Source organism: Mus caroli, unplaced genomic scaffold (assembly GCF_978045245.1).
Source record: "Mus caroli unplaced genomic scaffold, Mus_caroli_1 scaffold_3, whole genome shotgun sequence".
NCBI lineage: Eukaryota > Metazoa > Chordata > Mammalia > Rodentia > Muridae > Mus > Mus caroli.
This window is the reverse complement of record NW_028227258.1, coordinates 5365315-5437403: the sequence shown is the minus strand read 5'-3', so window position 1 is coordinate 5437403 and position 72089 is coordinate 5365315. Positions and strand designations below refer to the sequence as shown.

The window sequence follows — 72089 nt, the reverse complement described above, 5'->3', positions numbered from 1 at the left end:
GTGTGTGGGGAATGACACCTTCACATGCTTGTACATACACACATATAAACACACAGGCACACATATATGCACATATGCACACACAGACACATACACACACATGCACACACACAGACACACAGACACACATGCACACATGCACATACAGACACATATATGTATACACAGAAACACACAGACATACAGAGACACACATGCACACATGCACATACACACACACATATACACACACACACAAACACACACATAGACACACAGACACACATGCACAGACTCACACATGCACACATGTAAATACAGACACAGACATACATGCACATGTGCACACACAGATACACACAAACACACACATAGATACACAAGCACACACATGCACACATGAACATACAGACATAGATACACATACAGACACATACATGTGCATGTACACACATGCGCGAACATGCGCGCGTGCGCACACACACACACACACGCAAGTACATCGATGGCAATGTCAGAATGATAGGAGGCTGGAAGTATTTGAAAAGCCCATCTTCACTCTATCGTTTTACCCGTTTCATTATCAAAGGCAGCTGGCGATATTGCTGGTTTGTTTCCTGACTGTCTTCTGCTCTGTCGTCTGTGTGTCTACTCTGCTGTTTGCATTTTGTGCTGTCCTTATTCCTGAAGCTTCGGCTAAGCCCCGAGTGGTCCAGCGTTATGTCTCTGACTTTGCTCTTCTTGGTGAGAGTTGTGGTATCACGTTGGCTCCTCTGCAGCTCCAGAGGAAACCTATGGAAACTCTGGAATGAGCTTGCCAACACTCATGTAATAACCTACTTAGATTGTTATTAGACATCTTGACAGTATTGAGTCTTACTGCCTATGAATAACATCATTTGTTTAGTTCTTTAATATTTCTCATTACATGCCCTTGAATGTAAATATGTATGAGTTTCATCTTAGGTGATACTAATGGCCACATGCTTTACATTTTAGATTCCAGTTATTCACCATTTTTAAGGTGATTACATTTTGTATATTAATCTTATACATAGTGCTGTTATCTTATTCTAATCACTTATTAGTTCCAAGGGCTGGTGCTCTCTCTCTTTCTCTCTCTCTTTCTCTCTCTCTCTCTCTCTCTCTCTCTCTCTCTCTCTCTCTCTCTCATGTTTGCATTGAAAATTATTTTCATTGTTTTGTTTTTTTTGGGGGAATTCAATTCAGTGTATTTTGATCACATTTACCACAACTCTTGCCCCTAAGTCTTTCCATATCCACCCCACCTCTCTCTCTCCATAATTTTCTGCATTCTTTTTTGTTTGACTAACCTATCCAAGCTATATTCCTGGTTGTGAGACCATCCACTGGAGAGAGCATGGTCCACCTGCCAGGAGCTACATTAAAAACAAGCAAGCAAGCAAACAAACAAACAAACAACAACATCCCCCCACAAAGCCTCAGACTCTCCATCCCTGAGAAGCTGTAAACTATCAATAGCTCTTCACTTAGGAGTGGGGTTCACAAATGCACCCCCTCCAACACTAGCATGTTTAAATATAGACAGCTCCTTTCTTTTCCCATTTGAACATCTTATTTATTTTTTATTTTTAGACTTATTGGTTGATCTAGAACTTACAGAATCATGGAAAAACCAGAAGTGAAGGAGGACATCTCTATCTTCTTCCTGCTCTTGGTAGGAAGAAGCCAACTTTCTCTACACTCCACCCAACGGTTCCACAGTCTTCCAAAAGAGCGGCGGCGGCAGAGCATGTACTCAAACACAGACCGAGAGTTTGACATTGGAATCCTACCGCCTGCTTCACTGAGTGCTTTTCTCATGCATGGGTAAGTCTCATCTAACTGGTCTCTGAGTCTATTAATATGACTATGTGACAACCTTAGTCTATTAATATGGTCATGTGACAGTCTGCCTGCTCGCGTTGGCAAGATTCCAATATTGAACCACTCTAATTTGATTATGGTATGAATTTTTTTCTTATAGATTTTTTGAACTCAAATTTCTACTATTCTCTGTTTTATCTTATTTTTCTCTGGTGCTGAAGATCAAACTGAACACCCAGCTTATGTTTAAGTGCACACTTTAGCACAAGCCACAACTTGAGTTACTTTTTGAGGGTTTTTTCTCCATCCTTATAGTAAACATTGGTCTGTACTTTTCTCTGCATTGCTTCATTATTAGAGTGATGCTGCCCTGGGAGGAGTACTCTCTTTTATGTGTTATTATACTCATTTTATTTTATTTATTTGTTCTTTGTCTTGAAACAGGTCTCTTATAGTCCTGCCTGGATCAGGACTGAATGTGGAAGGGTGAGAGGAAGGCTAGAAGTTCAAGGTCGCTCTTGTTTAATGAGAGAAGACTTTGCTTGCTTCTTGTCACTGCTGTCATTTGTTATGAAGTGTGTAGACAAGAATGTAGAGGTGACATTAATCAGAACTCTGAAGGTGCGAGCAAGGAAGAAGACAGTAAAGGATTCAAGATGAGGGAATCAAATGGAACCTAGGTATAGTCGTCGGTCAGGAGCCACCTCTGTGCACTCTACCAAGCGTCCTTATCTGTACCACGAAGATGGAACAACTCCCACCTCACCATGGCAGGGGCATAATTGCTGCACAGGTAACCTGTCTTCAGAGATGTGTTAGCCACTTGTGCAGGTTTAGAGGAGCAGAGAACAGAAAATGAGGAATCTGAAATGCCTCCACAGAGCCTAACAAGAAAATCCTCGAATCTAAAATCCTCCTGTCTGCAATGAAAGAGAGGAGTCAGCCAATCTCAATCAATAGCCAAGACCAACAAAATGACAGTTCAATTAATATTGCAAATGTCAACCTTTTAACATCTCACATCAGTCTTCTGGGGGTTTTGGATAGTTCAGCTGGCAGGGAATGTAGCCTTTTAAAGTGTACATTTTCACTACTACTTGAAAATTGACAATTATTTAGTAAGTCTCTATGATGCTCATTTGCATAAATCTCCACTGACAAAAGCTTAAAAGCCCAAAAAAGACAGAGGCAATGATAAACAATGATTTTACTTGTAAAAATGACATTAGGAAAATGGTCAGAGCAGCAAGACGTACAAGCAAAAATGGATCAGAAATGGATTTAATTAAACTAAGAGAAGATCTAAAACGTCTTTTATTACCAGGTAATATTTTCAAGTGTCTTGGAATAAATTAGAAGTGAACTTTCACCTGTCTCTACACAGCTGAGGGCCTATAGGTCTCAGGCTTTAGGGAGAGGCCATGGCCTCTTCACATTATACCCCATTAAGGGTGTGCTCGCAATTTGTTTTTATAGCTTAATGTTCATCATGCCATGAAGTTTATCAGTATACAGGGTTGGGTGGGAGTCCCTCAAAGACAGAATTTATGGATGTCATTTACTGCTCCAAGTTCTGGCCAAATAAATGAGAAAATAAATGAAAAATCAATTGGGCTTCACACTGCCCCAAGAAAGAGAGAGCCAGTGTGTGCTATGCTGTTTCTGGAGACTTGAGTTGGAGGGTTTGCACTGGCTAAGAAATGTGGCTGAGATGGTGTGTGTTGTGCTATGCATGGAGACACATGGTCTAGATGTGCACCCTTCTGATACCTGGCAACAGGGGGTAAGTAGGGACACTTACAAACGCTAGCTAGTGCAGATACTCTGAATAGGTATCTACCAGGTCCAGACAAAACAGAAAGAAGCAAGTGTCTGTGAGATTTACACACACCCACACACACCTCACAGTGTTAAAGTCTGGGGGCTATCATGAATACTTTTTTTTTAATAATTTAGTAAGGTTTACAGATATATAGATAGTCTCTATCTGGGAAGATAGTATAGTTGTTTTGTTTATAATCCAGTAAGATTTACAGATAGTCTCTATTTGAAAAGATAGTATAGATGCTTTGTTTATAATCTAGTAAAATTTATAGTCTCTATTTGGGAAGATTGTCGTGGTCTGAGAGGAACTTATTTGGCAATGTCATTTGAACTAAATAGTGTTTTCAAGGACAGTGTCCTCTTTTGGAAGTCTGATCTTAAAAGCATTGAATCTATGAAAATGTTTGCACAGATTTTGCTTTCCCCCCTGTAGTGGCTATTCCTGGTTGTCAACTTGACTTATTTGGAATGAACTACAATCCAGAATTGGAAGACTCACCAGTGACCCTTATCTGGAGGCTTGGAGATCCTTATCTGGATCTTGGTATGGAGATCTTGAGCCATAGTGGCTATGGATTCCAGAAGATTAAATCTCCGAGTTTAAGGAGATTTAATCTGGGCTACACCTTTTATCTGGGATTAAAGGTGTGGTGGAACACACCTTTAATCTGGGCTACACCTTCTGCTGGAGACAATATAAGGACATTGGAAGAAGGGAGTCTAGCTCTTGCTCCTGCGCCTGCTTGCTGTGTGAGACTGAGTAACTGCTAGATCCTTGGACTTCCATTCACAGCTGCGACTGAACCATTGTTGGGAATTGGGCTGCCGACTGTAAGTCATCAATAAATTCTTTTACTATATAGAGACTACACATAAGATCTGTGACTCTAGAGAACCCTGACTAATACAGAAGTTGGTACCAGGAGTGGTTCTGGAGTAACAGAAGTACAAGGATGAATCTTTTAAAATACTGGAATTGGCTTGTTGAGCCACCAGCACTTTCAACTACTGAAACCTCTCCAGATTCTCTCCCCCCTGGGAGCTCAGAGAATTTTGAAGACCCATGGTTGAAACTATATTTCAAACTTAAAGAAGCTAATGCCCTTGATTTTCTTAATGAATTAGGTGATTCAGTGCACAAAGCTTTCTACAAGATGGGGAAAAAATCAGAAAATGATTTTACTGGCTGGCTGCTCTTAGTATCTGGGGAAAAAATGATGAATGAAAGGAAGGAGTTGTGTGATAAAATCGAAAGGCTCCAGACACAAGTAAACGATCTAAAAGTTGCTAAGTGTGTCCTTGAAGAGAATCTTCTCTCTTGCAGCAATAGAGCTCAAGTTGCAGAAAATCAAACTGAAACCCTCATTGTAAGGTTGGCTGAACTACAGCGAAAATTTAAGTCTCAGCCTCAGAATGTGTCGACAGTTAAAGTAAGGGCACTAATTGGCAAAGAATGGGATCCTATAACTTGGGATGGGGATGTGTGGGAAGATCATGTTGAAGCTGAGAATTTTGAATCTTCAGATTCTCAAGGGTTTGCCCCACCTGAGGAAGTAGTACCCTCAGCCCCACCCCTTGAAATAATGCCTTCCCCACATGAGGAAATTAATTTTGCAGAGTCTGATAAACCAGCAATGACTTTCACTACTGATGTTTCTCAAGGCCCACCAATAGTTTCTTCTAGACCTGTAACCAGACTCAAAGCAAAACAGGCTCCTAGAGGGGAGGTAGAAAGTGTAGTCCATGAGGAAATTCGCTACACTACTAAGGAGCTTAATGAGTTTGCTAATTCATTTAAACAGAAACCTAGTGAATATGTGTGGGAATGGATTTTAAGGGTGTGGGATAAGGGTGGAAGGAACATAAAGCTAGAGCAGGCTGAGTTTATTGACATGGGCCCTCTGAGTAGAGATTCTAGGTTTAATACGGAAGCTCGCATGGTTAAAAAAGGTGTCAAAAGTTTGTTTGAATGGTTGGCTAAGGTGTTTATCAAAAGATGGCCTACTGGAAATGACTTGGAGATGCCTGATATTCCATGGCTTAGTGTTGATGAAGGGATTTTAAGACTTAGGGAAATTGCAATGCTAGAGTGGATGTATTGTGTAAAGCCTAATTGTCCACAATGGGAAGGTCCAGAAAATATGCCCTTCACCAGCTCTATAAGACGCAAACTGGTGAGAGGGGCACCAGCACATTTGAAGGGTTTTGTTCTTTCCCTTTTCCTTGTGCCAGATCTTAGCATTGGAGATGCTTCTGCTCAATTAGATGAATTAAATTCACTGGGTTTAGTTGGATTCCGAGGTAACAAGGGCCAAGTGGCAGCATTGAATCGCCGGAGACAAGGTGATTCTAGTTATTATAATGGACAGCGTAGACAAAAGAATGTTTATAATAACATACCCCATAATGGTCAGCACAGGAGAGGTGAAACTTATAATGGCATGACTCGCTTGGACCTTTGGTACTGGCTAATCAATCATGGTGTTTCCAGGAATGAAATACATAGGAAGCCTACTGCATATTTGTTTGATCTGTATAAGCAGAAAAATTCTCAAACAAATGAAAGAAAGGCTACATTAGATCGTGGTAAACAGCAATCTCGGCCAGTGAATCAATTTCCAGACTTGAGCCAGTTTGCAGATCCGGAACCCCTTGAATGAAGGGGTGGCCAGGTTCCCCTGAGGAAGGATCCTGATAAGACACCCAAAGGTTTTGCTGTTACCCTTTCTCCAGTTCTTCCCCAGAGGGACCTATGGCCTTTTACAAGGGTAACTGTACACTGGGGAAAAGGAAATAATCAGACTTTTCGGGGTCTGCTGGATACTGGTTCTGAGTTGACACTGATCCCAGGAGATCCCAAGAAACATTGTGGCCCTCCAGTTAAAGTAGGGGCCTATGGAGGGCAGGTGATTAATGGAGTTTTGACTGATGTCCGACTCACAGTAGGTCCAGTAGGTCCCCGGACACATCCTGTGGTGATTTCCCCAGTTCCAGAATGTATAATTGGGATAGATATACTCAGAAACTGGCAGAATTCTCATATTGGTTCCCTGAACTGTAGAGTTAGGGCTATTATGGTTGGAAAGGCCAAATGGAAGCCTTTAGAGTTGCCTCTGCCAAAGAAAATAGTGAATCAAAAACAGTATCGCATTCCTGGAGACATTGCAGAAATTACTGCCACTATCAAGGACTTGAAAGATGCAGGGGTGGTGGTTCCCACCACATCGCCATTTAACTCCTATCTGGCCAGTGCAGAAAACAGATGGATCGTGGAGAATGACAGTTGATTATCGAAAACTAAATCAGGTAGTAACTCCAATTGCAGCTGCTGTACCAGATGTAGTTTCGTTACTTGAGCAAATTAACACATCTCCTGGCACCTGGTATGCGGCTATTGATCTGGCAAATGCCTTCTTCTCAGTACCTGTCCATAAGGACCACCAGAAGCAATTTGCTTTCAGTTGGCAAGGCGAACAGTATACCTTCACAGTTTTGCCTCAAGGATATATTAACTCTCCTGCCCTGTGTCATAATTTAGTTAGAAGGGATCTTGATCGTTTGGATATTCCACAAAATATCACATTGGTGCACTATATTGATGACATTATGCTGATTGGACCAAGTGAGCGGGAAGTAGCAACCACTTTGAACTCATTGGTAACACATATGCGTATCAGAGGATGGGAAATAAATCCAACCAAAATTCAAGGACCATCTACCTCAGTGAAATTCTTAGGAGTCCAGTGGTGTGGGGCATGCAGAGATATTCCTTCTAAGGTGAAAGATAAGTTATTGCACCTGGCCCCTCCTACAACCAAGAAAGAAGCACAACGTTTAGTGGGTCTATTTGGATTCTGGAGACAACACATCCCTCACTTGGGTGTGTTACTTAGGCCTATTTACCAAGTGACTCGGAAAGCTGCTAGCTTTGTGTGGGGCCTGGAACAGGAGAAGGCCCTTCAACAGGTCCAGGCTGCTGTGCAGGCTGCTCTACCACTTGGACCATATGACCCAGCAGACCCGATGGTACTTGAGGTGTCTGTGGCTGATAGAGATGCTGTTTGGAGCCTCTGGCAGGCCCCTGTAGGTGAATCACAGAAAAGACCTTTGGGATTTTGGAGCAAAGCTCTACCATCATCTGCAGACAACTATTCTCCCTTTGAAAAACAGCTCTTGGCCTGCTATTGGGCCTTAGTGGAAACAACGTTTGACAATAGGACACCAAGTTACTATGCGACCTGAATTACCCATTATGAGCTGGGTACTATCAGACCCTGCAAGTCATAAAGTGGGACGCGCACAGCAGCAGTCTATTATCAAATGGAAGTGGTATATACGTGATCGGGCCAGAGCAGGTCCTGAAGGCACAAGCAAGTTACATGAAGAAGTTGCTCAAATGCCTATGGTTTCTACTCCTGTTACAATGCCTTCTGCTGCCAAGCATGCGCCTATAGCCTCATGGGGTGTTCCCTATGATCGACTGACCGAAGAGGAAAAGACTAGGGCCTGGTTTACTGATGGCTCTGCACGTTATGCAGGCACTACCCAGAAGTGGACAGCTGCAGCATTACAACCCCTTTCTGGGACAACTCTGAAGGACACAGGTGAAGGGAAATCTTCACAGTGGGCAGAACTTCGGGCAGTACACATGGTATTACAGATTGTTTGCAAGAAGAAGTGGCCAGATGTACGATTATTCACTGACTCATGGGCTGTAGCCAATGGATTGGCTGGATGGTCAGGGACTTGGAAAGATCACAATTGGAAAATTGGTGAAAAAGACATCTGGGGAAGAAGTATGTGGATAGATCTCTCCAAATGGGCAAAGGATGTGAAGATATTTGTGTCCCATGTAAATGCTCACCAAAAGGTGACTTCAGCCGAGGAGGAGTTCAATAATCAAGTGGATAAGATGACCCGTTCTGTGGACAGTCAGCCTCTCTCCCCAGCCATCCCTGTCATTGCTCAATGGGCACATGAACAAAGTGGCCATGATGGTCGAGATGGAGGTTATGCTTGGGCTCAGCAACACGGGCTTCCACTCACCAAGGCTGACCTGGCTACAGCTGCTGCTGCTGATTGCCAGATCTGCCAACAGCAGAAACCAACACTGAGCCCCAGATATGGCACCATTCCTCGAGGTGACCAGCCAGCAACCTGGTGGCAGGTTGACTACATTGGACCACTTCCTTCGTGGAAAGGACAGCGTTTTGTTCTTACTGGAGTAGATACTTATTCTGGTTATGGATTTGCCTTTCCTGCACGTAATGCCTCTGCTAAAACCACCATTCACGGACTGACAGAATGCCTTATCTATCGTCATGGTATTCCACACAGTATTGCTTCTGACCAAGGAACTCATTTCACAGCCAGAGAAGTACGACAGTGGGCCCACGATCATGGAATTCACTGGTCTTACCACATTCCCCATCATCCTGAAGCAGCTGGCCTGATAGAAAGATGGAATGGCCTTTTGAAGACACAGTTACAGCGCCAATTAGGTGGTAACAGCTTGGAAGGCTGGGGTAGAGTTCTTCAGAAGGCAGTATATGCTTTGAATCAGCGCTCAATATATGGTACAGTTTCACCCAAAGCCAGGATTCATGGGTCCAGGAATCAAGGGGTGGAAAAGGGAATAGTTCCACTTACTATCACTCCTAATGACCCTCTAGGAAAATTTTTGCTTCCTGTCCCCATAACTCTAGGTTCTGCTGGCTTAGAAGTTTTAGCTCCAGAGAGGGGAGTGCTCCTACCAGGAGCTACAACAAACATTCCATTGAATTGGAAGCTCAGACTTCCCCCTGGTCATTTTGGGCTTCTAATGCCCTTAAACCAACAGGCTAAAAAAGGAATAACCGTGTTAGGAGGAGTGATAGATCCAGATTACCATGGGGAAATTGGATTACCTCTTCACAATGGAGGTAAGCAAGATTATGTCTGGAGTGTAGGAGATCCCTTAGGGCGTCTCCTAGTACTACCATGTCCTGTGATTAAAGTCAATGGGAAACTACAACAGCCTAATCCAAGCAGGATGACAAAGGACGCAGACCCATCAGGAATGAAGGTATGGGTCAATCCTCCAGGAAAAGAGCCAAGACCTGCTGAGGTGCTGGCCGAAGGTGAAGGAAATACAGAATGGGTAGTAGAGGAAGGTAGTTATAAATACCAATTAAGGCCACGTAACCAGTTGCAGAAACGAGGATTATAAAGTAATATGAATGCCCCATTGTAAATTTACAAATGCGTTTGCGATTGTACGAGGGATATTTATATCATGTTAGGCGTATTCACAACCTTGTTATTGTTTCATGTGAACATGAGATATTATTTGTGTCAAGTTGACAAGGGGTGGATTGTAGTGGCTATTCCTGGCTGTCAACTTGACTTATTTGGAATGAACTACAATCCAGAATTGGAAGGCTCACCAGTGACCCTTATCTGGAGGCTTGGAGATCCTTATCTGGATCTTGGTATGGAGATCTTGAGCCATAGTGGCTATGGATTCCAGAAGATTAAATCTCCGAGTTTAAGGAGATTTAATCTGGGCTACACCTTTTATCTGGGATTAAAGGTGTGGTGGAACACACCTTTAATCTGGGCTACACCTTCTGCTGGAGACAATATAAGGACATTGGAAGAAGGGAGTCTAGCTCTTGCTCCTGCGCCTGCTTGCTGTGTGAGACTGAGTAACTGCTAGATCCTTGGACTTCCATTCACAGCTGCGACTGAACCATTGTTGGGAATTGGGCTGCCGACTGTAAGTCATCAATAAATTCTTTTACTATATAGAGACTACCCATAAGTTCTGTGACTCTAGAGAACCCTGACTAATACACCCCCTTTACCTCCTCACATCTGTCCAGGTGTCTGGAGGCTGCACCCTTAACCTGCACTGACCCCTTTTGAATATGAGCTGCAGATATATAGAGAATTTTTTTAAAGTATATTTTTACACAGCCCCCAGTCTGCTTAATGTGGTGCTTAATTAATACCATTGCAATTCCTCTCTATATTTCTGGTGTAAATAAACCTTTAAGCTATGACCAAACTTTTAATTGCACACTGGGAAAGCTAGGAAACTGTAGTCTCTCTCTCTCTCTCTCTCTCTCTCTCTCTCTCTCTCTCTCTCTCTCTCTCTCTCTCTCTCTCTCTCTCCACACACCACACACACACACACACGTTACTCATTTAAACTCTGGCATTGCCTACTTCACCTGCATGTCCGTAAGTCTGTATAAAATCACAGTGAGTCTGTGCAGTACTTGCTCTCTGTTCTGCCAAAGTTCTGAATTAAATTCTCTCCAGGAATGTCACTGTTTGAGTTTATTGTTTCAGGCTAATGAGTGTGCCTTTAACTCAAGGCACATACACGGGCTGAAACCAGATTATGTGGCCTTAAACCACATAGCAGTTTTCCTGGTTAAATCTGTGGCTGTTTGAGTATAGTGTGTATAAAATAACCAAAACTCTGTGGGGAATTATAAGTTTCTACAACGATTTGCCCCTCATAGCAGTTCAGATCTGCTCAGGAGTACAGAGCTCAGAAAGCAGTTGGCTTAATTCATTGTACTCATTATAAATAAAAGTTAACACTAAACCCAACAGCTCATAAGTTTCCCTTACAGACTGGACTTATATAAAGCAGTAACCACAATGTAGGATTCATTAGGTCTGGGTGAACCATAATATAACTAGAATTCAACTTGGATCAGTGCTAGTTAATTCTGGAAGCTATTAAAACATAGGGTTATAGACTTACTGATAAATATGTCAGTTAGAAACTTATTCTATGGGAACAACTCTTTATTTCTGTCTTTGCATGTTTGTTGGCTTTCAGGGAGGTATTATTGATCTTTCTTTTAACAGAATCAGGATTAAGGAGAGATTTTTCTTCTTATGCTGAAGTGATCATGTTCATGGTATACTTAATATATAGCAAACGTGTATTTGAACCAACTTTCAATAATGCATTGTATATTACAAGGTAATTTATTTTAAAAGCATTTGGCATGACATAATGGAAACTCACTCAGAAAGTCTGTTCCCTAGTAACCAGATGGCTTTCCTGAAAATTAGTTCAAAAGCAAAGCAAGCCCATACAGCACCAACCGTATTCCTGTGCTGTTAATATCTATCACGTTTTCCATAGTAAAGATTACTGGTAAACAAGTTGTTATAATCCAGTAACTATGGAATAAAAATATATTGTCTGTCAGGGCAGATAGCTCAGTGGGCAAAGTGCTTGCTGTGTAAGAGTGAGTACTAAATGCTCTGGGCTGGGTGGGTGTGGCAGCTGCCTCCAGTCCCTGGGCTGCAGAGGCTGAGACAGAGGATCTGCAGGGCAAGCCGGCCGGCTAGCTGGCAAGCTTCAGGTTCAGTGAGACCCTGCCTCAAGACACAAGGTGAAGAGCAATTGAGGAAGACATGAGGAAGACAGATTGTAGTTCCACAAGCACATACATATGCCCACATGTGCACCCCACACATGTATGCACACTGTACATGCACACTAAACTGTGAAACCACAGCATATCATTCCCGACAAATGAGACTTGTGTATCCATGTGTGTTTGATCTTCTTGTTCATTTAAGACTTACTGTCTTCAAGAGAGAATAGGAACTTAGTTCTCTAAGACAAATATAAGTGAGTGAGCTTGGTAACTCACGGCTCTTAGAAAACCAGGGGCGAAGAGGTGTTTTACTCTGAGTACATTAAAGGATCAACTGGATGTCTCTCACGTGACAGTTCTGTGATTGCCTTAAAATTCTGCCTTATGAATTCCACAGCCTTGGCTGTTCCCCTAGTATGGCAGCTTTTCATGCTGTAATTTATGATAATTTGTGTGGACTAGGATTATAGATGAGCTACTGAAATTATTTCTTCAAATATAAATTTACAGCAATAAAGTCCCAAGATGGTGTATGACCAAGTTTAATGACTCATGCTTAAGAAAACAATATTTAATTATAGTTTCCAAAAGTGATTTATATTCCAACCATTCATAAACATGAACAGCCTTCTGACTCTCATCTGGGGTTTACAGAGGAAGATGTCTTGCCAACATGTCTGTTGGTTTCTTTGAGGCGTTGGTATTCATCAGGTTGTGTGTTTAGAATGACTTCCTGTTCTGGAGGCTGATTAGGGCCATACCAAACCAAAAACCATGGCTACTACCTAACCCTTCAGACTATTTTTGCTAATAAATTGCAAGGTAAATGTTCACTATAGTAGATATGTTTTTATTTTTCTTTTTAAAGATTATATTAAAGGCAGGTTTTTCGGGAAGGTGCTCTAAAGCAAATGACTTCCCTGGCCCCAAGGACCAAGGCCAGGGAAGTTGCCAAGGAGACAGGAAAGAGGGGAAAAAAGAAAATAGAGACACACACATGCAGAGATAGGCACTACGGTAGATATTTATAATTCAAGGTGTGTCCTGAGTACAATGCCAAGTTTTATGGGGTAAGAGACACCCATGGGTTTTGTAGCACAAGAGAAAGACTATTGTAACCCTGGTATTAACCCCTACATTGGTTACCTTCGTCACCTGCTCTTTTCTCCATAAAAATCCATGCTATGAGGCTATGGACATATCTCAGGAGAACGGTGTGTCTAAGGCCCTAGGCTTCATCCCCAGCACTGTAGGAAAGAAAAAGAAAATTGTCCCACGAGTTCAGATACCGCCTCTAGGTTCCAGATCTTTCAAAGACCTTTCTTCTGACATGTCCACCGTTCCATGTTTCCTCCCTTTATCACTTGCAAAGCTCTTCTGAATGACTCTATGAGTCAGTGCTGGCAAAGCATAAGCAACAGAGAACTGAAGTTCAGAGAGCTTGGATGTCCTGCCAGGGCCGTAGAGCAGGTGGTATAGCCCTAAGACTAGTGCTCCCTGACCGGTCCACACTACCACATGCTGCAACAGTCTCACAGCTCATTATACACACAGGGCAGCTCAGCAACAGGTAACTCTCCCTCAGCCAGTCATAGACAGGGCAGCTCAGCAGGTTCTGGGACACACCTTTAAAGATGCGAGTCAGGACTTCGATGGACTTCCGTCCAAGTGAAGGGAAGCATCTCAGGATGCTGACAGCCAGGAGAGAAGTGTGGAGAGGTGGCAAGGGAAGTGAGGGTGGCAAGGAGTCGGGACAAAGAAAGGGTTGGTGCTGTCCACTCAGCATCTTTCTTTAAGAACAGAGCATCTTCCTCTTGTCAAAGCTCCCAAGCCTCAGAGCAAGAGGCTCCGTGGAGCTCTGTATTTATTTGCTTTACTTTAAACAGTCCCCACCTGTGCGTTATTTCATGTCGACCCTCGTTCTCACCCCACCTGCTGTTAACCCATTCCTCGTGGTTTGTTTCACGTCTGCCCTCATGTCCCTCTTCTCTCTTGGGAGAGAAATTGAAAAGAGGAATTTAGACTTTGCTTTTTATGGATAATTTTTATGGGATCATTTTAGGTGCAAAAAATGCCATATGGCACTGCATACGTTCTCTGAATGGACAAGATGATGTAGACAAGAAACGGCCAACTAGAAAATCCCCCCCCCCCCCCGTTTCAGTTTCTATTAGTCATTACCAAGTTCACACTCAGGGTACCTGACATACTCCCTGGGGTGGGGTGGAGGGAGGCTCCTTTTTTTCCTTTCTTTGAATTTTTCTTTTATATATGATGTATGTGGGGGAAGGATGAGTGTGTTTACATGTTCATATATGTGGGTGTATGCGTGTGTGCTGGTAAGCATGCACATGTATTTGGAGAGGTCATACCTTTCTCTGTTTTATACTTTGTTTATTGAAACAGGGTGGGCCTACCTCCCTAGCCAGCATGCAGCAGGGGATTTCTTATCTCTGGGTCCCAAGTACTGGTGTCATAGGCATCCACTGTGCCCACTTGCCCACGTGTCCACCTGTTCATCATGCCCACCATGCCCACCATGCGTGCCCACATGCCCAAGGGTCCACCTGCCCCTGGATTCCAACTGCCTACTGTGCCCACCTGACTGCTGTGCCCACCATAGCTACCTGCCCAGGGATTCACCTGTCCACCATGCCCACCTGCTCACCTGTCCATCATGCTCACCATGCCCACTGGCACACCATGCCCACTGTGCCCACCTGCCCATTACATGGTTTTGGAGACCCGAGCTCTGCTATGAGGCAAGTGCTTTCCCTACCGAGTCATCCTCCAGCTTCAGCCCCACCTCTCAGCAACTCTACAACCTTGGCAGTTCACTAAGACTCTCCATGGCCCACTTTTCACATCCTTTAAGCAGAAACAATGGGAGTTGCCTGGGCTTTGTCATTCAAAGAGTTACATAATTAAAACATGTATAAAGGCTTTAGAAAGATATGTTTCAGGGCAAATGTCTAATGAATCTTAGTGGTTTATAGAAATTCGTAATCAGAGCATTCTATAAGTGTGTATAGATTCAGCCAGCGACACCCCAAAGATTCAGAGGTGTTTCCTGACAGTTTGCCTTTTATTGCAGGAACATCATCTCACAGTGGTCATTGCTAGCAATTTCATGAGACAAATGATCTGAGTTAGTCACGTTACTCCATGTTTCCCAGTGTGTTACCAGCCATTGCTGTCCTACCAACGGAGGATAAGGATCTCCTTCCCTCGTAGCCCCACCAGCATCTTATTTTCTGCGATTTGGTTTTCTGAAAATAGCCATTCTAGCCATTCTGACCAGGGTGAGGTGCAATCTAAAAGTAGCTTTAATTCTGTTCCCCTGAATGCTAATGATGTTGAACAATTTGAGAAGTGTTATTCATTAATTGTTCTTGTTTTGAGAACTCTGTATTCAGAGCCAAAGCTCATTTTATTGTTTTCTTCTTGATAATTATTTTTTCAGTTCTTTGTCTATTTTTAGACACCAATCCTTAGTTGGAGTAATAGCTGTGACAGATTTCCATCCCATTCTATAGGCTACCTCATCAATCCGTTGGTAGTTTCCAATGTGGAATAAGAATGTAAGAGAAGGGACTGCTAAGCTTGAAAATATTTAAAAAGGGGGGGGTTGTCACTGGAGGAGATGGGAGGCTTGGGGAAAGCTTAACAGACACCAAGAATGAGTGAAAACCTACATAGGAGCCTGCTATTTATAAATTAAAATATTTTAAAATTAAATTTAAAAGTGTAAGGAGTGCTTTGTAATGGGGGTGTTTATGCCCCTGGATTAGCATGGCTCAGCCCGGGACAGGAAGGCTTCCTCAGCAGAGTGTAAAGCCTAATGTTGTGACTCAGATTCGTTGAAACGTTGAGAGCCGGTGACTGATGAGTGCCAATCGGTGTCCCAACCACACTTCTCAGAAAAAATCAAAGAAAGGAGAGCAGAAAGCATTTGGGAGCTGAAGGATGGAGAGGAGTATCATGAAACCCTGCCACGCAGATCTGACCTTGACGCTGCAGACTGGGCTTTCCCATCGTGGGTAGATGAGGTGATCATAAAGGTACGCCTTCTTGCAGAGCCACTGACTGTTGGCGGTTGCTGGAGAAAGTGTTCTGGATAACTCCACCTAAGGGTCAATCATCAAAAGGAAGGCATCCTCAACTGAGAAGATGCCTCCATAAGACCTAGGTGTAGGCATGCCTGCAGATCCTTCTCTTAGGCAGTGATTGATGAGGGAGGACCCATCCCATTATGTTTGGCTCCATCCCTGGGCTGGTGGTCCTAGGCTCTATATGAAAGCAGGCTGAGCAAGCTTCGGGGAGCAAGTCAGTAAGCAGCCCTCCTCCATGGCCTCTGCATCAGCTCCTCCCTGCTTGAGTTCCTGTCCTGACTTCCTCCAATGATGAACAGTGATGTGGAAGCATAAGCCAAATGAACCCTTTCCTCCCTGTGCTACTTATGGTCATGGTGTTTGTGGCAGCAATAGTAATCCTATATAAGACAGAGGGTTTTCATTTTCTTAGTGATGCTACCACTGAGGGAGTAACTTAGAAATCACCCAGAGCTAAGGGAAGGTGCGGGCCAGAGGTCAACATAATCAGCACTCATTGCACAAGTGTAAGAAGCAATCAGAAAATTAAAAATAGAATGTTGTCAAGATAAATTTTATTTATTATTATTAGAAATAACAAAAATAAAAAATAAAAGCAAAAGGACAAAATTCTGAATTTCCTGATCTTTTTATTCTTTTGGTTTTTATTTTATTGTTTTGATTTTTTTCCCCCATTTCTCATTGGAGTTTAAATCCGTTAGTACTTGGTGCAGATATTATCAATCAACAGAAACATAAGCTAACACTATGTTAAAAATCAAGATATTTGTAATGTATACATGTAATGCATGGGGAAAGAATTTTAGTAGCTTGTAATTTTTGCTGTCATCTCTTAATTTATAATTAACTACTTAATCGTATACAGTCATAACTACTGTATGTTTGTAATACATTTTCATATCTACCAAGTCTTGGCTGTTCTTGGCATTGTAAATTTCTATACACTTTTGGAGGTGATATTCAAGTTTCCAATGCATATGTGCTCCTATGCATGCACACACACAGATTATTGTTTTTGGATGGAGCACATTGAGTCTATAGTTCAAGTGAGGGAAAACTAAGATTTTAAAAATACTATTTATAAGCTATGAATATAGTATATTTTTCATTATTTATATTCATGCTGTACCTTTATGTAAAAATTATAAGTGGTCCGTAGATGCTTTGACCTCTTGCTAATATTTCTGTGCTGCTTTAAGTGACCTTCGTTGCTGACTCATGGGAATGTGGTTATTTATAGTTTTTTTTTTTTTTTTTTTTTTGCTCCTTCACTTTGAAACATTCTAATTGTAATACTTGACTTTATTATCTAAGTGTGTGACCAAGCGTAGCAGTGACAGCCTGGCCCCCCTTTACAACCCTCCAATATGCACTTTGCTGTGTTCTCTGGCCCAGCTCATCTCTCTGCTCCTCCCATTGCTGGTAGGTTACCACTGCCCCAAAACATGTTTTTAAATCATTTATTCAATATTTATAGTTAGTAATGAATCACTTAGAAGTGTATGTCCTAATTTACATAGTTCTCTCTGGATTGCTGTCTATATGCAGGTGAGGGCAGGTGAAATATAAGGCAAGAGTCTGTGATTGGGCAATGAAAAAGGAAGGCAGGGCTGAGTTTCAGAGAGAGAGAGAGAGAGAGAATGAGGACAGGGAGCAGATGTGAACAGGGACAGAGAAAGATGGAGGAAGAGGTTGAACCAGACCCACGTGGCTTGAAATAGCCACAGGTAGCTATGGCTATCACAGAAGAATGTAGAAGAATAAAAGGGCAAATTGTCCAATCTAGGTGGGTAGCTTGTATCAATATCAGTTGGCTCAGAATTCATTGTGTGGGCGTTTTGAGAATTGAGAATTTACTGTTATAAATCTGACTGACAATTTACAAGCCTCTGGGGTTTTGATTTTACTGGGTTAAGGGGATTTGGTGACAGCTAGCCACAGGGGGACGATGACTGGTAATTCTACAGCAAGGGAACCACAGGAATTTGGGCCAGGAATTTGTGTGGACTGCTGCATGGGGTTAACCATGGGGGCACAGAGACCACCATGGCAGGAGAATAGCCAGCCATAGCATGGATTGATTTTTAGTTATTATGTGCAACAGTTCTCCCCGCTACTTATCAATTTTAAATGGATTTTGGTTCAGACACAGTGTCCTAACTTCTTTTCCTTTCATTGTTATGTCTGACAAAAGCTACTTAGAGGAGAAAGGGTTTACTTGGCTTAAGGTTCTAGAACATTCTAGGTGACAGTTCATCATGGTGGAGAAGTTGCAGAAGCAGGTGCTTGAGGGAACTGACCACATACGTCAGCAGCAAAGCAGCAGAGAGCACAGAGGCAAACACAGATGTGAACATTCACATGGCTCTCTCTGGTTTTACACAGTTCTGGATCCTTTTCCCAGGGAAGCCAGCAACCCACAGTGTGTGGGACTTTCACACCAATTAGTGGGAAATATCCACAATAACCCTTTGCACACCTTCGCAGAGACCCTTCTCCCAGCTGATTCTCATCAATATGAACTATCGTGCACAGTGTACTCAATTGCATTCTTTTGAATTCCCTTGTGATATCATATATTCCAATGACGTCCTTGGGATGTCTGCAATGGGCAAATTTAACTTCAGTTGCTATGACTGTGGATGATACACTATCTGTCCTGTTGCTCTTTCTTGATATGACTCAGCTCATTTTGTTTTGCCTTTTTAATTTTTAGATAATCTCATTGAAATGCTGTATCTTTATTGATTTGTTATGTGCCATATTTTCAAAGGATTTATTTTTATTTGAATTTTGTTTTTATGTGTATGTCTGACTGTGGGTATGTGAACAGAAGTACAGGTCCCTACACAGGCCCAAAGAGGGCATCAGTTCCACGGGAGCTGGAGCTACAGGCCGTTGTGAGCTGCCAAATGTGAGTGCTGGAAACAGAACCCAGGCCCTCTGCAAGAGTTATGCACTCTTAGCCACTGGGACATTTCTTTGGCCCTAGTGTGCTTCTATTTTAATGACAGAATTATTTAAAGATGTCCCTAATCCTACAAATTTGTATACTTAGTTCTATGCCGTTTGCAGTTTTATCTGGAGGCCACTAACACAGGGAGATTCATGCTGTGAACCTATCAAGACTCAGTTTTGATGAAGCTCTGAGGTATGTTTGTCTGTCTGTCTGTCTGTGGGTCTGTCTGTCTGATGGTGTAGCCGGGAAAACTTTTAAGATCTCTCCATTGGTGCCCTTTTCTTCCTGCTTCACAGCTTAGTGCTATTCCAAGAGCAGGTTGATAGGAACACTGTATCGAACCCCGCCTGACATTGCTACTTTTTACCCAAGGGTATAGTTCATCTAATGAATCATTGTTTCGGGTTTGCATACTCTTGCTTCTTGTTTCTTTACTCATTGGTTACAACTTTGCAGTAATGTTTAGAGAAATCAGTTCATATTCTCTCTGACTGGTTTGGAAAGTATAAACGATCTTCCAGTCTTCCAGGTCTCTCTTTTTTGTCTGTAGTTGGAAACTGTAGCATGAATCTTTTCCCATTGATGCTTAAATTGGTTCTTTTGTCTTCCACCCAGGTAATTCATGGACCTCACTTATCTTGAAACTCGGTGTTAGTAAATTTCCCCTTTTCAATATACACATTGCATTTTAATTACTCACATTTATGACTTTATTTGAATTTTTTTCTGTTTCACCTATCTGGGACTAATTCCACCAGAAGACTGCCCTTCTAACACTAGGAGAGGGGGAGGGAGGATGGGAGCCTCTGGCAGGGAATGCAGAGGCAAATTGTACAATCCTGAAGTCTCTCTAGTACCAGTAATTCAGAGGTTACAACAGGTCTTTGTTCTTTTAATTTTTTCTTCTTCTTTTGGCTTGATGTACACACTATTCTTTGAGCACCTGTACTTTTCTCTGTTACATTTGATTTTTCTCCCTGGATAATTTATTCTAACTCATTTTTTAAAATAAAAACACCACAAGAACAAGAATCATGTCTGTGTCACATGTTGCCATGTTTTTATCCCTGAGAAGAACCCTAATAACTGATCAGTGTTTTAATTGGTGATCACTGCATGAATGACTCAGAACACCAGCAATACTTCCACCTAAAAGTTAACACACCAACAAGATAAAATCAAGTCAAAGACCATCCAAAGAAACAAGTTGTAGGCATGAAATTTTTGCAACCTACTTTTAATAAGGGTTCAACCTCTCCTTTAGCCCAGCACTCAGCAGAGGTCGTGGAAGAGAAAAGTTGTTAGGATGTGGGGGACGTAGACCTCGTCAGCAATAGCTCTTTGGGAGCAAGTTTGATCTTTCTCGGCAGTTCAGTCCCATAGCAAATGCCAACTATGACTCAGCAGCTGCAGACCAGTCCTCTAGGCAGGCAGACACCAGGCATGAACCAGCAGCTGTAGTTCAATCCCGAAGAAACTGCCAGGCTCACCAACCAGCCCGAGGAAGCAGCAAAGTGCAGCAGGAGCCTCACGAGCAGTTCTTGGGCGAGTTTTTCTCAATGGCAGTGTTATCACAAGTTGAGCTCAACAACACTATGTAAGGTGAACCAATACATGCATGCCATTACTGAAGAAGAGTGTGGCAGAGCAAACCAAACCAAGGCGCAGTGCTCGTCTCCCTCTCTCTGTGGGGTCATCCTTATACTCCTTCATCCCAGGTCTTTCCATGTGTTTGCTTTATCAAAACATCCTTTCACCTGTGTCTGCTTCAGGACAACATTCTTTCACGGGTTTGCTTTAGCAAGACATCTTTTCACCTGTGTGCCCCAGCCAAACATTATTTGACATGACTAACATTCAAAAAAACAAACAAACAAACAAACAAACAAAAAAACTAGAACTCTCCACTTAGAGTTCTAATAGGCATTAAAGAAAGAAGTCAGGAAAAGATTGTAGGTTATATCCCAAACAATTTTATGTCTTCACAGAATACATTATCTTTAATTCCCTCATGTCCGAGGCAGAGATTGTGCATTTTCTCTGTATAATCAGCTACAAGATAACACATAACGAACAATGTTTGGTTTCTTGGCCAGCAGTCAAGTATCAGAAAGCACCCCAAGATAGCCAAGCAGTCTTTTGAGCTTCTGCTAGACAGCGTTCCAAGAAACCATCAAAAGAACATGCAGTCTTCTTTTTGATTTGTTTATTTTAAAACTTGGATAACTTTATAAAAAATATAAATGTAATGACATCAAGATATCCTAGAACTTGCAATGATCAAAGGAATTTTGACACAACAGTAGTGTGTTCATGGTTTACCAAGATTAGGAGCCTCTGGCTGCTATGGGCTTTTTCTCCTTTATTCTCAGAATATTAGAATTGTGGGAAAAGAGTTTGTGAAAAATCTGAGATTATATTTGACTTCTAAAGGGCAGTTTGAAGTGAAGGGTGATGTTGGAATAAAGTATGTGGAGTTTTGTTCTGTTCTGCCTTAATTGATCTGAATTTTAAGGACAGAAAATTAGATTTCAATACATACCAGATCTGAAAGATCAATGCATAAGAGAATTTAAAAGCAAAACAAAAACAAAAAAAAAAAAAATCATGGGACTAAATTTTTTTTGCCTGTTATAGAACCAAAGCCAAATTCAGATTCCCAACCAGAGTGAGTCTTGGGGCTAGGGCTGCTGTAAAGTGTGGCTCAGTGGTCTCAGCTGCCTTCCCTCCTTCCGTCACTACTGTGCATTCTCTCTTTGAACTTTGAACGAAAGTCAGATTCAGCATTCTCTGTGGCCCTAAGATTGCTAGGGTCTTATGGTTTGGCATATGACCAATTGGCTGCAAAAGAGGGCTCTGTTATTTAGTAGCAGTAATGACACAAAGCACAATGCTAATCGTCAATGACATCACCTAGAATCAATGACATCACCTAGAATCAAAGACATCACCTAGAATCAATGACATCATCTAGAATCACCTAGGAAGAGGTTCAGCGTGGGATTTGTTAGATCAGGTTGGCTGTAGGCAAGTCTCTGGGGGAGATTTTCTTTTAAAAAATTGTTTTAATGTAAGTGTGGTTTGCCTACATGTATGTCAGTGTGCCACCCGTGTGCCTGGTGCCCATGGAGGGCAGAAGAGGTCATGTGATCCCCTGGAGACGGAGTTACAAAAGCTTGTACTAGTTCTCATTTGAAGTTGTGAACTGTATAATGAGAAGCACTAGCATGGCCATATCCACTTCTCTCTGCTCTTCACTGCGGGGGTGACTCGTTGCTTCATGTTCCCGCTGTCTTGGCTTCGCAGTCGCAGTGGACTATAGCTTGGAATTATGAGCTAAGATAAGCATGTTCTCCCTGTGTCACTTTTTGTGAGGATGTTTTATTATAGCCACACATGAGACCAGTGCATGAGGCCCTTTAAACCTCCAGAGTTGCCTCTTTCCGTGGAGCAGAAACACCCATGTCCAGTGTTTATGAAGTAGTGTACCTGGTAGTTTGTGCAAAGAGAACTCTGCCTGGGTGCCTTGATCTTGCCTGCAGAACAGAAGCTCTAATATTAATTGCCAGTGACTCTCTAACCTTCTAATCCTTGACAGTTGGGGGTTAGAATAACTTTGAATTTTCAAGCAGAGCATGGTCTTACTGTTCCGAATCCAGGGAAACTATACTGGTTTTAAAAATTAATTGACCAAGTTTTAATGATCAAGTTTTAAGTAGCCTTTATAGAGAAGCTGGCAGATTCCTGCCTGTGTTTATAGTGAGCTGGCTTTGCTATTATGTCAGTGTGATGACAACGATGACGATGACCATTCCATCTAAACTATGGCAGAGTGTACAGCAGTGGATCATTTGATGGAATCTTGACAAGGGGCCTGGGCACACATGGTGTGTGCACGACTTTCACCTGCATCTGGTGAGCAGAAGCTTTCAGAGGGCTCAGTAGTGAAGACAATTTATTCATTTTGATGAGGACCTCATTTATAACAAGCACAAGGCAAGATAAATGCAGCCCACTCTTTCATTTCTTAAATGCTTTTACTTTTCCTTATTTCACAAAATATTTTAGGAAGTAAGATAAATGAATTGATTGTGAACGACCCTATTACTTAGAAAGTGGTTAAAATTAGTGAAATTAGCTCTAAGTGTCATCTTAGTTGAATTCTTCAATAGCAACCATATGAGAACATGTTTTATTATGGTGGTCATGTTCACCCCATAGAAATTGATACACAGTTTAAGAAGCTAAGGCAAACTCATCTGGCTGCAGATTACATATGTGCACACACATATACATAATGTTTTACTTGACTCTCCCAATACCATGAGCTTTATATGTACTCAGTATAAAGACTTTGACAAGGAACTAGTAAAAAAATTTATACCAAGTAATTTGTTAGGGCTATTCCATCAGGACACCCCTGCAGTGAGGTTGCCCTTAATCAGTCCTTAGCTGTAACCTTGAATCCCTTTGTTGTCCTGGTCCTCTGGAGCAGGTTATCTTTTGATGATTCTATACCTCCTGCTTTATGCATCCAGAATGGTCTGAAGCTATATGTGTAAAGGGGACCACATCTGCCCTTACTCATGTGAGCGAGGCATCCTTTCTCACTTAGGCTTTGGACAGATTTGTCATCTCCACACCCCAGTTCAGTTGGAGAACAGTAAAACAGGAAGAGACTTTGATTAAGGCCAGATATTTCTTACTTTTAAATAACTTGAAAGAAATTGAACTTGGACAGGGGAGAAAATGTCATCTATTGGTGCTTTCAAAGAGATCATGCCAGACAGCTGGGGTGTGCATCGGTTCATCTTAATCTCCACTTGCCTTTATGGTTGTTTGTTTGATTCTCTTATCACCATTAGGAAGTGTTGTGCTAATGGTGATAAAAGTTTGTCTTTTTACTTGAAGAATATTTAATTTAGATTAACATTGCCTTGATAGAATTTCATTCCACATCTCAATAAAATCAGGGCATTCCTGAGAATTTATTTATCCCTTCCCATTTCCACTATGTTTGTATTATGATCTATGCACCAGGCAGTTTTATGAGAAGAGAATTTACATGAGACCATCACAGACCCAGTCCACATCCTCGTGAATTGTATAGTTTAGGGAGTGAGACAAACAGTAATAGCTGACACGTATTTAGGAACGAAGATAAACACATTAACAAAAACAAAAACAACAAAAGGAAGATTTTATTTCTGTGATGGAAATCATCAGGACACCCAGTAGAATCAGGCAACAGGCAATAGTCCTCTGGAAATTATAAATGAGCTGAAAAGATGCCAGAAGAATAAGGGGAAAGTGGATGGAGTGGTAAGGTCCTGTTTCCTAAGACAACACCCAGGTATCTCATTGGACATGGTACCTTCTTCCATGATGACTAGTGATCGTGGCACTGGAAAGTACTCCGCACACTACCAGAGGATAAAGGTAAGCACCAATCTAGCTACAAACCCTGTGACCTACAGTGGTGACCTGCCTGCAAGACACACGACTGCAATAGAGACACAAAGCTTGTGGGAGCAACCAACCACTATCTGACTGGATGTAAAGCCCACACCATGGGCTGGAACCTGTGCCTGACACTGATCAGCTGGTCAAGAATCTGGGACTGGATGCAAGATGAACCCAGGAGGAAACCAAATACTATTGTTCTACTAAGGAAATGTAGCAACACAATGACTTCTAGTGACATACTCAGGCAACATCAGAGAGGCTATCACCTGCAATAGTCAGAAACAAAGACAAAGCCCATGACTGGTCAATACAGAGAGTGACAGAGACCTTGGAATACCCATTCCTCAATGAGATGTCTCCATCAAACCTCTTCCTTCAGGAAAATTTACAGAAGAGGAAAGAGGGTAAAAGCCAGAGGGGCTAGAAAGGCAGCAGGAAACCAGTGTCTTTCAGAAACAGCAGGACTGATACACATATGAACTTACGGAGATGGCAGTAGTGCACACGGCATAGGTCCAGGCCAGATGGGTTCCCAGGACTGAGAAGAAGTGGACACAGACTCCTATCCCTGACCAAGAAGCTATCTCCAATTGTCAGCTACCCATAAGGGGAAGATTAGTTTTTCTCCAATGGAGTCTCTTTGGTATATAAACCACACTTAAGGACAGGCCTGTGTCTAGCAGCATATGGCCAACACAAAACAAACTCAGTGCTAATCTTGCAGATTATTATTTTTTGTCTAATAATGCTTTATCTGGACATTTTGTTTTTTACCTTATTGTTCTTGAGCATCTGTGTTACAGTTTTTGATTTTGTGGATTTATGGGTTCTCCTCTTCTCTTCTCTTCTCTTCTCTTCTCTTCTCTTCTCTTCTCTTCTCTTCTCTTCTCTTCTCTTCTCTCTCTTCTCTTCTCTTCTCTTCTTTCTCTCTCTCTCTTTCTCTCTCTCTCTCTCTCCCCTTTGTGTGTGTGTTTGTGTGTGTGCACATGTGTGTACGTGTGTATGTGCATGTGTGTGTGTGCATGTGTGTTTGTGTATGTGTGTTAGTATGTGTGCATGTATGTGTGTGTGTGTTTCTCATGCTTTTTCTCTGTTTTGTTCTATTCTGTTCTAATTTTTTTTATTTGCTTGTTTATATTCTAAAAAGAGAAAGACTGCACTGAACTGAATGGGTGGGAAGGAGTGGAGACTAGAGAGAAACCCATGATCAGAATATATTGTATGAAAAAGATATATCTTCCAAAAAAATTTTAAAAGTAGATCAGGGGTCAATAGTGGACAGTATGATTTGAAGGCAGACATATGGTAAAGCTGGGCTAGATCATATGAAGGCTTGGTATTGATCTTGATTGATTTTAAGAACACTGAAAGTCTTGGAGGGTTTTTTACAGTATTTCTTAAAGAAGAAAGATATCTGAAGCCTTGCCTGCAGGTTATGTGGAAGATAGACTAAAGGAGAGAGAGAGAGAGAGAGAGAGAGAGAGAGAGAGAGAGAGAGAGAGAGAGAGAGAGAGAGAGCTGATGGGAGACATTGTCAGATCCCTTCAAGGGCTGCTGAAAGATGAGGATGATTCAGCCTAATGGTGTGCATCAGAGAACTGAACTTGCATATATTGTGGAGGCTGTATGAGCTGATCATGGGGCAGAGTGGATGAGATACATGATGCAAATTGGATGAGTGTCAGTGGTTTCTGTTTGCTATCAAGCAACCATACGGAGGGGAGTTCCACATGCAGAGTGGATTCAAGTACAGAAGCTCAACAGAGCAGACTGGGCGCTAAAATGCAGCTTTCGGAGTTAGGGGTGAGCACGTGCCCATAATCCTAGAGTTAGGAGGTGGAGACGGAAGAATCTGGAGTTCAAGGCCACCCTCATTCTGTAGAAGAAGGCCAGCCTGAGCTTCATAATGCTCTGTCTCAGACTCCCTCCACACAGAGAGCAAACTTGCATCAAGGGCTTGCTCCAGAGAGGTTGAGAAAAACTGACATTTACAGGTCTCAAAGGCACAGCCCTGTGGATATCAATGACAAAGCCCTTAATGAAGGTTCACTCTGTCTGGACTCAGAATGCCAGTCCTCAGAAGGCAAAGGAACCACAGACTTAGATGGCATGTTCCATCCACAGATGCTTGGGTGGACACGGGAACTCTCTGTGGCCAGCAGAGTTTGGTTTTGGTCTTGTTCCTTCTATTCAAGTGGAGGTACAGCATTTGGAGCCTTAGCTGCAAATCAGGGAGGCAGCTCTGCTGCCTTCACTGGCACCTCTGTGAGGCTGCAAGGCTCACAACATCCAGCACAAAATTGAGGCAGCAGATGTTGGGAGCTCCTTTCTCTTTCTTTCCCCTTAATGCTAGCCTGCAATTCTTATGGTTACCTGGGAATTAATCATATACATCTTCATAATATCTCTACTCAAATTTGAGAAACATAATTGGATAGAATCCCAGCTTCAATACATTTTTATGCATGTAGGTGTGTGTGTGTGTGTGTTTGTATGTGTGTACTGTGTGCATATGTTGCTCATGGATTCCAGAGGTTAGCACTGTATAATTCCTCAGGAACCCTCCCCTTGGTTTTTCTATTTATGGTGTGTGTGTGTGTGTGTGTGTGTGTGTGTGTGTGTACATGTTAGCAAGGGCATACATGCCATAACATGCAGGTGGACACCTCAGGTGTCAATCCTTAACTTGCACCTTGTTTAAGATCCAGTCTCTTTGTTGTTTGCTTCTGGGTACACCAGCTTCACCCAGCAGCTTCCAGGGACTCTCCTCATCTCCCATCTCACTGTAGGAACACCAGAATTTCGGACACATAGTACTGTGCCTGGCTGAATGTGGGTTTGGGGAGGTCCACCTTGAAACTTCAAACTTGTGCAGTAAGTGCTTCACCCTTTGCCCTCTCTCCAGCCACCGGGTTTTACATATTTATTCTCATCATGTGATGACCCTAGTTCTCTGCCTCTGGACCTCATCAAAGTAATGCTTAGCTTATATACTTGTAAGCGTCGAATGAAAGAGTGAATACCAAAGTCCTATGTGATATAGCAGGCTCTCAGAAAGCTCTCTCTTCTTTCATGTCTTTAGCAAAAATCAGTTGAAACCTGCAGTTTTCCATCCTAAAGAAAATTGGATGTTAGGTAAGTATCTTTTGACAGAATTACCTTGATAATTGGTTGCCAGGTGTTTACGCCTATATTGACTAGTGACCAAATTCTTAGGTGGAGTCAGGGTTTTCAGTATAGCAGACTTCCAGCTGTTCAAAGGACTCTGTAGCTCATCCTTAAGCTGGACCAGCATCCACGAATCCTTTATGATGCACACTGTTTAATGAAAGTCCAGTTTGTATTTTAATGACAATAGTGATCTCTAAAACAGATAAACATAAAATAAGAAAGACTCTGGAGGCCCGTTGAGAGAAAACAACCTTCCGCCCTCGTGTCCACGAGCGCGCAGCAGCCAGCCTGATTTTGAGCCATTACAATCAGCGAGGTACTCAAGCCCTTTCTCCATCTGCCCTCCGCAGCAGCATCAATTTTCTACCTCTTATTCCCGAGGTGATCTTGAGAGAATTGCAGAGAAGAAGACAAAAGCTGTGTCCCATTATCAGACGGCTGCAAGGATAGGTTATCTCGATGGAAGTTGTCGCGTCTGTTTCAGGCTCTGGTGGAGTTCACAGGTGGCTGTCACTCCGTCTGGCGAGGCCAAAAAGCCTCCTGAAATCTTGGCCAAATTGCTTTCTTCACTTATCGTTAAAAGCCCAGGAGCTGGGAGTCTTCAACTATGCACGCTCGGGATTTCCGGCACGTGAAACTCGGGCCTGGACAGAAAAATCCTTCATCGGGTCTGTCCATCTAGTCTCTCCCTGGCACCGTTTTCTCCTCCAGCTCTGACAGCCCTCAGATCAATCCTCCTAAGACATGTTTTGTATGAAGTCATACTTGATTTTAAATTCTTTACTTTCCCATAATCTTAGTACAGCCTGTAGTAGTAAAATCTGACCCTAAGGTACCTGTCTAGCTTTTCCTTGGTTATTTTCTTGATCCATGTAGGACCAGCAGCATGTGTAGACCCTGCTGGGCTTTGAGAGTCTCAGTGGTTCCTTTCTGTCTCTGGTCATACAAGAGTTTTTTAACTCTTACCTGGTAATATTTTGCTTACATTATTCTTAATGATATTTGACCTGCGTTCCTGTACTCCTCTAAGTGGTTTTGTTTTATTTCGTAAATCGAAAGACAATAACCCTTATCTTTCTGTTCCTGCAACATGCCTCTCCTATGGCAGGGTATATAGAGGCAGTTATCAGGATTTTAGAAATAAAAGCAGAAATTTAGTAGAGGAGAGCAATCAAACACATATAAACTTATCTCTAAAAATAATCTTGGAATCTAGTCATTACCTCCTTTATTATTCAAAACAACCTAGGAATTTAGTAACAGGAAAACCTTGAGTGGGGAAAACTGAGGGCATTAAAGTACTTGCCCAAATACAAGTCTTTGCTTCACAGCCCTGACCTCCAAAGGTGGAACTGCCCGATCTCATAACACAACTCTTGAGTAAGGGGCAGAGACTCACTGTCCACTGTTACGTGTTCAGAGGTTTCTGTAGGCGCTTGAGCTCTTAGAGGGGGAGCCACTAAGTCCTGCTCTTAGAAAACTAAAGGCTGAGGTCTCTAGTTTTGCTGGGGAATGAAGTTCAGCAGATAGATGCTTGTGAAACTCACAGAAAAGTCTGAATTTCTGTCCCCAGCACTGGAAAGGCAAAAACAATGAAAACAAACAAATTAAAACATTTCTAGCCTCCTGCAAAGGGAAGGATATGGAGTGAATTCTGAGGAACAGTGATTAGAGCCTAACTGGATCTCATATTCACAAAATGTTGAAAGAGTAAAGAAAGGTGCAGGTTGGACTACACTGTAATTCTGCATCTTTGGGCCCATCTATGCATTCACACACATGGAGGTGCCTCAACTACAAAGTGTGTGGTGTGGCAAAGCCAGGGAACCCAAGTTCTAGTCAGGACTGACAGGATGCTGGCTGCCCTACCCAGTGCTTAATCTGAAAGCTGCTAGCCACGCAGAGACTGGGGGAGAGACTTGGGTACCATATGCAGTTTAGTGATCTGAGAAAATGAGCATTGGCTGAAAAGCTCAGCTGGCTGTGTGCATTGTTGACTCGGAGTATTTATACACTATTGGTACTTTTATGCTTATGTAAAATATGATGTTCCCTGAGCACAGAGTTTTAGTGGGATGGGAACACAGTCATGGTATAGGACCCCTTTAGCATCAGCACAGGGCACAGGGGAAGGGCGGTCCCACCTCTCATCTCATGTTATCACGGGTCCGGACTGAGACATTCAGACTGTCCCTGAGCTCCTTTGCCTCATGACGATGCAAATTCCCCCCACACCCCTCATGAAGCAGCACTAGAATTTCCCGTGCACTTGCCTGCTTTTTTCCCTTTAGGTTAGGAGTTGACAAACTCCAGCAAAGAACTATACTGTAAATGTTTTAGGTTTGGCAAGTCATAGTGTCCACCCCAGCGACTCAGCTCTGTTATAGTAGCATGAAAGCAGTCAAAGACTTCATCTGTCCAATCAATGTATCACATTCTAATAAAACTTTATTTATGAAACGTAGCCAGTGGGTTCAATTTGGCTTATGAGAGGAGAGTTAAGCATCCTTTTATTGTATCCTGACTACTTTGCACAATAATGTAGACATTTGTTTAAGGAATCAGAAGGACATTATTTTAGCTCTGTCTTGCCAGAAAAATGGAGTTATTCGAGTAATAACACAACGCTATGTGATTCAAAAGTTACTTCCTGTCCATTCCTCCAAAGCACCTTACAGTCCTTTTAAGTTTTTATTTGCTCCCATTTTAGTCTACCATTCCTTTCAAAGGCTCTACTCAGCTTCTCTATGCATCCTGAGTATCAAGTAGCGAGGTGCTTGCTGCAGACATGCGGAGCTGTGGTTTCCTGTGTGCTCTACTGCTGAGAACAGGAGTAAACACTGTTCCCTCTGTGCCTGCAGCAGAGACAGAGTTGCACTGAGAGCAAGCTCATGCCTTGTTGATCAGTAAATCTGCTATTTATTGACCACTCCTGTCTTTCCACAGTGCACTGACAATGGGAAATACTGGCTTATTTGAAGAGATATCATTTATTTAGATTCATTTAATGGGGTTTCATGGGGCTTCTCAGACATAGTTATCTACCTCAAATTATGAAGGGGAAAGAGGAGGTTCACAAGGATTTGGCTTGTTCCTTTGCTAGGTAATGAATATAACATGGCAGGGGTGAACAGCTCTGTCTCTGGCAGCCACGTCTTTTAGCAGACATCATCAAGATGTGCAGGCAGACTAGTTCAGATACTTGAACTAATCCCTGGGAATTCTCATTACTCCTGGGAATATTTGAAAGGAAAAGAATATAACAGGAGAGATGTCTGACTTTTAAAGTGACCTCATGAAACCATAATTACTTCCACTCTTCCGAGGTTTAACTGTACCTTATGTAGCAATAGGCGATTTTTAGTTGGAATTGAGTAGTGCCAAACCCCAAAGATAGCACATACCATTAACTGGCCACTTGGGCCAGACAGAGGGAATAAGTTTGTCTTCCTCGTGCATAGGTCTGACACAGAACTCATAGAGCATTGAGACGGAGTCCCTTTTTAGGGCCAAACAGGCTTTTGACTGTCTGTGAATTGTAGTAAGAGTCTGTTGCATATTGAAGGTAAATGCAGAGCAAAGAAAGGGAGGAAATAAAAAAAAAATTAAAAAAAAAAGAAAGAGAGGAAATGGTTAATGAGAAGCGGGAGGAAATAGAAAAGTGAAAACAAAGTCTGGGACACAGCAATTATGCAGTAAAATAAACATGCGATGAGAATTATGAAGGAAGTTCATTTTGGTTTCTTTAACATTCTTCTAGACTAGATAGAGTTAGTTATTCCCCTTTTGCATACAAAGAAATTGGCCTGCAAAGGATTAAGTGATCTAATCCCACATAGAAGCAGAGAAGCCTGGCCATGGATCTAGGCTGTTCTCATTCTAAGAGCAGATTTCAAATGTAGGAAGAATGAATCAGATTAGAGAGGATATTACTTTGGGCAGAATTTCTTCATAGTAATTAGTATAGTCATGACATTATTAAAGATACAGATCAACTTGTAAAAAGCACACATTCTTACCCTGGTCAGTCAAAGGTATACAAATAAGCATCATGGTGGTGGGTGCTGCAGTCTGTCTGTGTGCTGAAACGTAGCCCAGGGATTTCTTTTAGGATCCTCTACAAGCCACATGGATACATTCTTCTGGGTGGTGTTTAAAAGTTGTATCTCTTTCTACCAGGTTCAAGTCCCCCCACGCCCCCCAGCCCCACATCCTGTTGGTTTCCCTTTTCCACAGATGGTAAATTTCCAGGCTGACAAAGTCTCACATCCCACCTGCTTCCCTCGGTGTGACCCAGTTCTGAATCCCATGTCGTGTTTATTTAGATATGTCTTGGAAACACTGCCAGTTTGTGTTCCTGTTTTCTTCGCTTGCAAATTCTCACTCAGGATACCCATACAAAACTGCTCTTCACAGCTATGTAAACAATTACCTAACCACAGAGAACATTTCAGATGCAAATCCCAGATTCAGGTATCTGTAGTGGGTGGTGCACTAGGGCTCACATCCTGGACTCTCTGCCCTCTCCCACATGGAGATGGTGCTCTTTGTTTGCACAATACCTTTGTACTCACGTTTTCTGCCCTGTTCAGCACATGGAGTCTGTTCCTCGGGCTCCTATCAATCGCAGAATAAGGAATTCTTTCATCTTATGGTCGATATTTCACATTTGTCTTCTGATATCTTTAGTCTGTTCCTCAGTTCCATCAGAAGCCCTGATCTCAGGGAAGGCTGGCCTTGGGTGTTACTGTCATTACCACCTTTGTCTGCACTGCTTTCTGCAAGGTTTTCAGTTCATTCCTGGTTCACAGTCAGAGGAAGCATCAGTCTAGAAGACCTTGAAAGTTATGTAAAACTTGCAAACTCAGAAGAAAATATTTTTTTTCCCCAAAAGACAAAGCAGTGAACAAGGGAGATTGATGTGGGTGAATTCCAAGAATAATAAATAATAAGTGTGCTCACGGAGACCAGAGCCTCCCCTCACCCGCTCTCTGGCCTCTGTCAGCATCTCCACATTGCTGCTATTCCCTGCAGAACTCGAGGATGGTGGGCATTGGTTCCTAAAGGACACGTGTATTAAAGCGGGAAGCCTGGATTCACGACATGACCAAGCTGCATGGATAAATCTCTCAGTCGTCAAGCTTATCTTTCCAGCTGTACAATGGGACCAATGAGTCCTGGTGACCTGTGTGGTCTGAGAGAGGTGGGAAGGAGAAAAAGCAGAAGTGATGAGAAAAATATTATGTTTATTTATGTGGGAGGAAGGGGCAAGGTCCACCTATCACAGTGGCAGGTAGGGAACAACTTTGCAAATCAGCTCTATCCTCCCCTGGAGATCCAGAACTAAGCTCAGCTTGCAAGGCTCCTCTCCTCACTGCGTTAACTTGCCGGCCCATTGTTTGTAAAATTCCATATCTTTATGAATAACATTTTATGGTCAATGGCATTTGAATATTCAGTTGTGTTGGGTACTTTAGTAACATTCTCATATCCCCACAAATTTTTTTCAGAGAAGATGTTTTCCCTGTAAGTTGCCAGTCCTTGCAGTAATTTCTATATTTTCCTGTCCCTTTGAGCCAGTTATCACAGATTCCAAATATTTCAAAAACTCGAAACTCAGAAACTGAGAGTCCATGAAGCTCCAGAGATGATTTTTTTGTTCTTTTTTTTTTTTTTTTTTTTTTGAGGCAGGGTTTCTCTGTATAGCCCTGGCTGTCCTGGAACTCATTTTGTAGGCCAGGCTGGCCTTGAACTCAGAAACCCGCCTGCCTCTGCCTCCTGAGTGGTGGGATTAAAGGCGTGTGCCACCACGCCCGGCTCTCCAGAGATTTCTTAACAAAGGATGAGCTGGGTTTCTTGCTTTGGGGTCCTGGGGAAACAACCCAATTCTTTATGGTGGATCTCTTTCACAAAGGACAGGTTAAGCATGGGGTACCCTTTGTCATAAGCAACCTCAAGGGAGCTGTGGAGAATGTGCTGGGAGGAGAGTGTGCCAGCTGATCCCTGCGCCTGCTGGCTGCTCTGGATCGGATCACATGGCGGGGAGTGTTCTCACCACTTACATTTTCCTTGGAGACATCTGAAAGGGCAAACTGTCAGAGATGACCAGTCTTTTCTGTTCTTACTTATTATTTTACAAAAGTACTTTGTGCTGGGGGGGCATGGGGAGGTTCCTCTGTCTAGGAGGGCCTCCAATAATGTATTAAGATATCTGTGAGCCCCAAGGGAAACTTCTGACTTACTAGTGTCATGGAGTCCTGGAAAGAAGACGAACTTGGGTCAGAGACAAGACTTTTGACCTAGTGCTACCTTCTACCTGTGTGATGTTGGAGTTAAGGTTTCACTTCTCTGGTCCTCTGTATCCTTGTCTGTGTGGTGTGGAAGAAGGAACACTCCTGGCACCTGTAGTCATCTCATTATTTCCTAGTGACCATCAATAGGTACCTTTTGAGACAGGTTTCTCTGTGTAGCCCTGGCTTTCCTGGAACTGTGCAGACCAGGTTGGCCTGGAACTCAGAGACTTACCTGCCTCTGCCCTCTAAGTGCTGGGATTAAAGGCATGTTCCACCACCACCTGTGAAATGTTTATAGGACACAGAAAGGACTAATTGATTGTGTGGCTGTGAATGATGTCAGGGAAAATTGGAGTTGGCAAACATCACAGACATAAAATAAGTGGAAAATTAAATCCATCGAAAGATCAGCAAGTATAGATGACAACAAAGGTTCAGAGCATTTCCTCCTCCAACTGGAGGTTCATCTCAATGCAGTTAACCTTTTCCTTGTTACATGGCCTGAACGTAGACCAGAGAGAGATAGCCTGGTGTGATGAAGATGGCTATCTCTAGCCTTGATTTTCCTCTCACCTCACCCTGTCAAGTGAGAAACACCCACTATCTGCTTTTGGTTTTGTTTATTGACCTCGTTATTCTTTTACTTCTAGGGATACAGCCCTTTAAAAAGGCTTGACTATTAGGGTTGAGAAATGCCCATAGAGACATCCAACTGGATGAGGCTCAACTGGAGGAAAGGAATGCTCTGTTGATTGATGGTGGCGAGGAGTGAGCCAGCACACCCGTGACTGGAGAGAATCATTAATGCTGCACATAGGCAGTGACTCAGGGTGAGTCGGCACTGATCCAGGGTTTATGGATCTTTTTGATGCTGGTCGATTCCTAGTCTTCACTTCTCTTCTCCCCTTGAGCTCTAGCCCTGCCATGGCTCATCATTTCTGATCGGATCCCACATTTTCCTTCCCTTAATCTACTTGCTTCAGTGACAATCCGCTACCCCAAGGGTCACACAGTCATCTTCAACTTGTGGGAAGTGGGCTCCTGAACCCCAGGACAACTGAGAATATATTAAAAATAAAATACTTAAAATATTATGACTTTTTGTGATGTGTGTATGTGTGTGTGTGGGGGGGTGTGTGTGGTGATAAAAGTGTGTAATTCTTAAGTGTCAACTTCTTACATGACAATATCATGTGACAGTATCAAAAGACTAGACACATGGTAGAGTAGGTTGAGGACAGGGAAGATGAGGGGAAGTGTGGGGTCATTGGGCTCTCTGTTCTACACCGAGGTCTTGCTACAAAATCTTTTCTTCCCATCCTTTCAAACTTCTGTTTTCATTTTCAAGAGCCCATTTGATGGTTAAACCTTTGTCAGAAATTTGGACAGAAAAAGCACATAGACAAATATCTTACATTAAAGTTGTTAGAGCACTGCCCATTGGTCACCATCTGTTTTCGCAAACGAAGATCTATTAGGAGTCCCCCACACTCACTCAGTGTTGTTCGTGGCTGCTTCTGTGCCTCAGTGGCAGACTAGGGTGACAGAGGCAGATGGTGGGTTCTGGTTGAGCAATACAATAGTAATAATACTAACAGCGTGTGCTATAACCCCGAAGGAACATGTTTGGTAAAAAGTTTGAGATATTATGTTGCAACTACTTGATGTTCAGTCTAATCAACTTATTTGTGTGTGTGCATGTGTGTGTGTGTGCGTGTCAGAGATAAGATTTGTCTTTCCAACTTAAATAATGATAGAATGTTTGATGTGATGCATGAAACAATGGTTTTCAATTTAGTGAATAACAAGTGCTAGAGCTCAGTCCCTCAGGCATGAGTGGATGAGCCTTCGGATTGCCTCACTGGTGTCTTGACCAAACTTCCATGCCACAGGGTCCCGAGGCAAATGCTAGAAGGCATCCCCCCATCCCTGATACATGAAATAAATACTGACAGAATTAGAAGAAATATAAATGCTTCAATAATAATAGCTGGATCTCACAACTTACTTTCAACAAAGGGCAAAACACCTAGACAGGAGATCAGCAGGAGACAGTAGACTTGGAAAAGAATAAACTGGGAGGCATCTATCAAACACCCACCTACAGTAGCAGAGATCAGTGTTCAGTAAGGGATGTGTGAATCCCTCTAATTAGATGGTAAAGCTGGCCTTGCTCAGTGCAGAAGTGTAGAATTCATGGAGAACATTAGCAGAACAGGAAAGAATCAAGTAGAAGAGAAACAGTTAACCCAGGAGTGTAGAAATCAAATCGTTCTAGTGAATAACCACTCAAAAGAAGAAATCAGAGGGAGTTGAAACTATTTAGACATGCATGAAAGTAATGATACAAAACACCCAAACTCAGGGAACAGGTCTAGAGCGGGGCTCCCAGGAGGATGTGAACCCGTAAAGGCACATGCTGAAGAGCATGGGCTCCATCAGTCAGCTAACTCTACCTTAAGACAGTGGGTACCAAGGAGAGGGGTAGATACAAAGCAGATGCAATGAAGGGGATTCAGGTTGAAGCAAGAAGATGGAATAGAGCAAAATCAACAGAAAAATGTCCTTTTTGATGAACGAAACCATACTTCTTAGGGAGACGAGAGAAGAAGAGAACAATGACTGATTAACATTTGCGATGAGTGGGAAGACTGGATTTATAGAAATAAGTCCTAAAGAGTATTATGAACATTTCTTCACCAACAAACTATGTGACATCAACAACATGGACCAATGCCTATACCCAAAACTCTGTTCTACGCTGTAAAAAAATAGAACTGTGTCTATTTACAGCAAGCTCAACAATAAAAAGAGCACAATCAGACTCCCAGGAGGCCTCTGTTGTTTTCTGAAATTTCACACCAGGAACTGGGGACAAATATCACTGGTCTCCCTGTGGCACCACAGGGGCTGTATGTGTTACCTGACAATCTGTTATCTGTCACATGGATGCACATGTAGCAACTCTGTGAGGAGTGGCCTGAGAACACCTGCTTACACATGTATTTACACACCTGTTTACATACCAGCTTACACAGCTGCACACACACACACACACACTGATGTGGTCTACAATTATAGAGCTGGTTGCTCTAAATAACATCCGTGTACTGCTGATCTTTCCAACTGTTTTTAGGGCATTACTCTTCATAACCCTGCCTCATAACTATTTCCTCATTACATATTATTTCTGAAAGGCTTCAAGAGAGGCAAACATGGAGACCAGAATGTATTCGTTGGCTTCTGCTGCTGTCCCTCAGATGTATGTAAAGGCTTTCCCGCTTGCTGGATCTTCTGTGGTGGTGGTGGTGGAAGAGTTTATGCAGCATGCCAGGAAAGTTCATGCAGACTTGTTGGTGATGATCCAGCAGTGCCAGGGAAGGCCTCTCCACCTTCCAGCACAGCTCTTCCTGTCTTGTAATCGATGTCTTTCTTCAAACCTTCATCCCGACCTCATTGATGTCACTAAGAGCCTGGGGAAGTGGTTTAGTTTGTGCAGTGTTTGCCTTGCAAGTATAAGGAACAGAGTTCAATGCCCCAAATCTACAGGAACAGCCAGGCACAGAGGAACAGATGGTAAGATGGGAGACTAAGACAGGGGCGTCCCTGGAGCTTACCGAACAGCTCATGGCCTACTTGGTGAAGTTTCCATGTAGACACATGGATACCTTCCCACACATGGCATAAACACATGCCTAAGAACTTTAAACCTAAGTGACTAGATGTGTCCTCTGTTGTCTCTTCTTGGCATCCAATAGTAGTTACATTGTATCATCTCATCAGTGGCTTGGTTGCATTGTATCATCTCATCAGAGGCTTGGTTACATTGTACCATATCATCAGAGGCTTGGTTACATTGTATCATCTCATCAGAGGCTTGGTTACATTGTATCATCTCATCAGAGGCTTGCCAGATAGTGTTAGTGCCTGAGTGACATTCCATTCCAGCTTTTTGCTTTTTACTAACAACACTGGCACTGTAGATTTGCTTATGAATAATTGTGCACAAATTTGACCTATCTGCAGAATAAGTTCTCTAGTGTGAACTTTCTGGTTCAAGGACATGTTCAAACTTTCATTAGAGATTGGCAGCTGCCTTCAGACTGGTTTCAGTTGGAGTAACTGAGTTCCCTCTTCTTGTGTGTTACTCAGGTCTTCCCCTTTAAGAGTTGCTGTTTTGTTAAGCTATTCTTTCTGTTTGAATTTCTCTTTCTTTTGCTGCTATGGCAGGAAATGTTAAGAGTTGGTGAATCTATGCCTGGCAAGATGACGCTGTAGGTAAAGGTGCTTGTGCTAAAGAGCAATGCTCTGAATTTTATTCCAGGGACTCACATTGTTGAAGGAGAGAATGGACTCTACTTCTCCAAGTTACCTCTGATCCTCACATGTGAACCATGCCATACATATATTCACACACATACATGCACACATACATGCACACATACACATAGATAGATAGATAGATAGATAGATAGATAGAGATAAAAGAGATGAAATTTAATAGAGGATACAAGATACAATCTGTTCGATTAAAGCAGCAGGAACTCATATTCTCAAAGGCATGTATGTTTGGGGGCTAGGGAGATGGCTTGGTGGATCATGCACATACAGCTCAGGTTGGATGGGTATGGCAGCCCATGCTTGGGAGGAGCACGTGGGGTAAGGTGTCTCTGGAATAAACTAGCGAGCTAGACTACTTGTATAGGCAAGCTTTAGGTTCAATTGAGAGACCCTGCCTCAAATATTTTAGGTGGAGAAAGGTAGAACAAGAGTCTTGATGTCAACCTCAGGCCATCACATGAAGACACAAACCCAGAAATATTCCCCACAAAGCGCGCGCGTGCGCACACACACACACACACACACACACACACACAAGCAGAACAGAAACAGTATGTATCACGTTAGTGCTTCAGTACTAAAAACACCTCACGTAGCAATTCATTTCAGTCATGAAATAAAGCTGATGATTTAGGTGCCTGAGTTCCAAGACCACAAGCATGAGCCACCATGCCTAGTTTTACTTTTTAAAAATTAATACATAATAAGAATTCCACGTAATATTTTTGACACAAGAGAAATACGCACACCTATCTTGGGTAAAAACAGTATTTTGGGGTTTCCTCCAGCCACATCTAATTTCAAGTAGCAAATTCCTTTCAGTTGTTTAACATATTTTTCCCAATCTACTGTGTGCAAAGCCTACAGGCCATGTAGGATATAGCCATTTGAGACATTGATCTCTACCCTTAGGCCCTCCTAAATCAGAGAGGAGTATAAGTAGATATACAAATCGTTACAATGTAATGCAGCTGTGTTAGTCCCACATGTGATTCCAATATAATGTTTGCTCTAGATAATCCAGTAGAAGTGGCTGCCCATAAATGCATGGGAAATGGGTTACAAGTAGATCATCTAGAAGGAAGCACTTAGGCTTCTCAGAATATACAGTCCTAACTGTGATGGGCTAGATTACATAGTTTCCTTTACAGTGGGACAAACATGATACATGTTCAATTGAAACTGTTGTTCAAGTTTTAACACTTGAAATTATTTTAGGCTTGTGATTTATGAGTCAATATCCTTTCAGGACACTGGGCTGCAGCAGTGAGGTGTAGACCCAGGTCATCCAACCACATGATCAAGCCAGACAACATCTCCTTCTCCACAGGCCATCATCCTAAAATAGGACACTTGGGAGATTAAGTAGGCATTTTTAATGTCTTTTTTTTCCTTAATTGAGTTCATGAGACTGCAACCCAAGTCAGAGGAGCAGCCCTTCTGAGGATGCATCTCATTCTCTTTCCTGTCCAAACTGTCACACGTACACCTGTGACTCTCTGTGCCATATATACACATACACACACTCACACACACAACATATACTCACAACACATTCACACACATACACAGTCACACACACATGCTCACACACACATACAAAAACTTACACTCAGACACAGACTATATATGTGTGAACATATAGTCTCACACACATGTTCACATACACCCTCACACGCAGAACACTCTCACATATACATATGCACTCACACTCTTTTTTTTAATACTTTTTATTAGGTATTTTCCTCATTTACATTTCCAATGCTATCCCAAATGTCCCCCATACCCTCCCACCCACTCCCTTACCCACCCACTCCCACTTTTGGGCGCTGGCGTTCCTCTGTACTGGGGTATATAAAGTTTGCATGTCCAATGGGCCTCTCTTTCCAGTGATGGCTGACTAGGCCATCTTTTGATACATATGCAGCTAGAGTCAAGAGCTCCAGGGTACTGGTTAGTTCATAATGTTGTTCCACCTATAGGGTTGCAGATCCCTTTAGCTCCTTGGGTACTTTCTCTAGCTCCTCCATTGGGGGCCGTGTGATCCATCCAATAGCTGACTGTGAACATCCACTTCTGTGTTTGCTAGGCGCCGGCATTGTCTCACAAGAGACAGCTATATCTGGGTCCTTTCAGCAAAATCTTGCTAGTATATGCAATGGTGTCAGCGTTTGGAGGCTGATTATGGGATGGATCCCTGGATATGGCAGGCTCTAGATGGTCCATCCTTTCATCACAGCTCCAAACTGTCTCTGTAACTCCTTCCATGGGTGTTTTGTCCCAAATTCTAAGAAGGGGCAAAGTGTCCACCCTTTGGTCTTTGTTCTTCTTGGCACTCACACTGTTACACATGCATACACACATACACACTCACATAATTCACATAAAACTCATACACACATACACTCACACACTTACACACTGACATACACGCTTACACACTCATACAACACTCTCACATACATACATACATACATACATACATACACACACTCATACACTCACACAAACTCACACACACACATGCTCACACACACACACACACTCCCATACATACACACACACAACATACACTCTGAGCCCTCTTACTGTAACCTACAGATATAATGTAGTTACATTATACATACAGATACTGAATGTGGAGTTCTGGCCAAAGACACAGAATATGGTTTTTCAAATACAAATATGTGGATCCCTGCATATGGCAATCACTAGATGGTCCATCCTTTCGTCACAGCTCCAAATTTTGTTTCTGTAACTCCTTCCATGGGTGTTTTGTTCCCATTTCTAAGAAGGGGCAAAGTGTCCACACTTTGGTCTTCGTTCTTCTTGAATTTCATGAGTTTAGCAAATTGTATCTTATCTCTTGGGTATCCTAAGTTTCTGGGCTAATATCCACTTATCAGTGAGTACATATTTTGCGAGTTCCTTTGTGATTGGGTTACCTCACTCAGGATGAGGCCCTCCAGGTCTATCCATTTGCCTAGGAATTTCATAAATTCATTTTTTAATAGCTGAGTAGTACTCCATTGTGTAAATGTACCACATTTTCTGTATCCATTCCTCTGTTGAGGGGCATCTGGGTTCTTTCCAGCTTCTGGCTATTATAAATAAGGCTGCTATGAACACAGTGAAGCATGTGTCCTTCTTACCGGATGGGACATCTTCTGGATATATGCCCAGGAGAGGTATTGCGGGATCCTCCGGTAGTACTATGTCCAATTTTCTGAGGAACTGCCAGACTGATTTCCAGAGTGGTTGTACAAGCTTGCAATCCCACCAACAATGGAGGAGTATTCCTCTTTCTCCACATCCTTGCCAGCATCTGCTGTCACCTGATTTTTTGATCTTAGCCATTCTGACTGGAGTGAAGTGGAATCTCAGGGTTGTTTTGATTTGCATTTCCCTGATGATTAAGGATGTTGAACATTTTTTCAGATGCTTCTCTGCCATTCGGTATTCCTCAGGTGAGAATTCTTTGTTCAGCTCTGAGCCCAATCAGCTTCCAAACGCTGACACCATTGCATACACTAGCCAGATTTTGCTGAAAGGACCCAGATATAGCTGTCTCTTGTGAGACTATGCCGGGGCCTAGCAAACACAGAAGTAGATGATCACAGTCAGCTATTGGATGGATCACACGGCCCCCAATGGAGGAGCTAAAGAAATTACCCAAGGAGCTAAAGGGAACTACAACCCTATAGGTGGAACAACAATATGAACTAACCAGTACCCCGGAGCTCTTGTCTCTAGCTGCATATGTATCAAAAGATGGCCTAGTCGGCCATCACTGCAAAGAGAGGCCCATTAGACTTGCAAACTTTATATGCCCCAGTACAGGGGAACCCCAGGGCCAAAAAGGGGGAGTGGGTGGGTAGGGGATTGGGGTGGTGGGTATGGGGGACTTTTGGAATAGCATTGAAAATGTAAACGAGGAAAATACCTAATAAAAAAATAAATTAAAAAAAATACAAATATGTGAATTTAGTAAGACTGTGTGAGCTGGTTGTAGCATTTGAGGGCTAGGTGGTTTAGTCTGTCAAAGGTTGGTAACGATGGTAGCAGAAGTAAATACTCGCATTTCACTCCAACATACAACAGAAAATGATATAAAAAGTTAGAAATTACCTTGCATAGAAAATATGCTCATCAGGGTTGGTAAAATAAGATTCCAAGTTTATTCTTTGAGACTTTCACATATATGAAATTTATTCAAAATTCAATATATGTATTGATCATATTCACTTCCCTACTCCACCAGAACCCTCCCAACACAGCTCCCGGCTATCTTCACGTGCTCTCAAAGTTCTTTATTTTTAATCCGCAGTGTTGATGTAGTGCTGAACATGAACACATGGGTATGGGGTAATTATTCCACTGGAGCACAGGCAACATGTCAATGGTCACATTTCAAATAAAAGACGACTTTCCCTCCGTCACCAACTGCCAATAGCTCTTCTGCCAGGGATGGATCATCAGGAACTCTCCCAGACCCTTCCTGACATTTTAACTGTAGGCATGTTATTGTACATTGTGTAAAGATTATTCATATATTATATAAATGCTGATTTCTGTGCCCCCTTGTCTTGTTGCAATTTCTATTCTAAGTTATCCCCAGCTTCAATGTGATTTGTCAATAAAAGCTTATCAGCCAGTGACTGAGAGGGAAAGAAAATAAGGTTGAACTTCCTCCAAGCCATGGGAGGGTCAGGAGAGAAAGGAAGTGAGGATTTGCCACAGGGAGAGTCCAGGAGACACCATGAGAAAATATTAAGAGAGCCAGATCAGTACCAAAATGCAACTACCACTGGGTTGTTTTTTTTTTTTTTTTACTAAGACGTAGCCAGATTATTCTAAGGTATTAAAATGGAGTAATACTGCTCAGTTGTTGTGCCCTAAAAGCTTGTTAGATAAATATAATAGTCCAGTGTCAGTTATTTGGGAGCTATCTGGGTTATCAGGAAAACCGAAACAAATACTTTATAAAACTGCACTAACATTCAACTGTCACGATTTTGCTCCAGTCTTGTGCAGGCAGTCACAGCTTCTAGGGGTTCATGAGTACAACAGCCATGTCAAGTCTACTGGGGGTTCATGAATATCATAGCCATGTCACATCTAGAGGACAGATTTCAAAGCTCCCCCCGTCCCCCGCATTGCCCAGCTCTTAGGTTTTCTGTCCCTGACCAAGATGCCAAAAATAACACACTGGAGAAGAGACACAGTGAAAGGTGCTGATTCACCTTGAGTTGAGCATGCAGAAAAACAAAATGAGATCCTGGTCCATAGCAAACTCTTTAGAGTTTTATTTTTGTTTAGTTTATTTTTCAGATATTTATTTTAAGTATTTTGCCTGCATGTATGTGTGGGCCCATGCCCAAAAGAGAGTGTCCAGTACTCTGGAACTGAAGCTATGGATGGTGATAAGCCACTGTGCGGATGCTGGAGACTGAGCCTGGATCTCCCCACAGAGCAACAGATGTTCTTAACCACTGAGCCATCTCTCCATCCCCCAACCTCATTAGTGTTTCAAGAGACGTAAATAGTGAACAAAATTATACAACACAGCTCAAGGGACAAAAGATGACTTGTAGGATGTAGTGTGTGGCCTGGATTGTTTTGTAAGTCTCATTTAAGAATATCTTCAAAGAAATACAATCTGGGGTAAAGGCCGAGGAACATGATAATACTGATCTGACCATGTTTCCATGTTCTGTGCATTTATGTTTCCTACCTGAAGCAAACGGTTGGAAATTCATAACTGCATGAATCGGGCAGAATATACTCTCAGTTGTTTTGCTGGCATAGGAAACAGAAACCCTAAGTCAAGATTTCTTTATCCCACCAGTGACATCAAGATTACACTTCAAGCTATATTACTTCTTCCTAAACTCCATGTGTCTGTGTTATTTTCATGTCTTACATCACCTTCTGAATTTCTGTTTCACCTTGAAGCCCTATCCCCAGACTCTCAATGTGCCTAGAAAGGGAAGCCTGGGGTTAAAGTATCTCTTGTCCATATAGGTACACAGGGAGAGATGGGGGCTCAGAATGCAGCTAGGATACCGGCCTTTCAGTAGAATCTTGATGTGGAAGAGACACGCCTTAGCAGGGCAACCCAGGTCTGGGAAAACCATGGGATTTAGCTGAAAACCACAACAAGAATACAAAGACAGAACAGCCCCAGCAGGGAAGGGTTCTCACAGTTCTTCTCCATGGGTGGCCAGGTCTTCTCTTCTCTTTTCTTTTCTTTTCTTTTCTTTTCTTTTCTTTTCTTTTCTTTTCTTTTGCACTACGTTTTATTTAAAATTTATTTTCATACATTTGAATTAAAATACACTACATCACTTTCTGCAATATTTATCCTTTAAAAATTTATCTAATATTTATTTCCAAATTACACATGAGACAGAAGGTGTGAAATAAAACCCAACTAGCTCAGGGAGGTAACTTTCTTTTCTTTTCTTTTTTTTAATGTTTTTTTTATTGGGTATTTATTTCATTTACATTTCCAATGCTATCCCAAAAGTCCCCCATACCGTCCCCCACCCACTCCCTCGCCACTCCCACTTCTTGGCCCTGTCATTCCCCTGTACTGAGGTATATAAAGTTTGCACGACCAATGGGCCTCTCTTTCCACTGATGGCAGACTAGGCCATCTTCTGATTCATATGCAGCTAGAGACACGAGCTCGGGGGGGGGGGGGGTTGGGCGGTTACTGGTTAGTTCATATTGTTGTTTCACCTATAGGATTGCAGATCCCTTTAGCTCCTTGGGTACTTTCTCTAGCTCCTCCATTGGGGGCCCTGTGATCCATCCAATAGCTGACTGTGAGCATCCACTTCTGTGTTTGCTAGGCCCTGGCATAGTCTCACAAGAGACAGCTATATCTGGGTCCTTTCAGCAAAATCTTGCTAGTGTATGCAATGGTGACAGCATTTGGAAGCTGATTATGGGATGGATCCCCAGATATGGCAGTCTCTAGATGGTCCATCCTTTAGTCTCAGCTCCAAACTTTGTCTCTGTAACTCCTTTCATGGTTGTTTTGTTCCCAATTCAAAGAAGGGGCAAAGTGTCCACACTTTGGTCTTCGTTTTTCTTGAGTTTCATGCATTTAGCAAATTGTATCTTATCTCTTGGGTATGCTAAGTTTCTGGGCTAATATCCACTTATCAGTGAGTACATATTATGTGAGTTCCTTTGTGATTGTGTTACCTCACTCAGGATGATGCCCTCCAGGTCCATCCATTTGCCTAGGAACTTCATAAATTCATTCTTTTTAATAGCTGAGTAGTACTCAATGTGTAAATGTACCACATTTTCTGTATCCATTCCTCTGTTGAGGGGCATCTGGGTTCTTTCCAGCTTCTGGCTATTATAAATAAGGCTGCTATGAACATAGTGGAGCATGTATCCTCCTTACCGGTTGGGACATCTTCTGGATATATGCCCAGGAGAGGTATTGTGGGAACCTCAGGTAGTACTATGTCCAATTTTCTGAGGAACCGCCAGACTGATTTCCAGAGTGGTTGTACAAGCTTGCAATCCCACCAACAATGGAGGAGTGTTCCTCTTTCTCCACATCCTCGCCAGCATCTGCTGTCACCTGAATTTTTGATCTTAGCCATTCTGACTGGTGTGAGGTGGAATCTCAGGGTTGTTTTGATTTGCATTTCCCTGATAATTAAAGGATGTTGAACATTTTTTCAGGTGCTTCTCAGCCATTCTGTATTCCTCGGGTGAGAAATCTTTGTTCAGCTCTGAGCCCCATATTTTAGTGGGGTTATTTGATTTTCGGGAGTCCACCTTCTTGAGTTCTTTATATATATATATTGGATATTAGTCCCCTATCTGATTTAGGATAGGTAAAGATCCTTTCCCAATCTGTTGGTGGTCTTTTTTATCTTATTGATGGTGTCTTTTGCCTTGCAGAAGCTTTGCAATTTTATGAGGTCCCATTTGTCGATTCTCGATCTTATAGCACAAGCCATTGGTATTCTATTCAGGAATTTTCCCCCTGTACCCATATCTTCGAGGCTTTTCCCTACTTTCTCCTCTATAAGTTTCAGTGTCTCTGGTTTTATGTGGAGTTCCTTAATCCACTTAGATTTGACCTTAGTAAAAGGAGATAGGAATGGATCAATTCGCATTCTTCAATATGATAACCACCAGTTGTGCCAGCACCACTTGTTGAAAATGCTGTCTTTTTTCCACTGGATGGATTTAGCTCCCTTGTCAAAGATCAAGTGACCATAGGTGTATGGGTTCATCTCTGGGTCTTCAATTCTATTCCATTGGTCTACTTGTCTGTCGCTATACCAGTACCATGCAGTTTTTATCACAATTGCTCTGTAGTACAGCTTTAGGTCAGGCATGGTGATTCCATCAGAGGTTCTTCTATCCTTGAGAAGAGTTTTTGCTATCCTAGGTTTTTGTTATTCCAGATGAATTTGCAGATTGTCGTTTCTAATTCGTTGAAGAATTGAGTTGGAATTTTGATGGGGATTGCATTGAATCTGTAGATTGCTTTTGGCAAGATAGCCATTTTTACTATATTGATCCTGCCAATCCATGAGCATGGGAGATCTTTCCATCTTCTGAGATCTTTAATTTCTTTCTTCAGAGACTTGAAGTTCTTATCATACAGATCTTTCACTTCCTTGTTAGAGTCACGCCAAGGTATTTTATACTATTTGTGACTATTGAGAAGGGTGTTGTTTCCCTAATTTCTTCCTCAGCCTGTTTATCCTTTGTGTACAGAAAGGCCATTGGCTTGTTTGAGTTAATTTTATATCCAGCTACTTCACTGAAGCTGTTTATCAGGCTTAGGAGTTCTCTGGTGGAATTTTTAGGGTCACTTATATATACTATCATATCATCTGCAAAAAGTGATATTTTGACTTCTTCATTTCCAATTTGTATCCCCATTGATCTCCTTTTGTTGTCGAATTGCTCTGGCTAGGACTTCAAGTACAATGTTAGGTAGGGAGAGAGTGGGCAGCCTTGTCTAGTCCCTGATTTTAGTGGGATTGCTTCCAGCTTCTCACCATTTACTTTGATGTTGGCTACTGGTTTGCTGTAGATTGCTTTTATCGTGTTTAGTTATGGGCCTTGAATTTCTGATCTTTCCAAGACTTTTATCATGAATGGGTGTTGGATTTTGTCAAATGCTTTCTCCGCATCTAACGAGATGATCATGTGGTTTTTGTCTTTGAGTTTGTTTATATATTGGATTATGTTGATGGATTTCCGTATATCGAACCATCCCTGCATCCCTGGGATGAAACCTACTTGGTCAGGATGGATGATCATTTTGATGTGTTCTTGGATTCGGTTAGCAAGAACTTTAATGAGGATTTTTGCATCGATATTCATAAGGGAAATTGGTCTGAAGTTCTCTATCTTTGTTGGGTCTTTTTGTGGTTTAGGTATCAGAGTAATTGTGGCTTCATAGAATGAGTTGGGTAGAGTACCTTCTGTTTCTATTTTGTAGAATAGTTTGTGAAGAACTGGGATTATATCTTCTTTGAAGGTGATTATATCTTCTTTGAAGGTCTGGTAGAACTCTCCACTAAACCCATCTGTTCCTGGGCTTTTTTTTTTTTTTTGGTTGGGAGACTATTAATGACGCTTCTATTTCTTTAGGGGATATAGGACTGTTTAGATCATTAACCTGATCTTGATTTAACTTTGGTACCTGGTATCTGTCTAGAAACTTGTCCATTTCATCCAGGTTCTCCAGTTTTGTTGAGTATAGCCTTTTGTAGAAGGATCTGATGGTGTTTTGGATTTCTTCAGGATCTGTTGTTATGTCTCCCTTTTCATTTCTGGTGTAATTCTGATAGGCTTGCCTTTATATGTTACTTCACCTTTTCCCCTTACTGCTTTTAATATTCTATCTTTATTTAGTGCATTTGTTGTTCTGATTATTATGTGTCGGGAGGAATTTCTTTTCTGGTCCAGTCTATTTGGAGTTCTGTAGGCTTCTTGTATGTTCATGGGCATCTCTTTCTTTAGGTTTGGGAAGTTTTCTTCTATAATTTTGTTGAAGATATTTGCTGGTCCTTTGAATTGAAAATCTTCATTCTCATCTACTACTATTATCCATAGGTTTGGTCTTCTCATTGTGTCCTCGAGTTCCTGGATGTTTTGAGTTGGGATCTTTTTGCATTTTCCATTTTCTTTGATTGTTGTGCCGATGTTCTCTATGCAATCTTCTGCACCTGAGATTCTCTCTTCCATCTCCTGTATCCTGTTGCTGATGCTTGCATCTATGGTTCCAGATTTCTTTCCTAGGGTTTCTATCTCCAGTGTTGCCTCACTTTGGGTTTTCTTTATTGTGTCTACGTCCCTTTTTAGGTTTTGAATGGTTTTATTCAATTCCATCACCTGTTTGGTCGTGTTTTCCTGCAATTCTTTAAGGGATTTTTGTGCTTCCTCTTTAAGGTCTTCTACCTCTTTAGCACTGTTCTCCTGTATTTCTTTAAGTGAGTTATTAAATTCCTTCTTGATGTCCTCTACCATCATCATGAAATATGCTTTTAAAACCGGGTCTAGCTTTTCGGGTGTGTTGGGGTGCCCTGGACTGGGCAAAGTGGGAGTGCTGGGTTCTGATGATGGTGAGTGGTCTTGGTTTCTGTTAGTAAGATTCTTATGTTTACCTTTCACCATTTGGTAATCTCTGGAGTTAGTTGTTATAGTTGTCTCTGTTTAGAGATTGTTCCTTTGGTGATTCTGTTACCGTCTATCAGCAGACCTGGGAGACTAGCTCTCTCCTCTGAGTTTCAGTGGTCAGAGCACTCTCTGCAGGCAAACTCTCCTCTTACAGGGAAGGTGCACAGATATCTGGCATTCGGACCTCCCTCCTGGCCGAAGATGAAGGCCCAAAACAGGACCTGTCCCAGAAGCTGTGTTGCTTCGGCCTGTCACAGAAGCTGTTAGCCTCTGTAGTCCACACTCTCACCTGCACAGACTAGTCTCAAAGGGATCTGGGAACCAAGATGGCTCCCCCAGGTGCTCCTGCAAAGCCCTCCCAGGCCGGGCAGACAACTATCCTCTGGCCGGGAAGGTGCCCGGATGTCTGGAGCCCGAAAAGGGGGCTGCCTCAGAAGCTCTGTGGCTCCCTCCTCTCCCAGAAGCTGTTAGCTTCTGTAGTCCATACTCTCACCTGTGCAGACTACTTTCGGCGGAGTCCCGGGTCCAAGATCAGCGAGGTGTTTTCTGTGTCTTACACATCTACATGGTAAGGAGATGTTACATGGGTTAAAGTGATAGGTACCGAGATTCAGCTGATTGAGCTTTAACCTCTTAATTGTGTGATTTGAGACTAAGACTTAGCACTGTTGGCCAAGTGCTCCACTGTGACTCATGCAGCACACTGGTCCTTGTTACATAGAGTTGGCGCAGAGGTGGAAAGTGTTCCGAACAAGGCTTGTCCCAGAGGGTTTGCAATAACATGACAACTTTTAAATCAATCGCCACTCTGTTATTTCAATTGATGCTGATAAGATAGAAAAAAATTGGCCATACATTTATGAAAGATTAAGTTATATAATAAACTGCTCACATAGGGCAGAGGAGCTGCTTAAGGAATGTCAACTATTACTTCCAAAATACTTCACAAGCAATTGTGAAAATGTGTTTAAAGCCCAGGGTAGAGAGCAGAATGGAATCGATGTTCAAGAAATGGTCTGTCAATGTGGAGATACTTTTTGTACAAACTTACATTTACGTTGCAGTGTAATGTAACATGAAGGGCGAGGCAGCGTTTGTCCACATTGCTATTAAGATTACCTATGTCACTCCACCTCTCAGCTGCAGCCCTTCTGTACTGCGGCTGCTCCCCCAGTCAATGAGGCTGAGAAAAATGGCTAAGTCTCAGACCTATGCTGATCTTGGCAAGTCTACCAGGGCCACAGGATTTGGATTAATACAACTGGATTTGGAAACAAGAGACCTCTGAGAATGGATCAGAATTTATACCAGTTAAGGCTCAACCAACATGAAACCCATCAAAGAGAACCGAAGCCTGGAAATCAGGTCCAGATGACTAGAGAAGGGCCTGATGTTTATGGAGAAGTGAAGACAGACAACACCCTGGGCACCGAGGTCACTGTAGAGGACCAGCTAGCACATGGACTGAAGCTCACCTTCCATTCATTCTGCTGCCCTAACACTGGAGGGTGGGGTGCTAAAATCAAGACAGGAGACAAGAGGGAGCATATCAATTTGGGTGGTAAATGGGCTTTGATATCTTCTGGCACTTGTGCTGGGGTTATGAGGCCTGGCTGGCTACCAAATGAATTTTGAGACCTTACATTCCTGAGGGACCCTGAGTGACTTTGCAGTAGTCTGTAAGATGGACAGACAAATTCCAGCTTCATACTAAACTGGATGATGGGACTGTTTGATGGCTCCATTTACCAGAAGGTGGAAACTGCTGTCAGCCTCACCTGGATGCCAAAGGGTTGCCAGAAACAGTAACATTCACTTCAGAGTAGCAGTCAAGTAGCAGGTTGGCCCGGGCCTGCTCTTCAGTCAGTGTGAACTACTCCAGCCTGATAGGCTTAAGGTACACTCAGACCCTAGGGCCAGGTACCACACTAACGCTGTTGTCTCTGCTGAGTGGCAAGAACATTAATGTGGGCGACCATGAGTTTGGTCTAGGAATGGGATTTCAAGCATAAGTGAATTTTAAACTACTTTGCAGCATAGCTACCTTCAGAACTTGGTGTATCTTCTAACGTTGTGTGTTAGGGCTGCACGGATTGATAAATACCACATTAGGTTAGGCTAAGAATGACTTGGCTGTAAGATGTTTCCATTTCACAGTGCAGAAGACGCTCCTTTCCAGCAAGGGTCGTTTTAGCTGCAGACATGGGGTGGGGAGGATCCCTCTAGAGATGCCCGGCTGCAAGCATGAGATGGGAATACAGGGGCCGATTGTGAATCTGTGTCCACATATAAGATGGTGACTTCCTGAGCATCAGACCTTGGTGTTCAGGCTGTAACTGCAGAGAAAGATGTGAAAGAGACTTTTAAACACAGATCTCCATTGCTGATTCCACTCTAGCCTAGCAATGCCTGTTTTACACCACGAGAAGTCTGGCTGTGGCTATTCCTTTTTTGCCATTTTTGGGTGGTGTGAGTGGGCATAATGGAGTCAGTCATTCAGGACTTATTCTTCCTTGTGTTATAGTATGACTTTTCTCTACTCCCCTTCCCTTCCTTCCTTCCTTTCTTTCTTCCTTCCTTCCTTCCTTCCTTCCTTTCTTTCTTTCTTTCTTTCTTTCTTTCTTTCTTTCTTTCTTTCTTTCTTTCTTTCTTTCTTTCTTTCTTTCTTCCTCTCTCTCTCTCTCTCTCCCTTCCTTCCTTCCTTCCTTTCTTTCTTTCTTTCTTTCTTTCTTTCTTTCTTTCTTTCTTTCTTTCTTTCTTTCTTTCTTTCTTTCTTTCTTTCTTTCCCTTTTCTTGGCCACTGCACCAGAGTATGAAGTAGCCTCTCGGATCTCCAGCTCTGAGCTGGGCAGTTGACGCTGGTCTCACCATGACAGCACTAGGAATCTAAGCTGACTTCTGTTATATCCTCACCAGTCTATTTTTCTTAGTAGTTTCATGGGTATATTATAAACTTCTCTATTTGTGTAGAATTAGATCTCCCTTCAAATGCTGTAATTAATATCACTTAAAATGAAATGAATATTGAAATGTGAAAAAATTACTTATGAAATAAGTAGTGAACTTCGCCATCCACTCATTCTTAGGATTCTTCCAAATGATCTCCATTTTTGACATTTGTGAGGGGCACCAGGGGCTCCCTCTTGACTTTCTCTTCTTGTGCAAAGCTAGCTTTTTTTGGGAGACTGGCTCTCTTTTGGAAATATTTGATATGCTTTCAGAAAGAGCCTGATTTCCCCATGGAGCTGCAGTAACCAATATCACCGTGTGGTTCCTAGTGCTCGAGAGACACAGTCACTACACGCCCTGCAACGCATACCTCACCTGGTCTCTGCACGAGTTAACAGGGGAAATCACATTAGGGACTGAGAGAGTTGGGTTGTAAACCCTGAGAGCTGGAAGAGTCCTGTGCAATCTGGTTATTTCTATTTTTTATTTTAAGTGTGAAGAACATGAATCTCCCGGCACCACAGCCACAGCTTCAGCCAGAATCCCTTACACAGCAGGCTCACTTCCTGGGCTAAATCCTCATCCTCTTTCATTCAGCCTTTATCTGTCCTCTTCACACCTGGCTACTCTCCTTGGATGCTGACTTTGGGTTCCAGGAAAGGGTGGTTTCTGAGCTCTAATGATGGAAACTTTTCTCAGCATCTGCTTGCCTGTGCAGTGGACAGGGCTTGAGCTGGGAATAAGCGGTGGTCCTGGTCATCATTGTTTGTTTTGGGCCTCCAGGACCATTGTGTGTTTCATTGTGTGTTGTGGAAAACAATGGGTGGGGTGGGGTCTTTATTCACATCCCAGCTGTGTCACTTTGTGTGCTCTTTTTGCACATGCCCTCAGGTCCTAGTTGTGTCATATACCTGTGCCTTTGGACAAACTTCTTAAATGGCCCTAAGATTCCATCTCTGCCCTCCAGAAGATGAGTTTCATAAATCCACAGGGTTCCATGCTGATCACCAGGCATGGCGTTTCTCACTGGGGGAAAGCACTTTACGGCTGCTCTTTCTCTCCCAGCTGTTGCTCAAGCACCAAGTCAAAAACAGAGCATTCTCAGGCACTCTGAACCTTGTGGTTTCCTTACCATAAAGCTGGTGTCTGTCTACCTAAGAGCTATACGTGAAACAGGCAACTGAGTGGCCATTGCCCAGGTATCCTTCCTTCCACAGCTCATGGCAAGTCTAGTGGCAGTGTGGATAGAAGTCTTCTAGACTGATTTTTATCCCCAGCTCTACTCTTCCCCAGCTACCACCCCTGCCATCTTCCTCCACTGGTAAAAGTGATGATCTCTGCCACAGTCCCCAAGTCTTCTCCATTCTGCCCTCTCCTGGCTGCCTCGTGTTCTGGAGCCTTGACCACTGCTATCAGAACCTGCTGGCAATGTCCAGTGCTGAAGCTCCCAGGTACAGCACCTGTCAGCATCTCAGTGAGCTCTTGTCATCTCTGATTCCTCTTCCCTGCTGCTGCTTTTAGCAGGACAGGGTCGCTGCTCTTGCCGCTGGAGTCAAGCCTACCCCTCACCTGGGTTCTAAGGCTACCCTGCACTTGAGACACAAGCTTTTGGACTCTTTTTTGATAGCTATCGGATAAATACTACCCAAGAGAGCTCCACGAACTCAGTAACACCAAGCCAATTGTGTCCATAGTAGGGACTTACAGGTCAAATTCGGCTCCATTCTAGTATCATCTTCAAGATCATCTTAGTATCAGGTCAGACACTGATTCAGTCTCTAAATGTCACTAGAAGGACAAAGAAACAAACAGCAAGTTCTTATCTGTGGGTGACTTGTCACAAGTGGGGGTCCATGTTCTTTAAGCTTGGAGTTCAGTGGTGATTAACTATATAGCTACTGATGACTCGGGGGAAATGACATTGTGGTTGTGTTGGGGACGATAGCATCTTCAGACAGAAGGATGCACCTCAAATCATAGACTTGGGGAATGACACTGCACCATCAATTCCTACAGTTTGGACTGTTCATGAACAGCAGCTGGTGACAGCAATTAGTAACAGATGGCAAAGAGCACTCACTGTACATTCAGTGATCTCTCTATGGGATAATTTATGAAAGATTACACTTAGAGTAACTATGGACATAGAAACTGGCTCTCCATTTTTGTTGAGTTTACCGATATGGAAGGATAAACAGAGTACACTGCCAAAGACATGTGACCTCAGCTATGACGCCAGACTCTGCAAAGAACAGGAAGGGAATCCACATATTATATCAGACTTCCCGGGGCACCAACCTAGAAACCCCATCATCCTGGGCTGGAAGTCCCACTGAGTGCTAGTGAGGAACCTATGGGTAGACACACTATGTGCTGTGATGTTTTCATTCAAGTGTGATTATTAATATTTAATGTCATCTGTAGGTAAACCATGTGTCATTCATTCTAAGCAAAGATATGAAACATTTATTCCATCTTTGGTTGTTACACATTTTCTGTTTTCATTTTTCGTTGTAAAATACTATACTTTTATTAATTTTTAAAGAATTTCATATATGCATACAAAGTATTATGACTGTATTCACCAACCCTTCCAGTCCCTGACTCCTAGATTCACCCTGTACTCCCTCACCCTTCCCAGCTTCTTGCTCTCCTTTTAATTTATGTTAATATCCATCAACAGCCCATTTTTTCTTTTTATTACGTTTTGTGTGTGCGTGTGTGCGTGCGTGCAAACTCACATGTATATATACATATTTGTCATAGTGCGTGTGTGGAGGTCAGAGAACAACCTCACCTCTCTACCATGTTTAGGACGGAAGGAAGCCCTGGCTTCACACTCTCCATGCTGGACTCGCTGACACAGCTCAACTTTTTGGGATTCTCCGAGTTCAGCTTCCCATCTCACCATGGGGACAGTAGGATTAGAGATGAGTGCCACCACACCCATCTCTTCAGCCTTGTGAATTTTCAAGTTGAGAGGAGCTATTTTAGGAATGGGTAGAGAGATACTTTTTCAAGTGGGAATACTTGAAGGACGAGCACTGATCTTATGACTTGACACACTAGCTCGCCCCCACCTTTACTTTGTGCTCTGAAACTCCCAACCAGACGGTAATGGCTGAGCTTCCCCAGGTGGCTACAGAACTAGCTCTCCTCTGTTTACTCATGATGCTTATTCTCTGCATCCCCTGTCACTATAAGAGAGTTGAGAGGGAGTTTTGTTTGTTTTCCTATTTTGTGTGGTGTACTATACTCATTTGCAGTTGAAACTAAGCTCACTGTGGCCCTCTAATCTCAAACTGAGGGCTAAGAGACAGCAGCAAATTTCACATAGGGAGCCTTGACTCATGGGACTATAGCTCAGAGACAATACTTACCAACCCTTCCCCCACTGTCTCCCTCTGTGTGTGTGTAAGTTGTGTCATTGTGAAGGATTATTTCTGCCATTTGCACACGGCATGATAGATGATAATTCGAGAGAGCTGAATAAAGGCAGACCTGTTCCAATGGTGTACTACAGAGAACACTTTGCTTTTGGTTTTGAGAGTTAGGACTTTGTAAGAAGCTCAGCATAAGGTGCCCTGCCTCAAGTCACTTATTTTCTTAGCTCAGTGGATGGTTGTTCTTCTGAGCATCTCCTTAAAAGTCAGTCATGGATATGACAGATGGAAAGACAGATCTCTGTGTGCATCTTTGGGTGCCTGCAGCCAGCTTACAGGACCCTTCCTCACGTACTGAGGAATGACTCTCTGCACAAATGCATCGCTGGCATCCTGCCACTCCTCAGGCGGATTCCTCGTGGGCCATGTCCTTTCTTTCCCATTTCTAATCAGGGTCTGATTGGCTTCCTGGTAACCTGACTCTCCAATGTGTACAACACAGCCCACAATCCCCCACCCACCTTTTCTTGAAACGGAATTTTTAGAAATGCTGTATTTTTCCCTCCTAAAAGACAAGGGGGAAAAAATGAGAACTATGGTCTCTCGTGATTTATTTGTGGTTAAGTAGAGCCTGCACCCAACGTTGTTAGCTTACGGCAGGTTGATCTCTGTCCCCTGTAAATGTCAATGGCTGGCTGGGTTCTTTTTCCTTCTGGATTTTGATAAGAGAAACCACTGTGGTATGGCAGTGAGTAAAGAAACTACTTTATGGTCTGCCAAGATCAAGAGTAATTATACAAAAAGAAAAAAATGCTGTGTGAGGCAGCATAAATGATGGACAAGAAGACGTGCTGTTCCCACAGAGGACCATGTGGTTCCCAGCACTCATGTCAGGTGGCTCACAATCACCTGTAACGCCAACTACGGGGGATCTGACACCGACCTCTAGTCCTTGTGGTTTGAACATGAATGTACCCACACATAGACATTGAATTGAATAAAGACCTTAGACCAGAACCTCACCCATACAATGGGAAGCAAAGATAGAAAATTCTGTTCCTCACTTATCACTAGTCAGAAAGAATTAGAATACTTGGGAGAAGATTGAAAAGCTGTGGGGCAAAATATTTTCATGAGTACAACCTCTCCAGGTGCTGGGGGGCTGAGGCCATCAGAGCTGGAGGGTGTATCAGCATTGACATCTCTGAAAATGCGCATGAAGAAATCTGCATTGGTTTTAAATGGCATGCCACTAAAGCCTCAGAAATAATGCACGCTTTTCCATCTTCTAGTTAAGATGGAAAAACATGTGTTTTGCTCACAATTTTGTCTAGGGGGGAAACGTGAACTCCCAGCCGATTGCAGTCACATGCAGGCCCCTTTCTTAGATTGCTTTCAAATAGAAGCGTAACATATGTTGTTCTGTGGACGAAATAAATAAATAAAGTGAGCTTTTACAATGTTAATTCCTAATATATAGGATTATGGGAAAAAGTCATGTTGCTTTAAACAATCCATTGTTTTCCCTCTAGGTAGATTCATGGGGGTCGGGGTGGGGACAAGTGATGACTTTAACCCTGGCATATTTTGTGCTACCCCATGGGGCCTGCATATGTTTCTGAATAACTTTCCTCTTTCAGGGTAGAGAGAGTCAACCTCAATAACCACATTAGGAAGAATAATAGGCCAGAGGCCCATGTGTTGACAGATGTTTCTACCCCGTGGAAAGAAGATAGAGGAAGTTAGATGATGAATTTTAGGGTCTGAAGCCTTTCTGAAGTATTGTATTTTCTTGAGGTCACCGAGTACGTGTTGGCTGCCTTTGGCAACCCTGGGACGTCCTTGGAGTGTGCGAGTGAGCTCTTGAATTACTCCCGGGATGGACTGCTGACCAATTTGTCTCCACTGGCACTTGGATGCAAAATTAGAAACCAGGCCTCTGAGCAGCACTGTGGCCTGCGCGGGAACCCTGTGTGATTTATCCTCACTCATTTTCTCCGCTTTCCATGCTAAAATATTTTTACATGGTCAATAAATTTTGGAGACTGACGTTAATAAGATGAACTGTGGAAGAAAATATGAGACTCTGAGTATTTATAAGAATGTGGAATTGATATTTTCGTTACTCCGACAAGCTCTGGACTTGAGGGATCTATTTGAATGAGGGCAGCTACTTTAATTTGGATAAATTGCATAATGCATCCTGAGAACCAATGGGTCCTGGGCCACTAATAATCACAGGGGTGTTTAGTGGTTAGGACATTTCAGAGAAAGGAGGTGGCCTCCTTGAATGGGTGAGATGTGTCCTTCGGTATTGAAAAACTAACTTTAATGTTGGCCTGGGGTGACTGTGGGTCCCCATCAGTCAATGGTATCTACCATCTATAAACTCCAGTGAGATCTGGACACAGGTTGCTTGAGCACCAGAGGAGAGGGTGAGTATTGTAGATGACCCAGAGATGAAGATGTTCTCTGTACTTGCAATACTATGCAAAATCACACACACACACACACACACACACACACACACGCACATATGGAACTTGAAACTGCGATATGTTGAAGGTGTTGGGGGAGAGTATGTAGTTTACTGCTATAAAGAACTCTGTGCTCACACACGCACACACACACACACACACACACCCTTTTCAGTGCAAGATATAAGGATAATCAAGAAAGTAGCGTTTAGGTTAATAAGGAACAACCATTAGAAACTTAGGTTTTGTGCTGTGCTTTCTAATCTATCAGCTTCACCTATCAGAAGTCTCAGGGTGACATTGTGACCCTAAAACAGGCAGGCAAGTTCTGGTTTGGACTGTGGACTCTGTCCTGTGTTTTTAGCAATAAACCTCTAAAGGGCTCAAAGCCCCAACAAGCAAGTCATTAAAAACCGGGAGAGAAAGCCGTCACCAATCGGTTCCGATACTATTGATTACATGTTTTCCAGCCTAAAGAGGATACGGTACTTCCTGGACTCTATTGTGATCCATGCTGGCCTTCTGTACATGTCACTTTCCTGAACACAGGACCTTTGGCAGGATGAGTGCCTGGGTTGTATGTGATACTTGTGATACAAGTGTGGACTCATCAGGTTTGTGAGTGTTGGCTGGACAGGTTTTGTAGATCTGAGAAGTGGACAATTTTAGCTTTCAGTATGTGCAGAAGTGGGGAGGCCACCCTACCCCTTTCCTCGAGGGCTTTCTATCTAAGTTCCTCTGAGCTCTGCTTCTTGTGGGCTTCTTACCCGGGACCACGACCCATCTGTGTAGAGTTCTCCAGACTTGATACTACTCCTGAAAATTCCAGGCACGTCTCTCCTGCACAGGAAGCCCTATCTTCAGCTTTCCTTCACACTTTATTGCATAAGCCTAAGCCACCTTAGAATCAGCAGACAGGAAGCAAGTGTTGGTAATTATAATAGGAAGGCTCTACATTCTGGTTCAATGCTTGCCATCATTGGGAGGATAGTGGGTTTCTGTTTTTGAAGGTGTCTTTCCCTCTTCTGTTTTATGGATTTTACCAAGTCTTGCATATGTGGTGTCTCTGAACATCTGCTGATGCTGAAAATGGTTCTGACTCTTGTATCTACACACATCTTTTCTAGATTTCTTTTTATTTTTCTCTAAATGTACTCAGTATCTTTATTTAATCTTCATGTGAAAACTTACAGAGATACAAATGGTTTATAAAATTTGTTATTAGGGATGATAAGTAACTTTCTCTGTGGGAAACATTGTCCTTCTGGGCTGCCATGTCTCTTGGCACTTTTATTCTTTCTTTGTGTCTCTCTCACCTCTGTCTTGGTCACCGGAGTCAGAGCACATGCACAGCTGGCCATGCCTTGCTCCCTTTTCTTCTCTTTTTGCTCTTTTAAAGATACATTTTTTTTGCATTTATTTTTATTTTAAATTTCATTCTCCAAATTATCATGGCAAGGGAAGATACACACACACACACACACACACACACACACACACACACTTCTGTTTCTCAGATAAGGAACTCTTAACACAAGATGTTACTAATAAAGGCACTTAGATCGGCCCAGCTCCTTTTTGCAACAATGTACAAAATCATAGCGGGAGAGGAAAGATGCCTCCTGTCTGTGAACTATGTGAGGAGGCTTCTTTCCAGCATTATGTCCAACGGCCAGCAATATCATCATATTCATGCTGGTAGAAATGGCTGGGGCCAACTCATACTCAGGGTCTATTGTGCTTTTATTAGCAGAAATGGTGGGTAAATGTGGGCCCTGTAAAGCAATTTGCCAACTGTGCACTTACAGCTAAATTGTTTAAGGTTTCAGAACCCCGTTTTCATTGCCTATAAAACAAAGGGGAAAGAACTTGCTTTTTGAGGTATATTTAAGAAAGAAATGTAGTAACAATAAATTGCCTGGTGCAACTTTAAGTGCTCAATAAATACATTAAGTAAAAAATTCTGTCACAAAGTAACTTTTCATTATAACCAATTTTCCAGATGGGATACAATTGTAAAGTCCCCCCAGAACACAGAGAGGAACCCAAAAAGCTATAGCAAAATAATAGTAGCAATTGTAGTTTGGTTCTTTTATTCTGAGTCCACTCCGTTGGTCATATTGTCCACATTTTTCTGATGAGAACAGGCAGAGATTAAGCAATGTGTCAACTTAGACTGAGGCTGGGATCTGAATCTTGGCAGAGTGGCCAGGGAGATCAGTTATTTCTGAAAGTGTAAGAAAGATATCCTGTTACCCTTCAGCTTCCCCTCAAGGCCCAAGCTGGGGGAAAACTGATGATAACGGCCAGTTCTGCTACCAAGCCAGGTCATTTCCCAATCCTTCTGGAAAGGAAAACAGATTCCTGCAGGTTTGGGGAACATGAATTCTGCTTAGGAGAACGTTTCCTGCTGTGCCTTGGGTCTTCCTATGGTTTCAGTCCTAAGTTTTCAAGCTCCTTGGCAAAGCTCCGAACCTGAAATGTGCAGGCTTCAACAAAGATTTGAAGTGTATTTGAGAGCCCAAGCAGAAGACTTCACCTCCAGGGCCTGTTTTAGGCTCAAAGGGAACCTGAAACATCTCTCAGAATGTTACTGTAATTTCAGATCAATGATCCCAGATTTTTAGTGAGTGCCTTTGCCATGACATTACAGCTGTGTGTCCCCTTTCCTTGAAGTATTGGGCTTCTCCCATATAGAAAGCCCTGCCACTGGTCACTGGCAGTCTTGTTCTTTAGTATCATTTCAGGATTATGATTTTGTAGTCTGAGAGTAGTGCATGAACTTGCACACTGTTACACAATGATTCTGATAGGCTCTGATAGTTCCTCTTACCAGCTCACCCGGGGCACTCTATGGAGGCGTCTTGGAAAATATCTCAGATATTGAAACTCAAAGGTGTAGAGGTAACCTCTTGACATACTCAATGCAGACTACGTGGCAGTCAGTTCCTATGCTGAGCTCCACCTCACCCTGCAGTCCTGTTCACCCTCTCCACCCTTCCCTGCAGCTCACACTGCCAGGCACCATAGCCCTGCTGGACTAGGATGAATACACTGTTGTGTTGGATTTAGAAGGAGGCCAGTAGTTAGAACATCCATGAATAAAGACTAGGTTTTCCAGATGGTACTTAAATGTTTCCTGAGATTGCTAGGGAGCAGTGCATGTTTAAAATTTACTAATAAACAGCATTCTTAAAGTTTTGATACACAGATTCATAGAAACACTGACTTAAAGAATTTAGTAATTTAGCCAAGAAAAACAGTTGAAAGAACCCCCCTAACAGGTGCTAGAGTTAAGAGTGGACAACAGCAGTGTTGCTATTTGAGCCCATGTCCACGAAACTGAGGCTCAGGGACAGACAGCAGCAGGAGGAGAGATTGACATGCTTAGTGGGCACGATGACTCGGGCCTCGATCCCAGCCCTCTGGTTCTTGAAGCAGGAGGATTGCTATAAGTTGACTGTATATAAGACCTTATCTCAACAACAACCAAAAAGATAGCAAAACAAAAGACTATCCAGTATCTGCGTTAGAAAAGTGTATGGTGAGTAGTTAATCCAAAGGCACAAAACTGTCATAGCAAAAAGAACCTGTCAGTCACTCCAAGTCTGAAGAGTCAGAGAACCTGTCACTCCAAGTCATCTGAAAAGTCAAAGAACCTGTCACCCTGAGTCTGAAGAGTCAGAACCACCTGACCATATAGAACAGACATTTTTAAGGAGATTAAAAAACATGAAAAGAAGGATATAGGGCTTTTTATGAATGAAAAGACACTTGAAGAAAACAAGTGATTTTTTTAAAAAAAGGAACATATAGAAACACATATTAAAAACTGAGTGTAAACATAACAATTTTTGCCATGCTGTAAGACATAGCTCTAGTGTGATTTTGATTTCCCAGAGGGGCCTTGGGAGATAACTACATTGTGGAGTGAAACCCTTGCAAACACTGAGCTGTCTTGATTTGTACCTACTGGGTGATACAAGAAAAAAAACCATATGGAATCAGAAAGACAACATTCACCCAGAACCACAGGACATGTGAGATGGCTCAGAGTAAGAAATCTGATGCCAACCCTCCACATATGCACAACACACACACACAACACATACAAACACCACATACAAACGTACACCACAAACCATACATACATATATACTACACATACATATCACACACAGACACACACACACCACACACACCACACATACACTCACACCACATATACACACCTTATACACACACAACACATACACACATACACCACACATACAACACACACAAACACCACATACACACATACACCACATACACTCATACATAACACACACATATACCACATACACACACACACACCACAGACACACACCATATACACACACACACACACACACACTTACACCACATACACACATACACCACATACACTCATACATAATACACACATATACCACATACACACACACACACCACAGACACACACCATATACACACACACACACACACTTACACCACATACACACATAGCACACACAGACATGCATACACACCACACACACATACTACATACACACACATGCACACACATACCACACATACACATACTGCATACATACATCATACACAAACACACCACACACACACTCAGACCACATATACACACAGCACATACACCATACACACACAACAGATAAACACACATCACAAGCACACATATAACACACACACACACTCATGCATACAAATGTAACAATTAGCAAAACAAAACAAAGCAAACACCTTCCAGCCTGAGGATGTGTGAAAGAAACATTTGTTATTCAAGCAACCCAGTCTATGGCATTTTGTTATAGCAGGAGAAATTGAAGTATTATTATTTCAACATCACAATACAGTAGTAAATGAACATACTCCAAGAACTTCCATGGTGAATATATTAGACAAACAAACAAAAATGAAAGAAACAGAATGGAACAACAACGAGCTACTATAACAAAGAGGCTAGCGTGTAAATTCAACTGACTAGAGAATTAAATATATGCAAAAGAGAATTAGAGTCACCTATGTAGCTGCAGTGTGTTCTATCTGTAACCTCCAGTTGCTGCCCTTGCATTTTATGTGCACTCTTGATTGGACGTAACTTATTTAGCATCGCTGGCCACTCCCCATGCAACACACAGGCTCCCCATCCAACTCTTCACCCTGAGTATCTTTTGTTTGAAACTTAACTTTTGTTAGCATTTTACGTGTAGTTTTTGTAAGTCCTGTGTGCTGTGTTCTGTACATTGTCTTAGGTCCTCAGCATTTGCTTAGAATCATCTGTCCACTACATGATCTATTTCTTATTTTATCCTCTTAAATGGTCTGCGTTCCACAGCAGGATAACAGTTAGCACACATTTGTGGAGTAAAACCACACACATCTGTTGTCTCTCTGTGCTTCAGGCATACAGTGTCCAGACACAGGCTGAAGCTCAGAGCTCAGCTCAGTTTTGTGAAAAGTTCAAGATCTGTCCTCAGCCAAGCTGCATAGCTTTCTAGAGGCTTGGGAAATAACATTCTTCCCAGAGCAGGCAACAGCGTGCAAGGGGACCACCTATTTGCTTTGTCTTGCTCTGGGTGTCCTGGGCTTCTGCACTTATTCTAACTTGGACCATAGGCCAGGGCTAAGTTTCATGTGCACATTTTTCCTTAATAATTAGAGAGTCAATTACAGGTACAGTACCCCTTAATTGTTCAGTCTCCCACTATATATTTCAGAAAATAAGGATATTTTCTTAGTAAACATGGTTTACTTATGATGTCAGAAAATAAACACTCATACAATTCTATTATATAATCTATGGACCCTATAAAAGTTTGTTCAAGAAAGTTCTTTTAATTTTAACATCTGTCTGTCTATCTATCTATCTATCTATCTATCTATCTATCTATCTATCTATCTATCTATCTATTTAGTGTGTGTGTGTGTGTGTGTGTGTGTGTGTGTGTGTGTGTGTGTGTGTGTGTGTTAGGGGGTGGGAGTCATTGGGATCAAACTCAGATTGTCAGACATGGTGGCATGTGACTTCCTGGGTCATCTCATAGGCCAAATTTCTCTCTATTTTAAGATCCAATCCAAGGCTACACCTCATGTTTACTTTTATATTTCTGTCTGGTTTTTTTTTCCAGTTAAAATCTTACAGAGTTTTAATCTCTCTGACCCTGAGACCCAGACTTAAAGGGTTCATAATAATCTCAAGATCAACTAGAGGTTTCGACACCTCTGGGCAATCCCCACACAAGTCCAGGGTGAGTGTTTCATGAAGAAACACAACATGTTTGTGACAAGCCTGAGAGCACAGGAGGCAACTGGAGATTCTCTTTACTGTCCCAAGTTATTAAGATAATTTAAAAACAAGAAACGTACTGTAAAGTTGATTCATGTTCTCTGGTCCTAAACACTGGCATCAAACTCACTATGTAGCTAAAGATGCACACCAATTCCTGAGCCCTGCTCCTGTCTCCCCTGAATCCTGAGATTCATGTGTGCCTGTGTGGCAGTTTGAATAGGAACGACCCCCCACCCCACTCCCCATAGACACATACATTTGAATGCTTGGTCATTAGGGAGTGGGACTACTTGACAGGGATTAGGAGGTGTGGTCTTGGAGGGAGTGAACCACTGGGTTTTGGGCTTTGGGGTTTCAAATGCTCAAGCCAGGCCTAGTCTCTCTCTCTCTCTCTCTCTCTCTCTCTCTCTCTCTCTCTCTCTCTCTCTCTCTCTCTCTCTCTCTCTTTCCCTCTCCCTCTCTCTCTCTCTCTCCCTCTCTCTCCCTCCCTCCCTCTCTCTCTCTCTCTCTCTCTCTCCCTCTCTCTCTCTCCCTCTCTCTCTCTCTCTCTCCTGCCTGGATGCAGATGTAGAATTCTCAGCTCCTTCTCTAGCACCATGCCTGCCAGTGTGGCTCCATGCTTCCTACCATGATGATGATGGACTAAACCTCTGAAACTGTAAGGCAGCCCCAGTTCATGTGTTTCCTTTCTAAGAGTTTCCACAGTGATAGTGTCTCTTCACAGGAATAGAACAGTAAGACAGCCACCACGCCTCACTGTGCACTCATGAGTGGTTGTTTAGCTGGATGGAGAAAATTATATTGATAATAATTTGACCTTAGCTTGCAGAAAGCTGTCTTCTAGATTCTATTCTTATTGTCTATAAGACTCCTATAGGTCGGATTCTCACTCTTTGTAGCACATCTGTGCACACCCTATTACATTTCTTTAGTTTTTAAATTTATATTTTTTGTGTGTTTTTCTGTCAGTTAAAATAAATTTAAGTTAAAATTTTAAGTATATAAATTTCCTATGAGTAGGAAACTTTTTTCAGGATTGGACCCTAAAATTATCATGTAATAATCATGTAAGAAATAAAGTACTTAGCCTCAAAGTGTCTCTCTACAGAACATGTGTTAGTTATGAAGGGAGAACACTGACTCTGTGAAGCAGGGCATCATGACTTACTCAAGTCTTCAGAGTAAACACTCCCATGATTAGGCCAAATAGTTATCCTAAGAATGCAGAAGAGCATTGCTGCTTCTGTGGGATGTCTTTATAAATGCCCAGCTGAATGCTAACCACAAGGAGATGTCCCACACCACGCTTAAGAGAGATTGAGTGAAGCAACATGTTTCCACTCTTCAAAAAAATGTTGTAACAGAGTGAAGCAGTGTGTGTGTGTGTTTGTGTGTTGTGTGTGTGTTGTGTGTGCATGTGTATGTATGTGTGCATATGAATGTGTGTGTGCATGTGTATTGTGTGCGCATATGTGTGTGTTTATGCATGTGGTGTATATGTGCATGTGTGTGCACATGTTTGCGTGCATGTGTGTGAACATATGTGTGTGGGTGTGCATATATGTGTGTGTTTGTTTGTGTGTGGGCAACATGTGTATGTGTGTGCATATATGTGTGTGGGTGTGTGTATGCAGGCGTATGTGTGTGTACCTTTGTATGTGTGTAACGTGTGTGTATGTGTGTGTGTGTACATGTTTCTGTGCACATGGAAATCGAAGTCAGATGTAACCCTGGGATACTGTTTCTCAGGAGCCATTCACCCTAGGTTTTGAGCTACCTTGTCCAGCTTATTCCGTGAGTCTTGGGTATAGAATTCAGGTCCTCATGATTGCACATGTAGCCCTGACTGACTGGGAGTTTCTCCAGAGCTTGGAGAATGGTTTTAGATAAAAGGAAAGGAGAGGAACAGAAAGTGAGTTGTGATGGGTGGCCTGGATTTGGCTCTTAGAAACATTTTGTCTTCTTAGATATTTGATCAAAGTTTTACACGGTGCTAGACTGGATAATGATATTTTTCAAATAGCATAATTAAACTTTTATTTTACAAAAGAAGACATTCTTCTCTTATGAAATTTTTATGGAATGTACATCCAGATACTTTGCGGTTAATGAACATTGTGTCTATTACTAATTATTCAGGAGAATTGTTTGAACTACAATGTTTATTTTAAACCCTGAGAGAATCTTGGTGAAATGTACACAGGTATTCTTTTTAGTGTCTTAGCAAATTTTCTATAGGTATAAAACAACTTTACATAAAACATTTAAAAAATTGATTTTGCATGTTGTTTCACAACATGGTACCAGTTAATGAGCCATTTGTAATAACTTCTGTGTTCTGTTTAACTTAAGATTTGGTGTTCTGAATCACTGGTTAGTGGAATATCAACTTTAAGACCCTCATGATACGAGAATGTAGTGTGTGTGTGTGTGTGTGTGTGTGTGAGAGAGAGAGAGAGAGAGAGACAGACAGACAGACAGACAGACAGACAGACAGAGGGTGGGAGACTGTCATGTGTATGGGTTTCTATAACCTACATGACAGACACATGAGATGGACCAGCATCAGCTTCTGTCGTCACCATAATGAAACTGCCTGTATCTGCAGCAGGGCTGCATAAGAGCCATACCCTCAGAAACTAAAGGACGAGCTGTGACAGCTGGCACGTCATAGTCAGTGTGGAGGAGGCTATAAGCTGAGGGACACAGTGAGGGTCATTGGGCAGCTCTCAAAGGCATCGCACAGTGAGATAGGTGATTCCCCACCGCGGCTCTCTCACTGCTGACACCCAGCTATCCCAATATGATCCTTGTCTCTTCCACCTCCATGCCTGATGGTCCCAGAGAGTTCTGAGATTAAAAGAGGAGACTGAACAGAGTAAGAGAGAGAAAAGAAAGAAAAAGTAAGAAACCAGTGTGCCCTCCCTGCTCTGGATTTCCAGGTAAAGCAATGTCTGCCTGGTTGAGGAGCAGCAGTCACAAGAGGTTTTCAGCCTTGTGATGAAGCCATAGCTGTGCAGATGAGTCTAGAGCCCCCTGTTATCTGAAATGCCCAGGGGGACTTCAGACCTTCCATGTTTATCTCCCAGCAGTGCCGAGAGTGGTGTGAAGAAAAATCGTTTGTGCAAATGTTTTGTTTGCTTGATTGTGCCTGCTTTCCTCTCGCAGGGTTTGGCACCCCTCAAAGTCCGGATTTCATTTACAACTTGTGACTAAAACTGAAACTTGTGAACTTCGGGTTCTGTTTTCAGGATGCTGCCATGGCTTTCTTTAAGAGAGAGAATGCATGAAACTCTTTTGCATAATGATAAAGCTTACTTTCGTTTCTAGATAATCATTCTTAACGAAAGGATAAACTGTGCAGAGTGCCATGTCCACAGAACGTTCTTTCTGGCAAGACAGCTCCGGCCTGGGAGAGCTGGAGTTCCCCTGCACATGAGGCCAAGTCTTGGGAGGGTCAAACATATCCCCGGGGAGCCCAGGCTCATGGAGAGTTGCTCTCCAGATGGTTTCCAGAGTAAGATGGAGAGATCCCCTGGAGGACCCAGACCCCGGGTTTTGGCAGAGAAGGTTGTTTCACTATTGGAATGGAAGCAGGCCTCGTCCCAGGCTGCTCCCTCTCACACACCTCCTAGACCCTCCGAATGACAACCCCCAGCACCGCCTGCCCGTGGAGGCTCGGGTCTTCCACAGCAACAGGCATTTTCCAAACAGATTAGAGTCTGTGTTTTGTCTGAAGCCTCCTCTAAGACCTAGAGGGAGTCCAGAGCACAGGCCTGGGATATGACATCGCAGCCCATCTGGTGACAGGATCCAGGCCCAGGTCTGCTGGAGCTTTGAGAGCTGGGGGAGAGGGAAGGGAGCCAGGTGCAGCTGAGGAAAGGATGGAGAAGGGAGGGGCTTTTCTGAGGATCTTCGATATCAGGTTCATCAGAAACACATTAAAAAATGGCAAAAGCTACACACTCCAGAGGGACAGTAGGGACAGGTTCCAAGGGAACACTGAAAATATATGAGTGAAGGATAATGTGTTTTTCCAAGTAATGTGGTTTAGTATCAATAAAACTGAGTATTGTCATAAGCCCAGGGAGCCGAATCAAAGTCATGGGGCGGGGAGTGTCTTTTCTTCTTCTTCTTCTTCCTTCTTCTTTCTTTTCTTCTTCTTCTTCCTTCTTCTTTCTTTTCTTCTTCTTCTTCTTCTTCTTCTTCTTCTTCTTCTTCTTCTTCTTCTTCTTCTTCTTCTTCTTCTTCTTCTTCTCCTTCTCCTTCTCCTTCTCCTTCTCCTTCTCCTTCTCCTTCTCCTTCTCCTTCTCCTTCTCCTTCTCCTTCTCCTTCTCCTTCTCCTTCTCCTTCTCCTTCTCCTTCTCCTCCTCCTCCTCCTCTTCCTCCTCCTCCTTCCCCTTCTTCCTTCTCCTTCTTCCTCCTCCTCCCCTTCCCCCTCCTTCTGCATGTGTGTGTGAGGTATACATATGCACAATCCTATTTGCATGTGCCTGTGGAGGCCAGAGGTTAACACAGGCACTTTATAGGTGGCTCTCTGACATATATTGGGGCAGGGTATTTTAATTGAACCCAGAGCTTACCAATTCAGATAGGATAGCTGGACACTAGCTCCAGGAATCCCCTGTCTTTGCCAACTGAGCAACTGAGGGGGCCTGCATAGCTACCCATTGTTTGCTAAATTCTGGGAATTTGTTTTTTTGTTTGTTTGGTTGGTTGGTTGGTTGGTTGGTTTTTGGCTTTTATTGTCCTCTCATACATTACCTCAGTACCATACTTACCAGTCTTTCCATGTTCACTGCCCACCTTTGTAACCTTCCCTAATGACAAAAGTAATAATAATTAATAATAATGATAATAATAAGCAAGTCCAACTTGTCTGTGTTATCTATATACTCACTGGAGCATGGTCAGACTCTTAGTGGTTTTCCCCTTAAATAGACTTGAGTCTTTCTCCTCACACAGCCTCACCTCAAGGTTGTGTGTGTGTGTGTGTGTGTGTGTGGTGTGTTTCTCAGTCTTGTTTGGTTCTATTCTGGGTCTCTGGGCTGCAGCTGCCCAGTCTCTGGTTTCTGGTCCTCGAGTGTGGGCTCCCTCTTATGGCATGGGCTACTCCTGAGCTTATACCCAAAAGATGTTCCATCCTATCACAAGGACCCTTGCTCAGCCATGTTCATTGGAGCTTCATTTGTAATAGCCAAAAACTGGAAACAACCTAAATGTTCCTCAACTGAAGACAAAGAAAGTGTGGTACATCTACATGGTGGAGTATTACTCAGCTGTTAACAATGACATCATGGAATTTGGAGGCAAACAGATGAAACAAGAAAAGGTCATCCTGAGTGAAGTAACCCCAGACACAGAAAGAAAAACGTGGTACGTACTCACTTATAAGTGGACAGTAGCTTTTAAGTAGAGGATAACCATGCCACAATCCACAGACCCAAAGAGGCTAAGTAACAGGGGACACATGGGTTTCCCTGGGAAGGATAGAATAGATTCTGTGGGTGGACTGGGGTCACGTGGGAATAGGAACAGGAGGATTCAGGTAAGGGGTAGGAGTGATGGAAGGAAAGAATACTGGGAGAGGTGACTGGAGCTGGGGCCACTTGGTGGCGATGTTGCAAGGTAATGCCTCGGAAACTCCCTGGAGTCTATGAGAGCGACCCTAGTGAAGTCTACTAGTTAATGGGGTATACAGACCCCAACTGGCCATCTTCTATAATGAAATAACCAGGCAAGGCTCCTAGTAGTGGGACATCAACCCAGCCACACAACTATAATCTACTGGTCCCAGCAAGATGTGCTGGGATGGTGGTGGCACAGAACTTGTGGGAGTGGCCAAGTTATGACTGGTCAACTTTCAGGCTCTGGGAATCTCAACTCCAGTCCTCACACTCCTTACCTCCTGAGCCACCTCCGCCTCCTACCCCCACCCGTGACTCCCAGCCTCAGTCACAGGGCCTGCTGTGGTCAAAAAGGTGAGGAGAGTTTTCTCAGGAAGAGCTGGAACAGCCTGGCCATCACACTCCCCTCTTCCTTACTGCCTCCACTCCCCACGCGGCACCCTCATTCTTCATCCTCTCTCCTAAAGTACCCCTGGAGATGGGCTCTCTTATGAGCCTTGAGCGATGCACCCTTAAAATCCTGTTGTTAGCCGAAAGACATGCGAAGCTGCTACTACAACTTCATAAGATGATTTTGAGGAAGGTTAGGTTAATCTTTTTAAAAATGATTCTTAGTATTCCGTTGTTACAGGCTCTGAGGACTATTTGAAGTTGCATCAACAGACTTGTATTGCATTGCATGCAAAATAATATAAACATATGCTTTGGCCCAGTGCTTTAGATTTCAAGTAGTTTTCTAAAACAAAGCAAAACAAAAACAAACAACAATTTTTAAAAAGCTGGGATATCTTGAGTGATTTCTTTTTTTTCTCTGTTTCTTTTCTTTGTTTCCATTTGGTTCTCCATGGCACAGGGGGTTTCTTTTCTCTCAATCTCTTCTGCAGCTATGCAGAATCAAGTGGCTGAATTATCCTGAAGTGTGGGAAAGGTAATGTGTGTGCTACCTGGAGCAGAGCCGCAGAGCGACCTGTGCAAGCCATTGGGTTCTTTTCCATGCTCCATGTGGCTGAATGCTAAGGAGGACTCAATCTAAAGGACGTCTGAATTCTATAAAGGGAGGCGCGTGGGATAAAGCTGACCATGAGAAGCAGGGTGAGTTCCGGTCCAGCTCACTGTTGGTGACACCATTCTAACTCATTCCTATAAGTCACATAGCCTATGTGTACAATCATGTGTGAGTGTTTAGGAGTCTGGGGATAGAGTCCAGAAGCATTAGCAAATAGAAACAAAATGGATGATATTGGCTGATCCAATAGTCTATATGCAAGAGAATGAAGTACTAGAATCAATTAGCAAAGTTTAGCTGTTTCTAAAAAGATATCCAGTGTTTAGATTTCATTCATATTGTATTCAAGCATCCAATGATAAAATAAAAATGAGGTTTATGTTCATATGTTAATGTACCCTATATGGTGCTCGGGTCACTGTGAAAGACAGAGAGATGACATAGAAAGGGAATTATAAGTGCTATGAGGGTGTGGCTTAGGTGGAGTCCCGCCTGGCAAGTGTGGAGAGCTCTGTGATTAACTCCGAGTGCCTCCTCCAACAGAAAGCTGGTTTGAGTGTTTGGATCCTGTGATTAGAGTCTTTTGGATCATGTGATTAGAGGCATGCAATTTTCCTGAGCTGCAGAATGAACTGACAAAACGGGGGGACCCAGTGACCCTGACAGCCAGTGTCAGCCCATAAGATCTCAAAAGCAAGACACTGATGGTATGTTCCTGTCCAAGGCTGGGTGGACTCAGTCCCAGTGAGAGTCTTAGGACGACCATTGGACTGGGCACTGGGACCCAGTGGAGGAGTTAGGGGAAGGACTGAAGGAGCTGAAGGGGTTTGCAACCCCATAGGAAGAACAACAATATCAACTAACCAGACACCCCCCCTTTCCCCCTTAACGCCCCCCCTCCAGCTCCCAAGGACTAAACACCAACCAAAGAGTGCACATGGAGGGACCCATGGCTCTAGCTGTATAATACTGTAGCAGAGGATGCTCTTATCTAGCATCAATGGGAAGAGAGACTCTGGCTCCTGTGAAGGCTCAGTGCTCCATTGTAGGAGAGTGCCAGGGTGGTGACGTGGGGGTGGGTGGATGGAGTGCGTGGGGGAGCACTCTCATAGAATCAGGAGGAGGGGGATGGGATAGGGGTTTGTGGAGGGGAAACCAGGAAAGGGGATAACATTTGATGTGTAAATAAAATATCCAATAAAAAATCTAAATAAAAAAATCGAAATAACAAAAAAAGGGGGAGGGGGAGGGAAGGGGGGAGG

At 42.7% G+C, this 72089-nt stretch overlaps 1 pseudogene; it reads left to right on the top strand.

Annotated features, from left to right (window-relative positions):
- The first annotated feature begins 50249 nt into the window (after positions 1-50249).
- LOC110291969 (non-selective voltage-gated ion channel VDAC1-like) lies at positions 50250-51069 on the top strand (annotated as a pseudogene).
- Positions 51070-72089: the final 21020 nt, after the last annotated feature.